This window comes from Microchirus variegatus (assembly GCF_963457635.1).
Source record: "Microchirus variegatus genome assembly, chromosome: 11".
In the NCBI taxonomy this organism is placed as follows: domain Eukaryota; kingdom Metazoa; phylum Chordata; class Actinopteri; order Pleuronectiformes; family Soleidae; genus Microchirus; species Microchirus variegatus.
Window position 1 is genome coordinate 20003606 of NC_139812.1, and position 72089 is coordinate 20075694.

Below are 72089 nucleotides of genomic sequence, written 5' to 3' on the forward strand. Positions count from 1 at the left end.
ATGAGAAAGTCCAAGAGTCTGAGCTCAGTTTCCCTGCCGGAGTTGAGGTGGAAGTGGTGGAGAAGCAGGAGAGTGGTTGGTGGTATGTCCGCTGGGGAGATACCGAGGGTTGGGCTCCAACTTACTTCCTGGAGCCTGTCAGGCAACAGGATGACATGGCAGGGTCCGAGTCTGATGGAACGCCAACTAAACCTGGAAGCCTCAGTAAGTCCAACAGTCTGGAGAAGAATGAACAAAGGGTGCAGGCATTGAATAACATTAACCAAAACCTGAAGAAGGTCACGCCACCCATTCCCTCTAAACCTCCAGGTGGCCTCTCCAAACCTACCGGCTTGTTCGGTTCACGGAAACAGAACAACACCAAACAGCAGCAGGTTGTCAGACCTCAGTCTGTTTTTATATCAGCTCCGATCAGGGACGGTCCCAGCCCTGTTGGCTCTCTCAGGAGAAACGAGTCCCTCAACTCCACAGACCATCCTCGCACCAGCCCCACTGTGCGGCGCAACGCCTCCTTCGGCACCGTGCCGCGTAGCCTGGTGTCAAACAACTTCGCGTTGCCCAACAGGAACAGATCTGGCATGGGTAGCGCCGAGTCCCTTGGCCAAAGCTCTCCGAAGAACGCTCTGCCGGTGTCCACAGTGAGGCCCAAGCCCCACATCATCCACAACAACCTGAGAGAGGTGTACGTCTCCATAGCAGATTATCACGGCGACGAGGAGACCATGGGATTTCCCGAGGGGACGAGTCTGGAGGTCCTGGAGAGGAACCCCAACGGGTGGTGGTACTGCAAGGTTCTGGACAATGGCAGACCGAGGAAAGGCTGGGTCCCGTCAAATTACCTCGAGAGAAAGCACTAGCATTCACGCGCGGAGGTGGCAGATCTCTCTCTAACAATGCGTGTAAAGACTACTCACAGAGATGCATTTATTTTGTGAAAATGGCTAACCCCTTTGACGTTTAAATAAGGACTGACTGATATCTCACCCCCGGTACCTTTGCCAAAAAAATAAGCAACAACCGATCAAATTGTGACCGAAATGAAACGAGAGGTCTGGTGAAGTGAGTCGTCGCCATGCACTGCCTGCGATGTCGCATCTGAGGCAGTGTATCTGGACTCCGATGACCCAGACACAGAGGACACCTGAACGGTTTTGTGCTATTTCTCTGTCGTTAACTTGAAATAAGATGCAGTTTTTGTGTCCACTCATTGAACCTTTTTGTTTTTTTTTTGTAAGTTTATAATGTATTGTTTTAAAAGCATTTAAAGCTTGTTTGCATGTTTAAAATGATTCATTATACTGACGACGCCTTGAGCTGTTGAAATTAAAGTGTTTTTTCTCCTCCTTTTCCTTTACAGGAACTCTGTTGTTGCCAAAGCTGCTTTGTTAGTCTCATTTTGGTGCTCTCTGCATGTTTTTTTTATATCTCTTTATACTGTACGTCGCCTTTATGTGAAATATTCTATCCATTTCATTGTGTAATAATATCCTTGTGAAACAATTTGTGAGCATTTACCTAAATTGGAAAAAAAAAATATCTCCCCTATTTTTTTTTATTTTTTTATTTTTTTGCTGGCTTATTATCTAAAAACGAACTTCCCTCACACCAGCGAAGATCATATTTATTCATTTGATTAATATTGTTTTATTATGACTTATTTTATTTTGTACCGTTCTCTTTTTAAAAACATGAATACAGCGCTAACCAAGAACTGCTCTGTTAAACCTAACTTCTTTTCTTCTTGAATTTCTGCTGGGCAGTAAATTTGACATCACTCTTCAGCGGCAGTGTTACTGGGATGCTCACTTTTGTTTCACGTGAACTGTGTGGACCAGTGATGATAAACTGAAGTGCCAAAAAAAAACAAAAAAACGAATGAACCAAATAAATGCACTTTTGAATAACATGCATGTACTTTCTCATTGTGACATTTCACATTTGGGGTGTTGAATATAAGGTGCGCGACCCAGAACCGGCCCACCAGAGGGTGCTGCAGGATGGATTTTTCTGAATATTTCACAGATACAAATGCAGAAAATTGCACTTATTTTTCTCATTCAATTTTAGGCTGTTTGTAGTGTTTTGTAAAAAAGATACCTCATTAAATATTGTTTATATATAGGTTATTATACTGTTGTTTTACCTTAGTTCAGTTTCTTGTGTGATATCATTTAGTGCAGTGGTCCAGCAATTGCTGGTATGGTCTGCTAGCGTCAGTATCTGGCCCAGCAGATGATTGAAAAATTATTTAATTATTAAATTATTTGCTTATCTTTACAAAAAAATGAACATTTCATTCAATAAAAACAGGTTTGGGTGGGAGTAAATGTCCGTAAAATTACTATTTTCATCGTGTTAGGCTCAAAGAAGGAGGAATTCTTAAAATTGAAATTGAGCACAACGAATATCATCAGTACGAGAACGTACACCATCTCATTTGTCTTCGTAACGCGCTACTGATTAAGGACAACGTCCACGTCCTTGTTAGTTTACGGCGGTAAATGTGGGTTTGTGTTGTGACGATAGATAACACGTTTTGGCCCAAATAGTCCAAAAAAATTGGCCCCTGATCCCTGCTATAGTCCATCAGATAAAAACACAAAATACAAAATCGTGACTTCATCGACATCCTTTAATTGAGCCAAACTGGACAAGTGAAAGTGAATCGGGGCGTAAGACGACGGCGTTCGCTGCGGGTTGAGATTTAGCAACTCATCTGCCTCCAATTTGCCACAGTTAAACTATTTATGAAGGCAATTTTCAAACACTCTAAATATTAACGACTTTTATCCGACGCCACACACACAGCAGTTTACACTCTTTGTCCCCCCCTCTTCCCCCCTTCCCCCCGTCCCCCCAAGCGCCCACACGGTTCAGCTAAGGTCAGCTTGTGCTTCCTCTCCCCCATAATAAACTAAAACAGTTAAAACATTATCTCTCCTTGTAAACTGCGAGCCTCTCAGCTGTGCTGCATTAAGACTCTGAAATAAGGGAAGGATCACAATATCAAATGTGTTTATATCTCTAATATAAACTCACAACTGTGAAAAGTATATGATACAACGGAGATAGTGCACCAGCTGGATGCTGTTATGCAAATAAATTAGATTACACACCCCTTTCATTTCTTCCCTGGAGCTCTGAGCCAGAATGGTTGTGCAACTCGAGATCTGGCAGCGGTTTTTTTTTTTTGCTTCGGGAGAACCTGCAACTGCTGCACATTATGACTTTTTTTAGTTTTTCAGCTTTCAGCTGCTTAAGTTAGCGTCAAATAACACGGTCACTCAGGAGTTTAAGTTACCACTCTGGAGTTTTTAATATAATACTGTTATCATCAGCTATAATCGGACAGAACAGTGATGCAGTTGCTGATCCGCTGACGGGAAATATAATACGATTTATGTCCCGCATGATTTGAATCATTGTACAGTATGTTAGTGAAACACATCACCGGCCTACGCTTTGATATACTGTGCTTACACTAGCTCTAATTTGATTGAGACTAAGTTGATAATGTTTTCAGGTATTATGTACACGGGTGTGTGTGTGTGTTCTTGTACTTGCGCAATACTGAGGACCAGTGAGGGTTTTTAACCTACAAATTGAGGTCATTTTTACGGAGTGAGGACATTTTGGCCAGTCCTCACTTTGTTTTCATTGAAATCACTTCCTTAGGTTGCTATAACATGCCAATTTTTTTTTACCATTTCCAAATTTTGGACCAACAATTTTTTTCCAAATTTTGGACCAACAATTTTTTTCCATTTTTGGACCAACATTTTTTTTGGTAGCATAACATAGTATAGCATGACGTTTTTTTTTCACATTTTGGACGACATAGTATAGTATGACGTTTTTGTCAAATTTTGGACCAAAAATTACAAAAAAAAAAAAAACATTGAAAAAGTTTTGGAGCCCTTTTTGCTCTGGGGCTCCACCCGCAGACATTTTATGGTACTGCAACCAGTAGTTCTTTGTAGATGTCATTCATGAAGTAGATATTTGTAATTGTGTTATAAAGTAGAAATGCTGGTCCTCAGTATGTGGCAAGTACAAGAATGTGTGTGTGTGTGTGTGTGTGTGTGTGTGTGTGTGTGTGTTAAAGAGGGTAAAGCAACGTGTGCGGCTGAGATAAAGACATCCACGAGGCTAATGCGATCAGATATGGACGACGTCATAGTGAGTTTAAAGGTTGTCACGTGATAAAAATCTGAAGTTAAACTAGAAATAACCTCGTCAAAGTTCATAACTGGTGTCATGATGTGATTTGGAGTCTTTTAGAGAAGAAGAGAAGTAGAAAATGCAAAATGTTTCTGTGCATTCACCCGCCCAAAATGTAAGTAATGTCTTTTGCATTAGGTGGAAAGAGTACTGAAGTATTCTACTCAAGTAAAAGTACCACTATTTTTACGTATGTACAAGTAAAAGTACTGGTCTAAAAATGTACTCAAGTTAAAGTAAAAAAAAAGTAGTGTAAAAGTTACTTAGTTAGATTTTAACAAGGTTAGGGTTCTTCGTGCAAAAAGTACAAATCTCACATAAATTGTTTTTTAATTAAAGTCAAACAAAACAAAACAAAAAAACATACTTAAGTTAATGTAAAATTAGGAATTTAAAGTGCCAAAAAAACCTACTCAATTACAGTAACACGAGTTACACCTCTGGTTTTCTGTTTTTTTGTCATTATTGTTGACAAAATGTTCTTATGTGGCAACCTGTGGCCGAGAGGAAAGGAATTGGGCTTGTAAAGTCAGGGTCAAATCGGTTAAAATCCCGCGACAGGTCAAAGGGCAGGGGTGCCCTCAGAGCAAGGCATCTCATCCCCATCACTAATTCACTATCACTAATTGGTGTGTGTGTGTGGAAAAAAAGAAAAAAAAGAGTTCATTACAATTCATGAGGGTGTCTCTCTGTTGTGCAACCAGGTCTTGTTGCCGCATGTGGCCACTGGAGGGCAGCAGCACTCAGCCCTCTCAGCACAGATTGCATCACAGTCACCTTCACCCTCTGTCTTTAACAGCGCCGTGATGAAAAAGTGCAATGGATATTTGAGGACTTTGTTGTGCCTTTAAATATAATCAAACCTCTCCAAAGAGTTCATCGTTTGGCACCGAGAGGGAAAAAAAAAAAGACTTTTACATCAAACACCAAACGCTCAAAGCATGAGCAACAACAAAGGCAAAGTCTAATGTCTGGTTAAAAAAAAAATCTTTGTTAACCGTGTCACACTTCTTTGGAATAATAACTCGGGACATAATAATGGTGGACATGTGTGCGTTTGAGAGGAGAGACACCACAAGAGACGTCCCCACAGAGTCCCTCATGGGCCTGGAGGAGGAGGAGGAGGAGGAGGAGGCCGACAGCCAGGTTCACCGAGAGGTCTGAGTGGAAAGTCTGCGAGTACACAGACACCGGGGGTGACACACACACTCACACACACACACACGCTGTATTCATGTCACTTTCACAGAGCCGGGCTGTGCATTTCTACCCCTAACACCTCAGAGAACACTTGCAGCAGCAGCAGCAGCAGCAGCAGCAGCCTCTGCCGCCTGTTTCATGTCTGGACATCACGTCTCGTATGTGTTCCTCTTTGCAGCCGCCGTGGTATTAAAACAGTGCTGCTGCGTTTAGAGACCGCGCAGTAAATAACAGATGATGTTCACTCTTGGCCAGGTCTGCATACCACAACTCTATAAACAGTTTCTCGCTGAGTTATAGCTGTTTACTAAAAGCCCCTCGCCTTTGTTATTCATGTAGTATACGGCAGGATGTTAAGTCATGTATACTATTGTGGCGAGATGGATTGGGTTGGACATGCCTTTCTGTTCTTTAACTCTTGAGGAGAAGGTAATTGCACTGATGCGTCCTCACGTCCCCTCCGCCCCGCCTCTCGCTTCTGAACCAGATTGACTTCAGTTTCCTGCTGTGCATGAAATCGAGTAAAGATTGTAGCTGTGAAATGGAAATGGTCAGTGTTAATTTCATTTTTTATTACAATCTCACTCAAATGTCTGATCATAGAGAGAGAGGGGGGGGGGGGGGACAAATTAAATCAACAGGCACAAGTGACTCAGACTTTGACTTTATTTACCAAAACGGAACAAAACTCTTGAAACATCTCCAAACAGCTCACCTTCACTTACTCGTCGATCGTGTTTTTTTTCATTTGAGAAAAGATACAGAGGGAACAGCCCTCTTCACCACAACACCAAGGCAACAGAACGGCAATATGCACAAAATTGAACAAACACAGACTCATATTTGTGCCAATTCTGAACATTATTATTATTCCCTCCTATAGTTCCATTTTCTTTGGGAAAAATATACGATTTTATGAGAGAATTAGATGAAAAGATGCCTTTACCAGTCTGCGAGGTGGTTATCTAAGATATCTAAGATATAAATTGCACACAAACTGATTGGTAAAAAGTAATAATAATAATGATGATGATAATAACTTTGATTTCTAAAGCACCTTTCAGAAAACCCAAGGTAGAAAGTATGTAATTGTATGTCATTGACTGGTTTTAGGTAAAAAAAAAAAGGTGGGAAACCAGTTTAATTGTTGGAGGATTCAAAGGTAATAGTGTAAATAATGTCCTTCTAACTCCTCCCTCTTTCTACTTTTCTGTTTTCAGTGATAAAATCAGATCTCAATCGGCCAATCACGTCAACAATCGCTGTCAATTTCGAAAAAAACACCCAAATTGCTCTCGTTCCTCTGTCATTTTCATGATCAGCAGTGACCTCCTCCTCCTCCTCCACCTCCTCCACTTTGGTCAATCGTCCACTCATCATCTCCGTCATCATCATCGCACCACCTGATGGGCTTAAAACTATACACAGCTTCTCCTCCGCGATGACATCACGCTGTGTGGTCTGAGCACGACAAAATAAAAAAATGACCCATTTATATAACTTTCTCCTCCTGTCACAGCTGTCGATAAAAAACCCGTACCTTTCGTCAACGGAGGTCTCTCCGAAATCCGATTGAACTCGACAAATTGACCGAACGGCGCGACGCAGAGCAACAGAACCGTCCACCTGGTGACTCCGATTTACGATATTTGGGGGGGAATATCTGTCTCTTTATCTGCTCACGCTGCACTGTATTGTCCTGTGTGTCTGTGGTGTAGTAACCTGTTCTTTTTCCTGACTTTTTCCCCAGTGGTATCAGATCTGCTGTGATCACAGGAGTAAACCCAAACAAGAAAAGTTATGGAGCGGGCAGCAAAAAAAAAAATGAGCCAAAACTTGTTATTACGGCTCATTGTAGCAGAGAGAAGCTGCAAGTAAAGGTGATTATGATACTGTAAATACAAGTACACCTCAGTTGTACTATAAATACTGAGTTAAGTAGCTCTGACATTGGATCATCACTTTAGTCTGATTTCTATCATTACATAATCAATAATTTCTTCTAGATCAGGATTTGCAAACTTTTCTGAGATTTTCTAACCAAATTATTCCAAAGCTTTAAAGGTGCATTATGTAATAAATCTAAAGCAACTGGGCATGAAAATCCTCCTAATATGTCACAGAGACTCATATAACAAACTGAACTCACCAACAACAACAGTACAGACAAAACATTTGCATTAAAATGTTTTTTTTTGCAGACTGCAAATCATGTTCATGTTTTGAAATCATGTTTCGGCATGTGGCGCCACCTACCGCCGTCTACCAATCATTGCAGTCGGTAGAGTCTCAGCTGCTGAGCAACCACAGGTTGCCAGTTACGTCAGAAAACAAAACCTAAAAGACCTCTGTATTTTGAATTTGAATGTAGTTTGGCCACATTTTTACATATGGCACCTTTAACTCTAAACATGTCATATTTGCTCTAAACGCAACTGAAACCGTCACTAAATCTGTCAAAAATCAGCACACTTGTGCGATCCGACCCCTACTGTGTGTATTAAATGTGAATCTACAGCCCTTGAGTGAATGTATGGGACTAAAGATTATTATTTCCTTCTGAATTGTAGTGTTTGATTTGGGAATACAGTTGGAAATAAAGTACAAATACATAAAAAAAAGACTGTCAAAACGCAGAGTAAAGGCACTTCACTTGTTAAAACCCATCACTGAAGACAGATATTGATTGATCTTCTCATCTAATTCTCCCACAAATTAGCATATTTCCCAAAACAATCATTAAAAAAAAAAAACCTCACCACACGTCCTTCGAGTGAAAATCAGCTGACACACGACCGGCCGAGAGTAAAAGAAAAACCCAAAAAGGCTCTGTATTCTTATTTTTCGTCTATTTGTTTTTTGACGATGCGACGCGAGAAAAATATTCTAAAGTCGTACACATAAAACCAACAGTGATAGTTCTTTATAGTAGCATTGACAAAAATAAATAAACCTCATAATGTACAGCTAACGTTTACACCCATCAATACCATATTTTCTATATAAAAAAAAATAAAAAAGAAGAAGAAGAAAAAAAAAAAATCACAACATGTTATTAATGGTAGGTCATATTTGGTCAGGAAGAGAATAAAACAGAAGATAATATAAAAGGGTTTCTGAAGCACAACAAAATTCCAGTATAATGCAACGCTGTGACAAACAGGACAAGGCAGCGTTTTTAAAGCATTTTAAAGCATTTCATCTTGGGCACTGATATTAAAAGGGATAATTCTGTTTGTGTGCGGCTGTAAGAAAATTACAAAGTTAAGAAAATGTCCCGTCTCCTTATGTCATTCACTCTTAGAAATAAGGGTTCCAAAAGGGTCTTTCGACAAGGGCTGAGGTTCTACCTGGAACCATTTGCTTCTGAAAAACCCTTTCTTCGGGAAAGAACCATTTTGATCCAGAGAATCCTTTAAAACCCGTTTCCTGAATAAAGGGTTTTAAAAGGGTTCTTGGTGGAACCTTTATAAAAAGGTTCTACCTGGAGCCAAAAAGGATTCCCCTATGAGGACAAGCCAAAGAACCTTATATAGATCTACTTAGCACTTTTATTTCTAAGAGTGTAGTTGGAGACTTTTCCCAGCCTGGAAACTGACGTTTGTCACCTCCTGCACCAAACCCCATAGAGAAAATCAAGTGTTTTTTATCTCATTGGAACACTGGACTTGTTGCTCTACTGCTGCCTTGTTTTGGTATGTTTGTGTCACTTATGTAAATCTATACAAGAGATTTCAAACACAGGAGTCACCAAACTTCACTTGAACTTAGAGATGAAGGCAGCAAGGGGGTTACCAACTGTAGCGTGCTGTAATGTAAAATTGCTTGATTTTCTCTATGGAGTTTGGTTGGTTCAGTAAAGGCCAATGTGTAACGTCGAGAGAGAAAACGCAACCGCTTGCAAATACACCAGAATTATCACTTTAAGCACATTGAAAACGTTTTGTTTAAAAAGTCAAACACAGGCTATGTGGCACGACCACGATTGATTTTTATGGCGAGGAGTCTCGTCGGTCCAGGACTTCTCTTTTCCAAAGGCACACGAGAAAAAACTTTACCGCTGTTACGACATAATCGCTCGTCAAAGTGGCGAAGTTGACGAAGCTTAGAAACGAAAAAAAACAAAACGATTAGCAATTACTACTTAACAAACTACGGAGTAATGGTTCAGCGAGGCCAAAACAACACCTGGAAATAGCTCGGCAATTTAAATCAGCAACATAACGCACGAGATTAGTCGAGTGAAAATGTCCTTGGGAGTTTATTTATAATCGACAGAGCAGCAGCGGCAGCAGCAGCAACTGAGAAAGTGATTCTCACAATGTCCCGCAAACAACACGCTACATCATTGTCACCGAGTGCACGCGTGCCGATTTGTTTTCCACCTGGAGACACAGTGCACGGAAATACATTAACCGTGAGACAAATGTCCAATGCGTTAATGTTCTTAACGAAAGAGGAGTGAGTCACCTGAAGTATACGCAAAGCCATCTGTGGCTTCCGTTTTTTTCCTGCAATAATTCACCGGTCCGTTCATCATCATCCGGCCTTTCAAAACTACATCTCTGCCCACCGCAGGGGTTATTTATGTGACTTTTTGTCTGACTGGAGCGTCCGGGGCGGCAGCTGCCAGACACCAAACCTCTGCATGTCCCACATTTTACAGGGACCAAGAACCTCCGATGCGTCTGGTTCGCCCTGTGAGAGCAAACACTGTCTCTGCGCCTAAACACTTGTGCAGACGTGCAGCGACGGTGCCCCCTTCCTGCAACTGTCCGCGTCCTAAACTTACAACATCCTACCCTTCCCCCTCCCTCGCTCTTTTCGCTGATTTACGTATATCCTCATTTCACCGCCAGCGTGACCTTCTATGGCGACAACATTCACACTTCTCCCCCCCCACTGCTTGAAGTTCACTGAGCAGAACTGGTCGTGTAATATCCCAGAAATAATGTAATTTATTACACAACGGAGAGCTTCGGCGTTAAAGCTGCGGTACGCAAACTTTGTGATCTTTTCAGTCTTTGTGAACAGAAACGATGAAAATGCGCTAAGCGACCTTATTTTTTTAGCCGTAAAATTCACTTCTGAAACACTTTGTGGACACGACTTTGTGTTTCCAAAATCATAATTTTGTGTTGATACAGCTGTTGATACTTAAAGGTGCCATATGTAAGAATGTGGCCAAAAACGGTTACTACATTCAAATTCAAAATGCAGATGTCTTTTAGGTTGCGTTATTCTGACGTAACTGGCAACCCGTGGTTGCTCGGCAGCTGAGACTCCAGAGACTCTACTGACTGCAATGATTGGGACTTTTTTCACAATGGTGCCACATGCCAAAACATGATTTGCAGTCTGCCAAATTTTTTTTTTTAATGCAAATATTTTGGCTGCACTGTTGTTATTGGTGAGTTCAGTTTGTTATATGAACATTATTCCTGAGTCTCCGTGACATATTAGGAGGATTTTATGGCCAGTTGCTTTAGATTTATTACATAATGCACCTTTAAGATTACGCACCACAGCTTTAAGGGCTCGGGTTAAACCATCTTATTGTGTTTTGTTGCAGAAGGAGCACTTTCTAATCCTTGAAAAAAAAATGCTTTTTTAAGGAGAAACACTCCTTCCACTGAACCGTCACTGGCAATCCTGGGAATCAAATAAAACAAACTTATCTTGATGTTTTTTTTTTTGGTTCACTTTTAGTGGACAATTAATTCTTCTTGTAAAGCAGCACTTTTTGACCCAACGCTTTGTGACAAGCGGAGAAGAAGCAGCTGGAGAAAAAAACGGTGGATTTACTCTCCCTCATTTCTTCCGCAGCTCTGGACTATTTTACTTCACAGTGAAGCGATCGCCCGCCAGAATGAAGGAATATTGTGTCTGCGTGTCGGGACGGATTTTCAGATTCACCCTTTCTCTTCAACGCGTGCACACGAGTCACTAGTAGGGTTTCAGTTGATGAGTAGTTTTTCATGGTCTCCAGTGGAGTTCATGAGCGTGGGACCACTATGAGCTTCTAAACACAACATGATATGTCCAAGTGATGGCGTTTAAAGTCCTGCTGTCGTGTACCTGAGCCGGAGATTGCGTGCACAAAACAAACGACCACGTTTTTTTTTTACGTGTGCTGCGTCCATCTACGCGAAGTCTTTCATGGCTGATGATTCCTGATGATGCGACACACACACACGCACGCGCGCGAGAGAGAAATTACTACATGCTCCTGTAGGTCTTGATGATGTCTTTGATCGTCCTCCGGCAGATGGGACAGGAGGCGTTGTCCATCTTCTTGAGTTTGAGGCCACAGGAGTAGCAGAGACACATGTGTCCGCAGGCGTAGAGGACCGTGTCCACCGCGTTCTCGTAGCAGATGGTGCACTCGTCGCTCCACGAGCCCGAGCGCGGGGGGAAGTTGGGCGACTCCGGGTGGCTGGAGAAAGGAGAGCTCGGGGTCGTACCTGCGGCGGCGGCGGTGAGAAAAGACATTAGAGAGGTGTGAGAATGAGTGCGAACGAGAAAACAAAAATGAAAAAGTGCCAAAGGGAGACGGAGGAAAGCTTTCAGGGAGTTCAGGCGGACAACTCGCGCTGACACCCTCTGCTCAGTGCATCGTATACACGTGACACACCTGTTATTTAGTCTGTCAATACGCCGCCAACTGTTACTCTGTGCTAATGAAGTGTCAGAACAACTTTATAGAGGAATAATTGTCCCCGCTCCCCTCCCTTCTGCCTTTACCTTTTCCGAGAGTTTTCCTGTCATTCTGTCTGCAGCAGTGTCAGAGATCAGCGCTTCACATCGCCGGGGTAAATATTTGCTTCATGAGCTAACTTGCATTATCGTCTTTGCTGCTGTTGAGTCAGTGCTGCTGGCTGCGTTTTAATCACTTTCATAAACAAAACAAAGCAAAAAAAAATCTCATAAACACAGAGAAAAAAAGAAAATCAAGACAATTTGGGTGCGGGAACGCACGGCACATAGAAAATCCTTGAACTCCGAGGCCAAGGACGTGGCTTTTATAGATTTTCTCATAATGAGTATGTGGTTATTATTAGGACGGTTTGATTGTGGGGACTGTTGGACATTAACCCAAAGGGGGAACTCACGGAGCGATAGAGAGAGAGAGAGAGAGAGAGAGAGAGAGGACGAATAAATCAGACAAACGTGGACAAACCTGTGGAGGAAGAGAAGACTGTGTGGTAGCTGGAGTTGAAGCTCGAATTGAGGTTCAAGGGCGCGTCGAGGCTGGACTCCGAGATGCCGCCGCAAAGCACCGTGGGGGTGTTGGGTGTGCAGGACGGGGAGCTGGGTATCGAAGGACCTCGCAGGTCTGGGTGCTGAGATGAGCCTGGAGGTACACGAGAGACACGTTTACCCAGATGAATTCATTATAATCAGCAGCTGTATAGAAGCGGTACGTGCTCAACCACACGGTCCGCCATAGTCGGGTGTTCTCTCTCCAACAAAAACAAGACAAACAAGACGAAATCCTGAAAATGGGGAGAACACCCTTGGCCGACGGATCCTTTTCGGATGACATAACGCTTGAGCCTAAAACATAATTTGATTGCCCAAAGCCTTCGCTGGAATATTTACAAACGTTTAACATTTCTCAACTTGTGCTCGGCGTGCAAAACACAAACAGTGCATCGCGTTACAGGTTTGGCAACGCATGGCGTAAAGAAAAGAAAAGAAAAGAAAAGAAAATGACATCAGACAATTCCAAGTGAGTGAGCAGCATTTCAGTTTGCACACGTGTGAAACGTTGAGTCTTTGGGAGTCTTTGTGTCCGTAGTGAAGTTAATCAGGAAGTAAGGATATACCAAATGGCCACCAGGAGGCAACATCGCTGGTTGTAAACTAAGAAAAAACATTTAATCTGCTTCTTACTTGAGAGGGGTTGATCAAAATATTGATTTGGTGACATATCGTCATATTTCAAATAATCAATTAAGGCGCTCTAAAGTAGTCCCTGTCAGTTCCACTCGCCCGGGCGCCACTACCTCATGTCTCCACACGGCGGCGCCGCTGAAATAAATGAAGGGAAACTCCGGTGGAAGTTACCTGGCCGAAGAAGAGGGAGTTTACAGCCGGATAAGTTAAGAGATGCCATTCAAAAGTTTGAACGGTAGTATATTTTACAATTTCTTTGTGTTTTCCATTAAAAGTCACACTTTTATTCATCAAAAGAGTTGTAAAATGAATAGAAAATATAGTCACGACATTGACAAGATTAGAAATAGTGATTTTTATTCAAAATAATAATTTTGCCCTTTGGTCGAAGAACCAGCAAAACTGTTTTCAGCTGTGCTAACATCATTGCACAAGGGTTTGCTAATCATCCAATAGCCTTCTAATGCAATTAGCAAACACAATGTACCATTAGAACACTGGAAATGGGCCTCTATACACCTATGTACATATTCCATTAAAAACCAGACGTTTGCAGCTAGAATAGTCGTTTACCGCATTAACAATGTATAGAGTGTATTTCTGATTCATTCAATGTTATATTCATTGAAAAAAGTGCATTTCCTTCAAAAATAAGGACATTTTTAAGTGACCCCAAACTTTTGACCGGTAGTGTACATTAAGAGTTGCTCCATCCACGTTCAAATAGCGATGTATCGCTACATGATTGTCTTGCTGTATATTGATTATCACATTATTGTGATATTATTGGTATCGCGTACCCTTGTGATCTCCAAACCCCAGTGGACACCAGCGTGATTGACAGCTGGCATCGTCCAATAGGAGCCTGCTTGCAGGTGACGCCTCTGAACCTTCCGGAGGCTTTCAAACGGGAGTCCAGATTCTCATGCGTGACGTCGGCTCTGTCACTGAACAGATGACTTGAGAGTCCACAGAGTCTGTGGAGTCGGTGGGCGGGTGTCGCCGAGTCTGTGGAGCCTCATCCCAGAAACCCAGCACCCATTCCTCCTTCCTCCCCCCATGAGCCCCTGATCCCTGTGGCGAGGACACAAAATGCCCCGGCGGTCAATCCGTTGTCTTTCCACCCCCCCCTGGTTTGATCCGTCCTGAGCTGCACCCCCCCCCCCCATAACCGCCGGCTCTGGCATGAGATCACATATTGGCAGCTCACGTCTCCTCACAGATGAACATACTGACCCTGATTCCACAAACAAATTCGGAACCCGCTTTGCCTGCCAGTCACACTGCATCATTGTTTACACATTGTCCTTCAACTGACCATGGGGCGGAAATAATCCTACACTGGCTTTGTGTGGCTATTTGCTTGGCACCGTCCTCCTTCCATGTGTCAAACAAACCAATATTGGTAGTTTACATCCTATGCCACAATTGTGTTCTCCAGATTTCCCTACAATGACAGTGTGCGTTGGACCACAGATGGTGAGAAATGACAGGAAAAATAGCACAGAGAGAGACATCAGTGCGGTCCGGTTCTTGGCAAGACGATGTATACAGTGTTGGAGTTGCGTAACTCCAGCTACGCTATGTGACCTCATCCATCGCAGTGAAACTGCGCCGTCTTCTCCCCGGACCACTTCAGCTACCACCGTCTCAGTTTCATCTCCACGCGTAAACAAATCATAGCAGCATTTTTAGTCGTGCAACGAGAGTCGCTGTGCGGCGAAAAAAACAGTCAACAGTTTCTGCACGAGCATAGCACCTCTGGTAATCCATACAAGTCAGACAAGTATATTTATTTGTTCTTCCATTACCCACTTAACATGACCAATGTGACCAATGCCGGCTACGAGCAAATACCGCCGTCATCTCTAATAAGGCACGATGGATAACCTTCATGTCTATTCATGCACCCTCTCATCAGGGATACCTATCATCTTAACCCCCCCCAGTATTATGAATTTACTGCTGCCTTTGTGACCGGGAGTGTTTTTAGCTGTGCAGGACATTTATTTGTGGCGGAGCATGTTGTGCATGGAGGCTTTCAACACCCGCTTATCAAAGAGAATCTCCAGAGAATTTCGCCCTCAAGTGACCCAACCGCCCCCCTCCACATATCAGGCTGTTTTTGTTTCAGATTAATACGTGGATTATTTATAACATTCATCAGCTGATGTTGGATTCTTCGGGTCACTTGTGATCTATGAGAACAACCACGCAGACTCAACACTGACAATAACATCGCTGGTTGTTGCAGAAAGGCTCAAACTATTACTCGATAAACAGATTATCTGTTTGAGTGTTTTTTAAAAGCATTTTTTGGACTTTTTTCTGCTTCTTAAATGTGAATATTTCCAGGTTTCTTTACTCCATTTAACAAAGAAATCATTAAAACCGAATCATTTGATTTGTCGATCATTATATGGACCAAAGATACTAAATAAATAATCCCCAGATTAAAGGTGCATTATGTAATAAATCTCAGGAAAAATGTTCATATAGCATACTGAAGTCACCGGCAACAACAGTACAGCCAAAAACATTTGCATTAAAAAAAATATTTTGCAGACTGCAAATCATGTTTATGTTTTGAAATCATGTTTTGGCATGTGCTGCCATCTACCAATCATTGCAGTCAGTAGAGTCTCAGCTGCCGAGCAACCACGGGTTGCCAGTTACGCCAGAAAACGAAACCTAAAATACCTCGGTATTTTGAATTTGAATGTAGTAACCGTTTTTGACCACATTCTTACATATGGCACCTTTAATGCTTATATTTACTCTCCTCTCATGCCACTCGCCCTGAACGCTGTCTTTTTCTTCTTCTTCTTCACATTTTCACCCTCCTAACCCCACATGAAATGTTTTTTGGGAAGCTTGGAAAATTGGTCTTCAGTTAATGTCTTGTGCTCGAGGCAGTGAGCATAAGGACCAGGAACAAGTGGTACAGTGACCTTTCCAAGGCCTCACTTTTGCTCCCTGCGGCAAAATGTAACTGTACTTTTTCCCTTTATTGAAAAATGTTTTTAGGGCAGAGTCTGCTTGAAGAAAAGTGTTACATTTCCCCAGAAAGAGGTCAGAGGTTGTGGTTTGGGAAACTGAAAAAACACTGCAGCAAACGGGCCATTTGGGTTTTCTTCAAGGTGGTGGAAGGAACAAAAGTCCCAGTGATGCTATCAAAATGATGGATGAGCAAAAAAAAATACTGGGCCCAAAAACACACAGAGGGGACAAAATAAACAACCATGAGGAAAAAGCACAATTTCCAAAAAGACTCTCTGAAAGCTCTGATTTTTCATTCAAAACAGAAACACAGAAGGTGTGTCATCCCTTCTGGAGCCACAAAACCCAACAGAGCAGGGAATCTCAGCCTGAATATATAACCTCCCGTCCAGGATGATTGTCCACAGGTGTGGCAGAGAACACAGGTGAACCCAATCACTCCTGAGGCACAGAAAACAAACCAGTGGCCAGGATTCTGTTTTACTTACACAGGATTTTACTGAAAAAAGTGGTATTTGATGGAGATATAATTTTACTTAGAGGAAAGTGGTTACAAGACAGGTTATATAGGTCACTTCCAAATGAAATGTCAAGTGTAATTCAGCCAGTTTTAGTACATTTGGAAAAAAAGACACATGGAAATCACACACTGAGTGTATAAAAGCAAGTTTTAATAGACCTTAACTCCATTTTTGAGGTTTTTATATTGCTTAGAGGGACAAAATGTAGTAAAAAATAGAGAATAGTATGACATGGAAATCATTTCCAAATGAGATGTTGTATAAAAAAGCATTTTTTTAATAAATTTGTTTGATTTGCTCTCATCTTTGGTGGACTGTTGCAGCTATGGGAACAATGAATGGGACCAAAAAAAATTACGTCTGACAAACTTCATGTTTGAATGTCCTTTCTGACTTCAATCCCTGGTTGATTTAAAAATAAACAAGGACTAGTTTCTGACTTCAATTGTGGACCATTTTCTGCCGCTCACACCAAAACTTAATCTTATCACAACATTCCTTCCTCCACCATCAGTCATTCGTGCCAAACCCAGCACATAATGAATTAACAAATTATTACACCAAATTTGGTTCCCAACCAATTCTCAGAGAGACTTTCCAGCATGAATTCGAGGAGTCAACAATTTAGTGACACCTATTATACCAGGATTGTTATCAAACTATTTGAATAAAGAAGAATAAAAGCTTTTTAAGAACTTAGTGGCCTAACAACCTACTCGCAGTACCTTCACAGCCCACTAGAAGGCAATGGTCCACACTTCCAAACAATGAACTGAAAGACGGTATAAAGGGGGGATTTGTGAGATGCACAGTTTGGATGAAAGTTTTCTTCCTCTTTCATGTATCACAAAAGCAGCTTTAACAACATTCCTGTGAACTGAGAGCAGGACACGTGTCATTAGGGCACAGAGGCCCACCGCCGCTGACTCCGTGCATCTCCGATGAAATCTTAATTTCTGCGACGATGCAGCAATAAAAGTGACCGCGTCGCGAGAGTCGCAGACTCCCATCTGTTCCACTCCACAGGCCACGACAACGCCCCAGCCATGACAAACCTGTCACTTGCCTCGGCGGATAGATGTTTCCATGGCAACTCGTGGCACGCGGCGGCTGCAGCGCGTGGGCGAGCGGAGACGTCACAAACCCATTCCCCCACAGATGGATTGGGTAATGGCTCAAAGAACGCTCACACCCCATTGAATCGAAAGGGGGGGGGGGGGGGGATGCAAGAGAAGAAGAGGACGGACAGAGCTCACAGTGGAGGACCAATGATAAGTGGAAGGGCTGTGGGTGGAAAACTCAGCATCTCAAACCTCCCTGCATTTACATTTTAATAATACATATGAAGAACATCATAAGGAGCTATCATGGACCCCCTCCTGATACATAATGCTGGGTGCGAGGAACCCACGCACGACAGAAATAACCTCGTCAGCCTGGTCTGACTGACTACATGAAAGAGAGAGAAGAGGAGGATGAGGAGGACGTGTAATCCAAAAATGAATTATGAGAGAAAAATAAACCCAGAAACTTTGATCATCTGTGGAGAAAAAAACATCACCTACAATTATTGATTTCTTGCAAAAAAAAAATCATAATCATAATCAACCGAGCCAGAATAGAAATGAAACGCACACTCACACACACACACACACACACACACACACGCTCGGACGTGAATGTTTTTCAAAGACTTAAGATGAACGCTTGAAGCTGTGGCAACTGTAAAGAAATCAAAGGCAACCGCATCTGCTCGCGGCAGCGTTTTCACACTCACATGGTCAGATACTGAAGAAGTCACGCCTCAGCTCTGTCTTATAAAAAATAGAGAATTTCAAAAAAAAAAAAAAAATCCTCTAAGTGTTGGAGTCTTCAAACTTAGCATGTTAGAGTCAATCTTTTATTTAAACTTCAATTAGCACATTGCACAGAAATGTGGGTGAAGTAAAAGCATTTTCACGTCGTTTCCGACATTTACACCCGAGGGATGAGTGGTCAAATTGGTTGTCTTTTGAATGCAAGGCTGGGGGTTCAATCCCCAGATGCCCCTGCTGCATTCCTTATGTATGGATGCATATATGACAGATGTGAAATGACGCAACTGGCCATAAAATCCTCCTAATATGTCACAGAGACTCAGGAATAATGTTCATATAACAAACTGAACTCACCAACAACAGTACAGCCAAAATATTTGCATTAAAAAAAACATTTTGCAGACTGCAAATCATGTTTTGGCATGTGGCGCACACCTACCAATCATTGCAGTCAGTAGAGTCTCAGCTGCCGAGCAACCACGGGTTTCCAGTTACGTCAGAAAACGAAACCTAAAAGACCTCGGTATTTAGAATTTGATGTTGTAACCGTTTTTGGCCACATTCTTACATATGGCACCTTTAAATGTGCTTTATGAATGTGTGAATGGCATCAAGTGGTCATCAAGGCTAGAAAAAGAGGTTTATAAATACATAAATATTTACCCTAATTTTTTTTTTTCACATTATCTGCGTCTTCTCTAAAATTCTCTGAACTGGGTCAAAGTTGCCACAGCGAACTGTATTTACGGCACCGCACAAATAAACAGTTAAACAATAAAATAATCTGATGATCGTCACTGAAAGACAGACCAGAAAACCATGTTTTTTCCACACACCATCTAAGGCATATTTTCCACATGTTTGTATTCTGGGCCTGTGATCGCCACCGCAACGTTTTCGATGGTACATGGTATGGTTTGATTTAGAGACTCAAAAATAAACACATCCCACGACGACGTCTTCATGAGAAGGAAATTATCGCACGGGCTCCTGAACCTGTTAGCCATTAAATGTTCTTATTGTGCTAGTTTTCGAGTCAGACAGTCATAAACCGTGCATGCGAGGCTGAGAGAAATCCTTCTTAACCGCAGCTTCAAAGTTAACCGTCGTACGCAAACTGCGGGGGCAGAAGTAAATCCCAGAGATACAAGAGTTGATAAAAAAAAGTCAGAAGAGCAGCCCAGGCAGCAAATTCATGACTTGGCTGAAATAACCCCCCAAAGGTCGTTCAAGGACAATGGACTGCATTATCCTCTCAATGGAAACTTTCCAATGACATCAAATCTGAGGAACATGTTTCCATATTCATCAGTTTATTCAACTATAAAAAGTCACTTTAAGATTATGCTGAAACCTGGTATTCCTTTGTTTCAAATAGGTAAGAAAAGTGATAAAGCGAAACTCCATTTTCTCAGTTAATCGATGACTTATTTGGTAAAATGTCAGAAAATGTTGAAACATGTTCATTAGCTCTTCCCAAACCTCAAAAAACAATGACGTCTTGTTTTGTTCCCAAACCAAAACTATTCAACTTTTAATGATTTACTGGAGTTATGTGGAGCAAAGCTGAATTGTTTAAACTTGTTAAACAATGTTTTGATAATGAGGAGCAGTGCATACACCGTTCCAGAGGGGGGAGCTGCATGCGCTTCTGAGAGCTGGTGTGCTAATTATGTCACTTCCGGGTATTGGCCAATCACAAGACAAGGAAGGCTCTACGCTGGCTGGCCAATCACAACACAATCTTTCTTGTGGGTGTGAGATTTCAGTCTGAAACACCGCGGCTGAGGACAGCGTCAGTTAGGAGAGATTTCTATCGGTTCGTTTACAGCAACTAGGAGGTTTTTGACAATAAAGACAAGTTAATGTATGTAAGTAGACCTCATAACTATGTGTGCAACAGGACCACTCTATATGAGCTTTAATTACTAAAAACATTAAAACCAATGCGTCACCATTTGTCAAAACTGTTAGCGATTAATTTAGTATGATAAATTGTTGTAGCCCTAACAGGTACCATGTTGTGCTGTGTCATAATAAGCATCCCTGTGTGTAAAACACAAACAATACCAGGTGAAAAGCAGTGTCTTCTTTGTTTTGCACATGGAATTCTGCTTATACCTACCTCATAAATGTGTTGGTTTACCAGCTAATTCTATCACAATCACAGTCTTTTATTGTGAAATCCCTTCCCTTCATTTTCCCGGGCCAAAAACCTGTTTCAGGTTGTTGTAGATATACTACTACTTCTTAAAGAGAATAGATGAACATACCTAAAATCCTGAGTTGTGTGACGGTGCCGTGTAGACCGTAAAACATCCACAGAGGTCTGGAGTTGTCGACACACAGCTGCATCCCCGCGCTGACGCCATTATGGCTCATTACGACCTCGCCGCCTGAGTTCACCAGAAAGCCCAGGATATCTCCGCTGTGGAGTGGCACGCCGACTCGACACATGGCCCAGAATTCCTTGCGGTCGACCAGGGACTCTGGGTTGGACGGGAGGTCGCTGGGCCTCAGGGTGGCCGGGTCGCAGGACGTCACGCCGTAAGAAAGGCAAGCGGGCCGCGAGGCGCCGGACTTCACCTTCACGAACACGGTCTCCGAGCAGCGCGCAGGCCTGCTGGTGAACACCAGGGTCCTGTCGTCGCCGCGGTGGTCCAGCCGCGCAACCGTGTGCTTGTCCAGCACGGTGACGTGGCTGCCGTGCACCGAGTGGAAGTGGAGATCGGTGTCCAAATGGCTGGGCAGCAGCGAACACTGCTGCGAGTTCTGAGAGTTTTGGGGAACATGGCAAGAGGCGGAGCTCAAGGGCTGTAGCCGCTCTTCGTCCTCTTCGTTATCTTCCTCCAGACGCTGCAGGCTCAGGTCGCACAGGCTGATGGAAAGGTGAGGCTCGTCGCTGCCTCGCTGAATAGAGGCATGGTGGGTGGTTGCAAAAGACCGAGGGCGCAGGCAGTCCAGAGGGACCATCTCGCTGTCTGTGAAAACACATTAAAAAAAAAAAAGCATATAAATGTTATGTAATCACTTGAAATGAATATTTCTAAATATTTCAACAGAGTGAGTTTTCATTTGGATAAAGCTTTATTTGGAAGGGGACTATTATTAACTGTGGAGAAAAATCTAACCCATACACCTGCTATGTATTCTTCTTATCCCCTTGTACAGCACTTTGTATTCATTGTCTGCACACTGTTCATTCATCATACCTGTCACCGAAACAGAATCTGTGGCCTCTGGCTTGCTCGTTGTGTAACTGTAATGCACTCAGTGCGTGACACTTAGGCTTGTTGCTGAGCAATATAAAGAAAACACGTCACAGTTTATATGTTTTAAATACATATCAGGGCCGTAAGTGGCGGCACGCTGTAGCTGCAGGCCAGAGGCTGCATCACGGTAAAAGGTTCATGATGGCTTTGTGCAGCGCAGGAGCGAGAGGAGATGTACAGTATGTGACAATAAAGCTCAACTGTGTTTGAACCGCTTACTCTTTGTTGTCATTATGTGGTAAAAAAAGCACTTGTGCCAATACCAGCTGACACAGGGTGAAAGTCGTAGAGTAAACTCTGTACAGGTCGCCAAGTCCATTAAAAACCATCCACTCTCACACTCACACCTACAGTCAATTTTGAGTGTCCAATTTGCCTAATCCCCAAATCTGCATGTTTATGGACTGTGGGAGAAAACCGGAGAATCTGGAAAGCACCCGCACACATGGAGAGAACAAGGGCCAATTCCAATTCCTATCTTAACCCTCAATCTTAACCCTCAAGCTCAACACTTAATCTTAACTGGCCCTCAAAACCAAGTGCTGAGGGTTATTTTGTCACTTAGAAATGGGACACCCCTTAAATGCAGATGAAGCACTTTTTATATACTCTATTAACAAAGAAAATACTTCATTTGTAGCATACTCGTTTCGCTGCTTTCGGCGACACCTTTGTTATGTCAAAACACGCAATGCATTCTGGGTAGCGGTCTCGGAAAATCTCAATATTGGGGGCGATACAGCCCTTAAACTTGCCCCTCAACTTAATTTTTCTGAGAATCATGACAGCACAATACGATAGCTGCTAACAATGGCGTTGGCGCAATAGCATCCCTGCAAACATTTAGCAGCTACTGTTGCCAGATGCTGTGGCATCAGCGACGAAGCCAATCGCCCTGGCATCGGTGTTCGACAACAACATATACCGTGGCCTGATGCCGTGGCATCGGTGTTTGATGTTAGCATGTACTGTAGCCAGACGCCCTGGCACCAGCGTTTGACGTAAGAAGCAACTGTAGCCAAATGGCATGGCACCAGTGTTTGACGTTAGCAGCTACCGTAGCTGGACGCCAAGGCATCGGCGTTTGATGTTAGCATCTATTGTATAGCCAGACACCCTGGCACCACTTGTTTGACATTAGCATCTACTATAGCCAGACACCGCGGCATCAGTGGGTGATGTTAGCATCTATTGTAGCCAGCTGCTGTGGCATTGGTGTTTGACGTAGCAGCTACTGTAGCCAGACTCCAGTAGCTGCCTAAGTCTGAGGGTTAATTTAGAAATGATTGTCTCTAAAGTCCCCTGTGTCTCTGCTCAGCTTTTTCACACAGCTGCACGGAAATTTGAAGATTTTTTTTCAGCACATCTAGACTAACAAGTTGGATTGTTATGTTGAATCTTGCCAAAGATGTAAAATGAAATAATCCCATAGTAATATTGGTCAGTTCTTTTGCTGCATTCCAGAGCCCATCCAAACCAGTCGGACGTGGGACTTATCCTACCTTCAATTAGAAAAATTGGGGCCGATCGGCCTACCCCCTCTTCACCAAAATGAAGTCGGAGAATAATGGCGGCGCACATGGAGACACATGAATAGGCTATAAACTTTACTTTTCTTTGTGTAGACTTGTTTTAGACACAGCAATTATATCACAACTTGTTTTTCATGTCATGGCGTGAAATTATGTCGTCGTTGTTATCTGTTAGCATGAAAATTTGTAGGGCTACGGTAAAAGTATACTTATGACGTAGCGCTTTTACATATATTGCTCGCTTGTGTATGTAAGTAGACTGAATTGCTGACAGTCAAAATGCCTCTTCAAACATAAAGCGAAAGCGCTGCGTTCGCCCGTGTTTTCTAACATCCGACTTCAATTGCTGGAACGCTTTGAAGTAGGAGCTGGTACAATTCAGGTAGGATAAGTCCCACATCCCATTTGTTTGGATGGGCTCTGGAACGCAGCATTAATTTTCAGTTCATAGAGTCTCAGCTGCCGAGCAACCACGGGTTTACCAGTTACGTCAGAAAACGAAACCTAAAAGACCTCGGTATTTAGAATTTGAATGTAGTAACTGTTTTTGGACACATTCTTACATATGGCACCTTTAATATTTGAATTCAAACCTAAAGTTTGGGACACACGACACAACTTTCACAGTCGTTATTGATTTTGAAACCACATGCTAACCGACTCTATTCTGCAGATTTTTTAACAGCAACTGAAAGCCTGGGGGATCACACATTTTGTCAAAGCGCTGCAAACTCTCACCCCTTTCGGGTGAAATTAATGAAAATGTAATTTACAATATTGTATTCAAATTGTGCTGAGAGATCACCTCTGAATCCCACACAATCGAAAGCTCATTTATCATCAGTAGTTAGTTATGTATGGGTACAAAACCCTCGGTTTTAAAGAGCTCTAAGGAGCTGTCATGAGTCGTAGGTGTTTACATAACCCCCCTGTTTTAGCTGCAGTGACTTCATGTGCTGTACTCCGTCCACGCACACATTTGTAGTTGTGTCTGGGTGCTATAAGGAGACCTTCTTTCCGATCACTGAAACGGGAAAGGCATTCTCGAAACTGGATCGAGTGTCTGCTCATGCTCCATCGCCAACTCAGAAATAACTCTTCCTATGCTAATTCTGCTCCGCAAAATAGAAGCCACATGGGAACGTCGGCGCGGAAACGAAAACAAGAGTTATAGTGTGCCTTTTCCATGCGCAAGGTTGGTACAAACGGATCAGCATCGTGTCACGCTTAGGGACCTGCTGCCAAATTTAACGTAGCCCTGTAACACCGGCTAAAATTAGCCTAATTGGACATTTGAAGAGAGCTCGGAGGGGGAAAGGCCGAGGGATGAGTGACACGGCGGCTTAGTTGTGGGGCTCTTAGCCTCCGTGTGCTCTGGGCTTCCCCAAGTAGATGGAGAGTAGAGTGTGACAGTGAAGTAAAACATGAAAAATGGGTGGGGTAGACACTTGAGAGTAAAGGCATACCTCACAAGCTCCTCTTTATCATACAAGGGCAGCACGTCTCCGGTCGGCCTCTGATAAACCGCTTGAACGTAATTACTTCCTCTGTCAAGAGTGTCCAGAACCAAGTATGAGGCTCTTATTATTAGGAGCCTTATCATCTTCAAGGCGACGCGAGCCAACTTTGGGATGCACGAGATAATCTCTGTTCTCCCTGCTGTCATTGGCTTCCCGCAGGTTCACAGTTTCTGTTTATGAGACGTGCGGCAGTCAAAACAAGTTATGAAGCGAATTGCTTTAAAAAAACAACAACTTTCTTTTAGATTGTGGAAAAAAGATTCAAGAGGAATAAATATGACAAAACCATTAAATAAATATGTACAACCTCTCCCTCTGTTTGCTCTCACAGGAGTCTGGGGATAGAATTTCACACATAAAACATCTGACAAATATGAAAAGCATCAAGTCCCCAGCGCTTGAAATACACAATACACTGTGCGGTTATGTGTGCACATGAACATTCATAACATGTCTGAAGCTTTCCTAGCATAACAACAAACAAACATACTGGAAAACGGAAAATGGTTGACCGAACTTGAAACGAACGACTTCGACTGAATAAGTTGATTCACAGCGAAGGTCAGCGAGTTATTTGAAATTGTCTTTTTATAAATAAAACTTTCTAGGTTGAGTTTGAATGAACTTCATTAATTTGAATGTCAGCGAGAGACATTTTTTTGTGTTAAACCTCACATAGAGTGGTCCTGTTGCACATATACGTTAGTTATGGAGGTCTACTTACATACATTAACTTGTTTTCATGGTCAAAAACCTCTTAGTTGCTGTAAACGAGCCGATAGAAATCCTCTTTTCTGACGTTGTTTCCCAGCCGTGAGATTTGAGACTCAACTCTCTCACCCAGAAGACAGAGTCTTGTGATTGGCCAGTACCCGGAAGTGAGATATCCAGCACACCCGCTCTCAGAAGCGCAGCTCCCTCCTCTGGAACGGTGGATGCACTGCTACTCATTATCAAAACATTGTTTTAACAGTGTTTAAAAATAGCTTCTTCACGACTCCCCACCACAGAGTCAGAAGACACTGTCACTCGTAAAACACCTCCACAACGGACGTTATTCTTCTTCTGCGGTACAATGTACGCAACCGGATGTGCCCGGACTAGTGCCCGGAGCAGGAGGATCTGCTGTTCAGGAGAACTGGTGTTTACGTAACCGGACCGGGTTTTTTTAGAGATCTCGCTGAGCCCGAGATTACAATAAAACACAGCATTCTCAGCAGTGGCCGAAACTGTTTGTTTAGAACCTCCTAAACAAGGTATACACACTAAAAAACAGCGTTAATTGGAACTTCCGGTCTAGGTCCGCTTTAAGTTTGTCAACCAATTCCTTTTAAAATTCCACAAAAACACTGCCGGAGCACCTGCAGGTACTAACATTTAATTAAAATAATATAGAGTCTGTTGTAACACAACACCATGACATTAAAATTGGCTCCTTAGTGCACAAGAAATGTGCAATAAACATGTGGAACGGCATAAATGCTCAGATTCTTCTGTACGTACTCTTTAAGTTGCACACTTAATCAAACCAAACTTGACAATCACAGTGAAATTGCATATTGCATAAATATTGCAATTACAGCCACTTCAACGGTGCAAATAATTAAATGATATGCACTTTATGGGCTGTGTGGGTTTAAAGTCGTCCCTCATTCACATGTCGCTCCCACACAGACACGTGCTGTTCTGACTAATGTGAGGAAATTAGGTTTAAAACCCCCACTTGAACGACATTTGCTGTTGCTCTGGTGGTTTTTCAATCCCAGGTACTGAACACAGCGGTGATTTTATTCTCCTTCAAAATGGCAAACTTGAAGACCCCGAGGCTCTCGAACAGCAAAACGCAGGAGTCTGAATCACTTTTCTCAGGCACGTAAACAATACAGATGTGATTAACTGCACGGCTGAGACTGCCCCACTAAAATGAAGTGGTCTTTGAGCCGTTCCAGCAACTCAATCTCAAGAGAAAAAGCTTCATTTAAACAGAGGAACACGTACCAGACTGACACCGTTCAGCAGGGTCAGCAGCTGACCTCTTAACTTTGCTTTGGCTTTTTATTAAGTACAGTAAAAAAAAAAATTCTTCTGAACATTAGGGAGGAATTTCTTGGCTTCGTGGATATTAAAACACACCCAATGCCAAAACACACACAGGCAGGGGGATAAAAAAAAACATGGAGAGGTGTTCGAGGTTTACCCATTCAAACAAGTTGCAACCTAAAGAAACTCTCCAAACGTTATCTGGAAGAACCAGTTCCACAAAACTGCCAAAACCCAAAACTGGCATCCTGTTTCACTTTGAACACATGCCCAAATGACAGCTAATGCACTGCGGTTCAAAAGCTTCAATGCACTACCAAAAAGACGCAGCTTGGCTCCACCTCGCACTGAAAGGCATTTTGGAGAGGCCTGCATGTGTTACAGTACACGATTGCTGGTGAATTCCTACGATTTAGTTGAGGATTTTTGTGAATCCTATGCCCTTTTTAGTCTCAGTCATGCATTGTATTGAATAGATTTCAGTTTATTCCTTGGGCTGGTGGAACAGGATTAGGAGGCTTTTTGGTTTTTCTTTTTTTTTTTACTGACGCTTCAACTTCCATACAAGTTCAGCTGTGCCGATTGTATCTCCGATACCCCGTTCCCACTGGTAAAAACCCACCCAAAAACAGTTAAATCCTGTGTTTTAAATGTTTTTTTTTTTTTTTCCAGCAGTGGGAATGTGTTTCATCAAGATTCAATCCCGGTCCAATGACTCTACAATACACATGGGTTTTTATCAGCATCTACTCTGATCGGCATCAGTGGGAGTTGTACTTGGGTGATCAAACTAATTTCTTCTTCGTCTGCTTTATTTATTTATTTATTTTTACCAAAGATGCTACTATTCACCATTTCAACTTTTACTACCATACTTTCAAAGGTTACATGTAGTTTATGTCTTTCACTACATAACATTACTTGTCTTATACATCCCAAAGACGAAGAGGTTCAGATATTTTTCGATATTGGACGATTGCGTTCGTGAGAAACAAAAACTGCGATTGCAATAAAAACATCAGGTTTATTTTTATTTATTATTTTGTTGGTGGTTTCAGCCATAGAGCTGCTGTACAAAAAACTCTTTTGCATCACTTGAGGTCCCAAACTCGTGGCTTGAGGGACCATATGTGGCCCTCCAATCAATTTGATGTGGCCCACCACTTAATGACTTATTTCTGCATGTTTTATGTAGTAATGTATTCATTTTGCATCATAAAAACTTTCTATTCATAACTATTTATCAGTCCATATCAACACAGACACAGTTCACCCCCCAAATGGCCAGACTAGATGCTAATTTGCCCCCCGGTCATTTGACCTTGAGACCCCCCCGGTCTAAATGCATCACAATGTGCGAATTGCAGGAGTGTCACCACAGACATTGTGATAGCCTGATAGGATTAACCATTGTATGAACTCATTTGGGAATGGTTTAAATATAGCAGCATGCCGTTTGCTGCATTAATGTTTATTCCACATTGATTCCTGGGACAGTTATCCTTTAGTCCATCAATCAGAACATTTAAACAAGATTGAGTCAAAGGGAAACCGAAGTAAACGATGAAAGTAGTATCAAACGGAAAATGATCGCACCAACAACAACAACAAAAAAAACAGTACTGGACAGAACAAACACTTTGTCAGCGGCTCTACTCAGGTTTAAAATCACGTACACACCTGCTTATTTTAGTGTGAAAGAGGCTTGAGTGTCACTGTGTGTCTTTGGGGATTTGCCTTAACTATGCATGTGTAAGGGGCCTATCCTGGGCTCTGCCTAGAATGACTGAGTGAAGTCATCTGTCATGAGAAAGTAGATTGGGGGGTGGGGGACAGTTGTGTGCCTATCCCAAAAAAGGAGAGGGATAAGCCTTTACTTATCAAAGGAGCAAAAAAAAAAAAAAATAGAAAACAGGCTCCAGAGGGAAATCTGCACTGATGAGCTTTTAAGGAGAGGTATCCCAGTCAAGATAATGGCACAAGTATACAAGTGTGAAGCAGCAGCAGCAGCAGCATCAGTAGAGGCTAAAAGGCTGTGTGCTATGATATAGCTATACAGCAGAGGTCCAACAGTTTAAGTATCCGAGATGGCATGTGCAACAGGAGCCACGTACGTCACGTAGCCACGTATGTGGAGTATTTGAGAGATCAAGACGAGTCGCTGGTTTGGTGCCAGATGTTTCCGAGTTTTGGACCGCGATGGTGGAAAGAAGACGGGACATGCGAAGGTGACAAATGGCAGCAGTTAAAACGACGCCCAGCAGACACCTCGGGGATGCCACTAGATCCCGGTGTCTCTGAGGGCCAGTTAAAAGCCACTTGACTTCACTTTAAAGTGTCTCTGCACTCCTTTTACGCAACAAAAAAGCTCAATAGAGAAAATGTCCATCATGAAAATGACATTTCTATCCCAGATTATGCTCCCTATTAATATCATAACAAAGGATTAATTTGCTTTAGGCTACGTTTACACTAGCTGGATATTTTCAAAAACGCATATTTTCTTCCCTCCGTTTTCCAAAATAACTTTATGTACACATCATCGTTTTCAAAAAAGTTTCCATTATATTAACACGCATAAATAAGCTTTTGAGAGCCATCCTAACCACGCCAAGCCTGTGGGCGGTAGTGTAGGAAGAACAAGCCAATCAGAATCCTCATCGACAACAACAACAACAACGACTGACCTCTCACCCTCGATGTACGGACGTAACTGTACAGGTGACAGAGTGACAGCAGCGATGATCGCGACATCCTAAAAATTGTCACGCCACAATAACCGCATTCTCCCACCTGACAGCAGTCCGCCCAGGTCTGATCAAAACCGGCGATGCTGACGGTGACGTGGTCTGGCCCACCTCCGATCCCTAACACGTCTCTGCTCCTCTACGCAATATAGGAGCTGTATTTGCCAACGCAAAGATATAAAAATGATCATAACCAAATGTAAAAAGGTCGCATTTTTTTGGAGCGTAGATTGCCTAAAACTCTGTTTCATGCGGAGTTTTCCAAAATCTCCACTTTTGCCGGAGTTTTGAGAAAGAATCGTTTTCAGAGGCGAAATCGCCGTCTGTGTGTAAACGAAAGGCACAAACGCAGGGGAAAGTTTTTAAAAATACCCGTGCTAGTGTAAACGTAGCCTTAATTGAAAAGTGGACGTTTTAGAAAAAGGCCCTGTCCGCTTATTTGCATAAATCATATCCGTATTACATAAGTCTTCCACGCGACTAAAAACAGAAGAATAGTAACCTTCAAAGTAAGACATGGAAACACCACCAAGTATCCATACAAACTCAAGAACGTCCAGAAGTGAAAATGCATACAAAGCAATATCTACATCAGTAATCTTTACTTCAATAAATCCACTTTCTTTGGACTGTTTTGACACCCAGAGATAATGGTGCCAATTTTTGAAATACAATTATTACATTAAAAAAAACCAAACATATGACCATTATATAAAAAGATGAACTGTTTTAGTTTTAAATTTGTGGTTTCCAAAGTTTTAGGCACGTACCTCAAATACAAATACCCGCCTGTTCAGATGCCAGACTTGTTAACAGTTACTCCAAAGAGAGGTCACCGCCTTTAATTTGCTCGGCTGATTTCATTTAATGAACTGGAAGAGGTGAATTTCACGAATAACAGCTAAGATTTGAGAGAAAGGTTAAACTGAAAATCAGACCTTTGTTTATTTGTCTTCTTTCATCGACCATTAATCATCTCATGACCCCTCGGGTTTATCTTGTGACACTTTTTATGGTGCCTGACGGAATTAATGGACCACTAATGTAAAAAAGAAAAAAAAGAAAAAAAAAAAGGGACTCAAATATACACGGGGGCGTCAACTGAAGCGCTTCTCATTCGTTTTGAATTATACAAGGAATTATACAGTTCTAGCACTAATCGGCTCTACGCGGTTTGGTATCAGTCGCGTCATTTTCCACTACTTCATAGTACAATAACGTGGGCGAGGTCGTCATATGTGAGGCCGTTTTAATAGTGACGGTCAAAACAATAATTTAATCAAAAATAATTAATCAGTACTTCCAGCATGGGGCCCACGGTTGGTGGTTAGTGGTTAGCACTCTTGCCTTTGCAGCAAGAAGACCCGGGTTCATGGGTTTGAGCTCTGTTTGGAACAACTTCGGAACAAGGGCCTTTCTGCAAGGAGTTTGCATGTTCTCCCCGTGTGCGCGTGGGTTTTCTCCGGGTTCTCTGGCTTCCTCCCACAGTCCAAAAACATGCGATATGGGGATTAGGTGAATTGGTCACTCTAAATTGACCGTAGGTGTGAGAGTGTGAGTGAATGGTTGTTTGTCTCTATATGTGGCCCTGCGATGGACTGGCGAACTGTCCAGGGTGTAACCGGCCTATCGCCCAATGTCAGCTGAGATAGGCACAGCACCCCCCGCGACCCTCTGGTGGAGGATAAAGCGGTAGATAATGGATGGATGGACTTCCTGCATGACCGGAGCACAGACTCACTGACCTGAAATACGACTGAACGGGTTGTAATTCGGCTCACGATCGCCTGGCTTTCAGCAGTGCTTTCACTAATTACACCAGACTCCTCTGTCAAATACTGAGATTTTATAAATTTCGCTTGCTAAATGTTGCAGATTAACGCACGTTTTCTGGATTTTTTTTTTGTCTTTTTAATCTGATCGACAATTCGGCATCGTTCGCTTTGATTCTTGCGTCGGACGTCGCGCTCTTGACTCTTCCAGCGACGACAATCTCTGACCACTCGGTGGCCGACAGTCTGTTGACGTCACATTTTAATATCGGCTCAGCTAGCTTTGGAACCTCTCCAGAGCAGGTACTAAAGAAAGGTACCAGGTAGCTACCAGGCTGAGCTAGAACTGTGTAATGAAAGAGCACCAAAAGGGCATCCAATAATGGCGGACATCACACTTCCTTCGCTTTAAAGGGATACTTCACCGATTTGAATGTGGCTTTGTATTGCTAGAATAGCAGTAGTATTTTTTAGAAAATGTGCTTCCCTCCCTCAGTTTTTCACTGAGTTGTAAAAAAATCTGTTTCCATTTTCAAAATTTGCCCTACTGTGATGCAAAACGCGTCATTTGACTCACAGTAGGGCACATTTGGATAAGGGAAAACAGATTGTTTTTACAAGTCAGGGAAAAACTGAGGGAGGGAAGCACATTTTCTAAAAAATACTACTGCTATTCTAGCAATACAAAGCCACATTCAAATCGGTGAAGTATCCCTTTAACAACATTAGCAACTCTTGCTATGTAATTAGCAATGACAGACACTGCTCTGCTAACCCCTGATAGCGACCACGAACACCAAGCATCAGACGAGTTCACCGTCAGGCGTTAACGTGACACACACTTGTGCGAATCCAGCATAACTTCCTGACATTGTTGTATATGAATTGTTGGTCACGCGGGGCCACATTTGACCGTGAAACGAGCGCTTTTTACTTTTGATACTTTGCTTGTCTATGTTGCTGTTAGCGCTGATCTCAAACACATTTCGCCAATTATAGCTTCATCTCATTGTTTTGGTCGTGGCGTTATGAGGAAACTACACACTAACACACGCATGCAATTCACACAACACGCTCACGTCCTCACTGGGACTATAGACAGCTCATCTGAAAGTGATTAGCCCCCTCTGACAGTCCCCCCGCCGAACAGCCCAGCTCCCAGGATCCAGACCTGACAGGCTCCATTACGATCTCTATTTTGATTTCTACGCAAATCTGTTCAATTCCATTTGGGCCGATTAAATCCCAGCTGAGGCACTATACAGTCTGTCCAACGGCATTTATTTTGGTTCAACAAATCAAATGAATTCCAAGCACTGAGATCACTTGAAACAGAGCTCTCATAAATACATAGACCCTAATCCCAGTGTGTACATGCTGGCAGATGTTGGGTCAAAGGACAGTCCTCCAAAAGTTTGAGTTTGCACCAGGCCTCTCATTTCACTGCAACCAATTGACAAAATGACTTAACTTCAGTTATAATAAGTGTCCAAAGGAGAAATTTAAGGAAAATCAAGATATTTTGGCAGCCAGATTTGTGCATGACAAATTAACTTTAACATCTGGAATGGGGATGAGGTTCCTGGTTACTCTTTAGTTTAGTTATAGCCCTGACACCAAGAGATGAGTGAGTATAAAGTGAATCAGTTTAGTGTTTTTTTCCCCCCTACTATGACCAGTGGATTAAATAAATATGTGCACTATGTGAGGGGTTACACATAGAGACAGTTAGCACCCATCAGCAGTGCATGTGCTGCTCTTCAGAGGTTTCTGGAAAGTCACTGTTCTTATCAGGCAGTGGCTTTTAGTGAACAATCTAAAAAAAACCTAAAAAAAAACTGTGTGCTATCATCTCAGCACCAACCTGCGCAGTTATCAATGATCTCTTGAACAAAATGGAGCATTTAGCAACTAAAGGCCCAGATATTTCCCCAGGAGCTGGATTTTTGTTAGAGATCACAGATAAAATTAGAGTTGTTATTGGGCCCAGATTTATCAGGTGGTTCAACACATAATTCTGAAAGAATGACAATGTTGTTCTATAAATGCAGGGCATGACTCATCAATTACAATGTGAAAAATGGGCCAAAATTGGTTATTGGAAGTTTAAAGATATCGTTGAACAGAATATGTAACGTGACAGAAGAGTCCAGAATTCATAGAATCAGCAACAAATGGACTTATAGATTTCTTGGAGATCTCTCATACTAGAGGCTTCTCCAGTTCATAAGTGGACACCAGTGTAATTGAAAGCTGGCATTGTCTGGCATCTTGTCTGGTTGCAGATGACGTCAGTCTGTGAATGTCTGGTTTCAAAAAGTGACAAAAATCTCAAGGATTGACAACAGGAGTTTGTTTTGCTACTGGAAGTCTCCGCCCTTTTATACTACAACAAGACATTTCAATTGACATTCGGGTCTCACCATAAAACACCCAAAGTTATCTATTTTACTAGGGAACAAATCCAGATGGGCTGCTGCTGACATTAACACTGAACTGTCCCACTGGACATTAAAAAGCATCTCATTGACCCAAAACAATCCATTTATGTTACTAAATACAGGAGGTGAGAGGGTAGAGGACGAGTTTCTAATGCTTCTAATATCCCTTTTAAGTGAAATCCTCTTTTACACGGTAAACATTAAGGTCATACTGCATATATTCTGGTTACTTTATGTATATACTGTAGTTTTTATCTTTCTAAGCTCTCTACATTCATAGATGTGGACATGAATGCTGCTGAGACACTGCACATCCTCCCATTGTGGGATGAATAACAGATTATCTTATCTTTTATTTTAATCTTTTCTTAATGAATATTACAAAAACTGTTAGCTTTACAAAGAGGCTGAATATTCAGGATTAAGGGCCAATTCCAATTCCTATCTTAACCCTCAATCTTAACCCTCAAGCTCAACCCTTAATCTTAACTGGCCCTCAAAACCAAGTGTTGAGGGTTATCGTGTCACTTAGAAATGGGACACCCCTTAAATGCAGATACGTCTTCAGACTGTGGGGGGCAGAATAACGCGAAAGCTGCGTCCAGTCTGTGAACTCCAAAAAAGAAGAAGAAGAAGAACAAATTTGCGTCACGATTATTTATTACGATCCGTTTGTCAGTCAAGTTATTAGGTTGTCAGTTAGTTATAAGATGATACTCATACAAATACCATAACCACGGACATATTCAGCTGACAGTTACCACACACCACGACTTATTGAAAAGTAAACGATAGCAAACTATTGCTTGTCCGCACCGACAAAAGATCGTAAAATAAAAATATATGTTACGCAACAATGACGTCAGTAATCCATAATATGGGCCTAAACTAAGATAATACAATGGTTTTCATCATTTTTATATCTCTATTAACAAAGAAAATACTTAATTTGTAGCGTACTCGTTTCGCTGCTTTCGACGCCATCTTTGTTCTGTCAAAACACGCAATGCATTCTGGGTAGCCCTTGCTCCCAAGGGTGGTCTCGGAAAATCTCAATATTGAGGGCGATACAGCCCTTAAACTTCCCCTCAACTTAATTTTTCTGAGAATCGGGACAGCACTTGCACTAGCGGGAGCGCACATTTTTGAGTTTGAGGGTTAAGATTGAGGGTTAAGCAAGGAATTGGAATTCACCCTATATATAGAGCGCTCAAGAGCAAGGTACTGGAAATAAGTCTCACAAAAGCATGAAGCTACAGTACAATGAAATAATGTTAGAATTGGACGAGGTTATGTCGAACCACAATAATCTCTGGCCTTTCACTGTTTCTACCCAAAAAAGGCATCATCATGCCCGGGCATTAACTGTCCTCTTCTCTTGAACATAAGCTTCTTGAACGGTCTTCGCTCATTTCCAAAAAGGGAGAACTTGGGGGAAAGAGCCATAGTCTTGCAAAAATGTGAACGTGACTACAATCAGGTTTTAAACCTCCTGCCCCATGAAAAATGACTACTTTTCAAAAGATTTATGAGTGTGATCAGAAAACAAAGAGAATGCTCGAGGACAGAGAGAGAAAAAACAGAGCGCTAGAAACGGTGTAGTATGATTCATGATTTGAGGCAAATTCTGCCAAAAGACTTGAGCTCAAGGAAATTGCTAAACGTTTACAATATGGAGACATTGAACATCTCTTTGTGCCATTCTCCCTCAATGTCTGCTGTTTGCCTTTGGCTGGAAACTGACTTTTGACAGATGACTCTGCACATTGTTATTACCATGCTGAATTTCCACTTTATTGTTTTTGGAGGAAATCCGCCGTGAGCAACAGACCCAAAATTACACATATTAGTACAACATCCATTTCAAGTACTTCGGGGGTAATCAGAAACTATCGCAGGTCATCAATCAAAATGAACAGCGTTTAGTTTTACTGAAACAGCTCTGTGATGGCAACACAAATACACGTATAAATATGGCGCAAAGCGTATTTTCAGCACTTTATAGTCTTCATTCTGTCCTTCACCGCGTGGTACTAAGCCATTTTCACCTGCACTGTTTCCAGGCCGACCTCACGGTGCATATCTGGCCACTTGTGTCAGACTACAACCCTTCTGACCTCTCTATCTATATTTGAAACACTTTTATCCACAGATCAAAACCACATGAAACTCCACATAATCTGTGTTGACAAGTGAAACAATAGGTGAGATGTGTGGTGAGTAAGCGTGAGGTACGACCGAGTGAGAGCGCGGACAGAAATAGACACAAAGCAAAAGGGAAGTGCAGCACAGTTCAGGCAACCGCAACACGTTTGTGCATAGCAACGTGTTCCAAGCAACAGAAGAAACATTCTCTCTTTTACCTGTTTACAAAATGCAAAACCAGTCAAAGTACAGCAATCTGATAAAGGCCTACATGAGTTGTGTCAGATCATGAAATACATTATAGCCTAACTATATAACATGCTAAAACATAAAGGTTAAATGTAAGACTTAGTGATATCTAATGGCGGCTCTTTCCCAAAGCACATGAGAAAACGCCAACATCTTTGCACACCAGAAAAGATGTTGTTGTTTGTCTTTGTTTGCGTACTATACTTCTGCTTCAAAATGGCTGCTCTCGGAACTCAAGATGGCTGCCTCTATGAAGCAAGGCCCTTGTGTAAGGTACATATAAAAGGGGGGGGGGGTCAACTTTTCAGTAGGGGCGGTACAAACATATCACAATATTCGATCAAATTCTGGCAATAATGACGTTTGTGATTATATTTTACATTTCAAAAAAACAGACAGAACAGAACATAAAAATAAGTGGCCTTAAAGGAACACAGTGCCTTGATTTTTGACATTTGCACTATACATGTTTTCAATAAACAGAATTAAACTAATTATTAGTGGTCATTACTGAAGCTACAGCGTTAAATTCTGTGTTATTTTGTATTAAATTCAGTTTTTTTTATCTTGATCACATGGAACAATATGGAAACTTCCATTTCTTTGGCATTTAAAGGTGAAGTAAGTAGTTTATAGTGCCATCTAGAGGAGAGGCTGAAATTTACAACAAAGAACTGCTCCTCTGCTCACCCCCTCCCTTCCCTGAGCGCTACGGTATCCACAGCCGGTCAAATGTCGTCCTCGTCGTCTTTCTCCGTGTCAGCAGATGAGGTTCGTGAGGCGAGGGAGAGGGCGAGCTACCGCGGCCGTAGCAGACGAAGCGGAGAGAGAGGAGGCGGGACTTCCGCTACAAGTAAAGAGACGCTTGATTTGTTCTCTCGCGTTTGTCTATACAGGCTCCCGTAGAAACATGGCGTCGTGGCAATGCAGTAGCGGCCCGCGACCATGTTATTTTACATGACTTTTTGAAACACTACGAAAATGAAACAAAGACTAGACAATGCAGGAGCACATAATATGTATACAAAAGTGGATTTTGGGTTATATAAACCCATAAATACTACACAGTGTCCCTTTAATTCACATCTGGGGACTTATTGCCATTTTCAGCCATCTTGCTTCACTCGCACAATGTTACTGTTGCGCTTCCTCTTCGCCTCCATTGGTCATAATGTTACACTAATCACTTCCTGTGTGCAGCGGGGAACCGCTATCCCTTGAATGGAAAAGGACATTCATTTGTGTTTAAAAGTCACGCACTGCAGCTTTAACCTGCTTTTGGCTGGAGACGAACAAATCATGAACCTCTGCAAAGAATTTGTTGGGACGCTTTACTCACAAAAACAAATGATTAGGCTTCATCCCCTTCAGACAGCGAATGTCTGTGCAAAGTTTCCTTGGCACGTAAACCTGTAAGGAGTGACATGTGGCATCTACCATCCGCAAAAGCCATTATGCGAAAACCTGCGTCTATGTAAACATTTTTCAAATATACAGACACGGCTTCCTCCATAAACCTGTTCCCTCCATCCCCTGGAGTGGAAATGTCAGTGACGTGTCTCTCAGAATGTTAATAAGCATGAAAAGCATACAGCAGGAGGTTTCCCCTCCGCCACGATGCTCCACAGACTGTGCAGAGATGATTGATGTCAACACCCTCCTCTTAATCACCTGAGAGCTATGCAGCCTCTTGGAGGTCTGGGAGCCATTTTGGATTCTTCTCTAATGACTTAAGAGACAGATTGCAGAGGATGTTAGCTGATGCCAGTCTCGCGGATCACTACCATCACATCAGTGATTAAGTGACTCATCTGGTAGACAAACCCCCAGTAGAGCATCTTGTATCCATCAAAACATGCCTTTAGACTCCACTTATCGAACTTGGAAGAAATCCATCATATACCTGCACAAAACTGTGGATGCTGTGTGGTCTCACGCGATTTTGTCACACAAACAAACCGTTTTTTGGTTCTATATAGAAAGGGATAGCATTCCCACATGTGTATCGCTTCTGGGAAATACAGTGTAACTGAAAACACTCGTTATTAGTGACCTGATTTCTGGAGCCTGTACAACAAACAACTTGATCAAACTCAAAATGTTAACCATCAAGAAGAAGAAGAAGAAGATGCAAGTGATGTCATCTTTGCCATTTTTGAACAACCTTCATGGGCCAATTCTTACAGTTATTTTCTTACGTTTACCCAGAAACATGATAAATAGGTCATACTTATACTCCTTTTATCATTTATTTAACAGTCAACTGTTTTTATAACCTGCTGTTTCATGTATTTCACATTTGATTTATTGGAGAGACGAGACAAAAACAACATATTGTTTATCATTTACTCTATTTGTCTTGCATCAGCCAGGCTAACCTCAACAACAAAAAAGACTTAGCCTTTTTATGCATTATAAGAAAAGGAAAAAAAAAAGTAATAGTATTTTTGTTTTGTGAAAAGGACATGATACTCCCGAGACAAATACAAGTAAACAGAGATAATTGTGAAAATACTGGAATAATCAAATCAAGCTTTGAATACAGTTCTGCTGCTTCAGACATAATATACACTTGGAAGTCCCTATAAGGGCTAATGTGTCTCAGCAAAGACATGCAGATGCTTGACAGGCCGTTCTGTACAAAACCCAAGCAGGGCACTTTGGCCTGTATTGATAGCTGTGTGTGTGTGTGTGTGTGTGTGTGTGAGAGAGAGAGAGTTGGACAAATGTGGTGATGTAACAGATCTTTTCTTAAATTGCAAAGGCAGCATTGTTGGGTCCGCACATCCCCCGAGGCTCAGTTTGATTTTTAGAGGATTCATTTTGGCTTCCTCACTTACATAACAGCATCTCAGCTTTCAGGCAGTCTCACTGATCTCAGGCTCACCTTTGACTCCTTGCATGGGCGGCGGAGCTACTGAACTGCACTCCCATGATAACGGCTCAGAGAGGAAACAACACCACTCTTGAAAAAAGATCCCTAACCATCGGCAAAAGAGCTGATATCAAGAAAACTGTTCGGAAACAACAAATTCAGTTTTGGTAAGATTCTACCCATTGAGGATGTCACAAAGATTATCAAAACTTCAAGAAATCCCTATCTTGTATAAAGGGCAAAACTGTTAAAAAGAGTCACATCTCTACTAAAACTCATAAGATTTGAACCATTGTACTGTATATAGGATCAGACACTCTACCAACAGACCAAGTTTCATCATGACCTGCCCAACCATTTCCATAATCCAAACCCTAATCCTTTATGTTTCATGATGGGTAAGTAATCCCCCAATTATGTTCTCATTTAAATTTGGTAAGAATGTCATCATCATCATCATCATCATCTCTACCCTTTCCATAACCCTAACCCTAGTCCTGTACGTTTGGCCCTCTGGTAGAAACTTGCTGTCCACAAGTTAAGAAGTAACAAGTAACAAGCAGAGTACAAGTAAATAACTAAACACGAGAGAACTGAGATATCTTCAAGAGAGAGCCATGATAAGTAGAGGTTGGATTGGGAGTAGGTGTTCTAATGCTGCAGATTAACTGATGGTGAAAGAAGGAGATGCAGGTGGAGCATGACAACTATGTTCTCATTAATTGGGTTAGGGTTAGAATCTACCTACTGATGACATCACAAAATATTTAGTTATCAAATTTTCAAGAAACCCCTATCTCCAAAACTCATTGGATATGAAGGATAATTAGAGGTGCATTATGTAATAAATCTAAAGCAACTGGCCATAAAATCCTCCTAATATGTCACAGAGACTCAGGAACAGCCAACAGTACAGCCAAAATATTTGCATTAAAAAAAATATTTTGCAGACTGCAAATCATGTTTATGTTTTGAAATCATGTTTTGGCATGTGGCGCCACCTACCGCTGTCTACCAATTGTTACAGTCAGTAGAGTCTCAACTGCCGAGGAAACACGGGTTGCCAGTTACGTCCGAAAACGAAACCTAAAAGACCTCGTTATCTTGAATTTGAATGTAGTAACTGTTTTTGGCCACATTCTTACATATGGCGCCTTTAAAGTAGGTATAGAGAATCAGACACTTTACCAACAGCCATTACCTACCATCTCCATAACCCTAACCCTTCCTGTGTAACTTTAGCCTTATGTTATTATAGCACACAAGGTCTTTAAAAGATTAAACACACAAACAAATCTATGGGAATCCAGTGGTGCATGTCCTTGATGGGGATTATCTTCAGGCAAAAAAAAAAAAACTTCGCTGTAGCAATATCAATAAGCAGCAGACCATTGCTATTCATAAAAAAAAATAATGCCCACAAGCAGGACCAACAGTTTCAAAATAAGTCCATTGCTTTGGTGTTATACAGAAATATTCGACCCGATAAAAGATCACAGAAACCAAAAAAAATTCCAGCAAAACAATCCAAAAAGATTTTTATCAGCTGAGCAATGACGCACTGTGCACTGCAACACAAGTCCCATTTACACAGCCTGTTCAACACGACGACGCTCTGCCCTTATTCCACCCTGCCATTCCGAACAAAAGGTACAAACAGGGAAACATGGGCTATTGATGTTCTGCCTGATGTAGTAACAGAGCGAGATCTGTGCAAAAGAGACACAGATGACCCAAAGTATTAGGTCAAACCTCACGTATTCAGTTTGTTATGCAGCAGATAAAGCTGCAGTAGGCAGGATCTTGAGAAAAAAAAACACATTCTATTGTTTTTCCATCTGCTGGTTGTTAAAATATTGATGTTAGCACAGACTGGGTGCTGTCACTTTTCCCCCAAAAATCATTCTGTATCATTGAAGATATTTGGATATTTCTCTCTCCACCGCACACACAAACACACGCGCGTGTCGACAGACGCTCGTCTTTGAGACGTCCATCAACTCTGTTTGCTGTTAGCTCCACCGACTCGACTAGATCTAACAGCTATGCTAACAGCCGAGTCTGCAGATTTGTGACTTACTTTGACAAATATGGATGCAGAAGCAGAAATATTTTTAACATGCTGATTTTCAGGCACTTTAGTGTCATCGTTGTGTGCTTGGGAGAATAGTTTGTGTGTCTTCAAAGGACATAGGTGATGGTTCACCCATAGTGCTCTCTGTTAGACCCTCCTTTAATCACTTCACAGAGTCTGGAGCACTTGTAGGCTGTACATTTGGAACCCTGACGGGTTTTTAAGGTTTGAGTTTGAACTTTCCTGCCCAAGTAATATAAAATTTCACATACAAATGGGCCCATATGACAGATGACTGAATACAATCTCTCCATCTCTGACAGTGCTGATGTGTTTGTTGTGATTATTGTCTGATTCTCCTATGAAGTAGATTCTCCTTTATTGTAGGTTTCTTTGCAGTATAGGAAGTCGTTACTGGTGCTGGAGTTTCCGTCAAACAGCAGTTGTAGTAGAAGAGCCAATGGGAGAGTCTCTTCATTCTCAATAAGTTATGCTGAAAGGCTATTGATGCATTATTGATCAATATGTGGGACCAATAAGGGTTATATTTGGGCTGACAATATGGGTCCCAAGCAAGTTGGTCCCTGGTTTCCTTACTTCAAGCCTATGTGGATTTAGTACCCTTTTAAGGCTACCTGGGAACTGAAACGGTGTGGTTTCAGTAATATGAGGTCCATTTGGGCAAACACTGGTGGGCCCACCGTGGAAACAATGGAGAAATCCACTCGGGACCCATATTGACAGGCCAAATATAACCCTTATAGGCCCCACGTAGACCTGCTCGCCAAAAAAGACGTCCGGCCTTCTGCACTGTTAACGCAATCTGAAGCTTGAGTTGATATAACACTCTGGTCAATGCCAACTATTGTTTTGAAATATGTGTTAATATGTAGAATTCTGCAGCATTTATTTTCCATGTCCATTGTTTTAACTCGCAGACATGAGAACATTTTTTTTCTTAAGTTGCATATTTACCTGGTTTTTGTGGGTGTGTCTACTGCGTTACAGTTTTCGACCATGGAAGACGTACGTGACTTTTTCATCCCCATGTTTTGCGCTGTGCCTTCCTTATTTATCCATTTTATTGTATTATGTCATGTGTCAACGTGGTTTTCATCATTTCACATTTGTTTAGTGGCTCCACTTGTGTCTGACTGCTGTGCTTTTTGTTTGTTTGTTTGTTTGTTTTATACACTTTCTGTCAGACATTAAACCTCCAAAAGAGTTTGTGGTCCAGTCCTGGCTTTTTTTTTTGTGTGTGTGTGACAAGTAAAATGATGATCTTCTTCTACACATTATCTCACCGAGTCTGCAAAGGCATTATACTGAAGTCAACAGCCTTTATAATCAGTCATCTGCCATCATTTTTTATTTTTTTTTAACTGTGCACGTGTGGACATTTATCACAAAAGCCAAATCAGAGTCTACAAAGCAAACCATTCTCTTCACTCCATGGAGCTCATTTACAGCTCCAAGCTCCATTAGTCGCGTATATAAAAAGAAAAACAACTGCAGCAGTTGTGCAATTCCCACCTGGACAGATTGTGTGATAAGAAACCCACAACAGGTGAAATTTGGCTGAAATTATCAGCTGGTGTAGCATTCATTTCAGACCCTTGTGTAAGCATCATTAAGAATCAAAATCCACCCTTCTGTTAACGGAAAGTTTGCAGATGTGCCAGTTTGCAAACGCCGATACTTTGATGTGTCCGCCCCGTATTTCAGAGCTTAAGTGTCTAACTGAGCTGCAGCCAAACCTTCTGAGACAATACCGGAGGCTTTGATATACGCCGCGCTCTCGAGAAAGTGACGGACGGTCTTCGGGCTGCAGAGAAAAAGCTGATAGTAGCCAAGTGATCCGTCAGCTGACTGACGGCTGAGGCTTTTCCGTGTAAGACATCAGTGCGAGGACGACGGTGATCAATGTGGGGAACGGCGAGGAGAAATAGTTGGATTTTGAGGCAGCTGCTCTCATTCACGAGCAAAGATGGCATTTAAAGTTCAGCCACACACTGCCCCGCGAAAGCCTTGCATGATTTATATTCTGTTGCACTTTTAAATGTGTCAAGCGACAGAAAAACTTGGATATAAGGTGTGGACTCTCAGCTTTAAATTTAAAGAGATTGAAGAAAAGAATTGCATTAACCATTGAGAAATTATACGTTGAGAGTCCAACCTTTAATCACATTTTGCAGGAATCGAATCAGTGAATTGCGAATCAGTGTCTTTGTCACCAGAGAGGAGAGAGCTGGAAAAATGTCTGTTCATAGTTTCCATTTTTTTTATTTTGCCTGTTTGTGCACATTGAGACAAAAACTCAAACATATGTTATTTAAAGGTGCATTATGTAATAAATCTAAAGCAACTGGCCATAAAATCCTCCTAATATGTCACAGATAATATAAAATAATGTTCATATAACAAACTGAACTCACCAACAACAACAGTACAGCCAAAATATTTACATTAAAAAAAACATTTTGCAGACTGCAAATCATGTTTATGTTTTGAAATCATGTTTTGGCATGCGGCGCCACCTACCGCCGTCATTGCAGTCGGTAGAGTCTCAGCTGCCGAGCAACCACAGATTGCCAGTTATGTCAGAAAACAAAACCAAAAAGTCCTCGGTATTTTGAATTTGAATGTAGTAACTGTTTTTGGCCACATTCTTACATATGGCACCTTTAAAATATTTTATATTGTTCAAATTTAACATGCAAAAATCTGGAGTTTGTGTACAACTATAGTGTTTTTTTTTCCAAAATAAAACTACATTAGAATTACACTAATAATAATTACATTGTTAATACACTATTTCACCATTTCAACATGCAATAACTGCCAGATATTGAAAGTTATTTTGAAATGGCCAAAGGCGCTCACTCTCAGGTCATTTTCTGGGCCTTTTATGGATAAAATAAGCAAGAAAGGCTAAGGTGTTAAAGCTTTAAAGGCTATTTTAATTGTTTCTAACACGCAAATATCCTTTATTTCATATTCAGTATTTCTAATGTATCGTCATTCTCACTAATTGAGAAGCGCAAAACAAATCTTTTCACAGGTCCAGAGAAACAACTCGTGCGCAGCTTTACATCCCGATAAACCCCCCCGCCGCCTAAGAATATCCAGGATCTTTATTCATAAGCCGCGTCGACAAGCCTCCCTCGACATGACCGCATGTGAATCTGTCACAGCGGTGACTTCATAGTGACCACATGCCGAGCGAAGTCAAATTTAAGGACTTGGATCCACAGAGTGAGACATTCCGCTGGCGCGATTGTCTTGGGAAAAAAAACCCCACCACCCTTGGGCATGTCATTACCTGACATCACCCCCTCTCCCCCTGCGATTGACCAACGCGCTCCACTCGTTCTGCGACAAGAGCTGCGTGTCGGTCAGCGCCACGAGGCCACTGAACCCCAGATAGTCGCACTCCGGCGCTGGATAGCGAGCAGCCCCGTCACGAGATAGCGCGCCTCCCGTTGTCAAAAACGCCACGAGAAATGAGGTTAAATGACGCTATCTACACAATACGGTAGCCTCTTCTATTTTTATTACCAGTGCTGACAGCCGCTATTCTTTTTGAAAGCGGCAGCACAGATTCTTGGAAACAGTTATAAATAGACACTGAGGCAACTGCAGGATTCCCCATTTATCCGTTTTTGCATATCTTTGTATTGATTGAAAATGGAGACCAGTTTGGTGTAATTTCCTTCTAAAAGATTACGACGTTATGTCACGTGAAACAACGCGTAATCTATTTATCTGTTGCTTCAAATTTGTTCCGAGTCCCCTTTAATCCCGTGTTTTCATCTGTGCCGCTTAATCCCCAGATGATTAGGCAAACAAAATATTCACAGATCGACAACTCGCGAGTGGAAAGTAGTGAAAACTACAACAACAACAGCAAAAACTAATTTCATTCATATTCAGCGAGTTTGCACCAGATTCATTTCTCACATCAACAGTCGACTGGTGATTACACTGAAGCTCTTGCTCTTGGAAAAAAGTGTGCTTTTGTGTAATTTTGGTGAAATTTCATAACTTGCCTCCGGTGCAGTGAAGTGTAACCAAAGTTATTTCACACACTAAAAACCTTCTACTGGTTGTAAACTAATAAAATATGTTTTTTTTTTATTGGATTTATATTGGATGGGGATGAAATTCACTTAACATCCCTATTTAAGTCAAATATAAATGATAAAATACTGCAGTAAATACTGATAAACGAATAATATTGATGAAAGTACTGGTTTAAAATTTTTTTTAATTTGGCTAAGGGGAGAACAATATGAAATTTGTGGTAGCATTAACACGAATTTAAAAATACTGTCACCCCTGCGAAATGTAATTCAATTACAAGAATTTAAATTGCTGTAAATGATTCTGTACAACCTGTTTGCCTCCCTTTCTCAAACCTTTTTAAACCAAATTGAAAGAACTTGGTGGAATGGATTTCAGACATTCTGAAGTTTTCCCCCCTTTAGGGACGTTTCTTTGATACTAACGACCGTAGTAACTATACAATCAGCTTAATCTCCCCACCATCTTTTTCCACTGAGCTATTTGGTGGGTGCGTGGGGGTGCGGGGGGGGGGGGGGGGGGTTGCACACAATCTACAACGCTAAAGCGTTATAGTGAAAATCACCCCAGTGAAAGAAAGAAAGAAAGCCAAACACTTCTGTGAATTCACAATATTCCTCATTCAATACAGTTCACAAATCTAACCGAGTGACCTTGTATGCGAAGGTTTCGTGCTTTGACTACTTGGCTTTTTATGTTCATATACTTTCATGATGTTTTTTTTGGGATATTGGCTTTAAAATAAACGCAATTGTGTGTATCTTTGCAGTGCTTCGTCGTGAAAGAAATGCACTATAAATAATATTACAATATTAATAGTAATGACTAGAAACTGGATCAAATGGAAAAGTCGCCATATTCACCACAACAATTCAAAGACGTGTTTAGACCCAAATCTAAGCAGATTGTATTGTATTGTATGATCGAGTTTCAATCTCTCTTGGCGTTCTTTCTTGTAGGAGGGAATAATAAGGTAAGTCCCAGTTGGCTGTATTCATGTGGGTTAATGTGAGAGTACGTGTTAAACATGACAATTCTCCTGAAACTGAATGTGACGGTTGCAAAGTTCCTTGATGATGGATCCGTGGGACACAAGCACGACAAGTCCTGGATATTTTTCTGCGCATACCCATATATTCACTATGCAGAAAACTGGGGAAAAGTCCTTTCTAGATCTATTTCTACTCAAATAAGGATACAAAAGAAAAGAAAGCATTACTCACCCAGCAGCTGGACTCCTCTGGTGAGGCCGTAGACGTCGATGAGAGCCCACAGAGGTTCAGCGACGTGCACCCCGCTGAAGAACAGCATGGGACTTGAGTTGTTGATGCGGTAAAACACCCGGCCCTTCTTGTCCACCCAGAAGGAGATGATGTTTCCCTCGTTGGAGAGTTCCTCGGGCAGAGCTTTGGCCCAGAAGCCGCTCTGGGAGACCAGGTCGGGACAGGCGTACTTGGGCAAAGTGTCCGGGTTGATCCGCGAAGGGTCTTTGCACGTAAATCCCAGACGCAGGGCGCCGCTCCAGCAGCACTGCTTCTTAGTAATCTGCAGAGAACAATGTCAGCGTCAGATATTGTGTCGTTTTCTCTTTTGTTAAGTTAAATGCACCTGAAAAAGACCAATGAAACGCAACAGAAACTCTCTGTCGAAGTGAAGAAGTGGGGTGGGTATTTTTATTTTGCATGTTTTAGCATGCGCTAGTTAGCAAACTGCAGTAACGTGAATAAAAGTGCAATGTGATTAAGTAAAAACTGTATTATGGAAAGATAAAGTTAGCATCCAGCTATGATGAGCTGGTGCGTTGTCATTAAAAGTACAAAAATATTGTACTCAAGTACCAATACTTTGATGAAATATTACTCTAGTAGAAGTAAAAAGTAGTTCATTTGAAATTTACTTTAAGTAAAAGTTACTTAGTTACTTTGCGTGGGGTGTGAGGGTAGTAGAAATATGACAAGGGCTCAGAAATCCGAAACTATTTTGGAGCTCACGCGCCCGGCGCGACACAGGATATTACGTCGCTTTTGGCCACGCCCTCTATGTTCACGCACCAGTGCTGGTGCTAATCACATCATCATTCGTCTGGTTCTGGTGTATATTTTCCCCCTGTAGGTCTTCATTGTGCTGAATTTTTTATTTTTTACTCAATAACGGATAGGATTTATAAAGTAACTAAGTACAATACTTGAGTCAATACGTACTCAAGTAAAATACAAAATCCTGATTTTAAATTGTATTTAAAAAATACAAAATACACAAAAAAAAGTATTAAATACAGTAACTTGAGTAAATGTATTTCGTTACTTTCCACCTCTGCTTTTTACTGAATAAAACAGTGAAGAAGAGATACGCACTTTAGTTCAGTTTAAAGCCTCGATGTGTAAACACAAGACCTTTGTTTACTCAAAAACAAAGCACTGCAGCTTTAAACGTCACGACTTCACCACTCCACAGGTTGGACTCGAAGACAGTTTGGAGATTTGACGACGGTTCCGTTTCTCCGTAAACAGTCCCAGCTGCGCAAATTTGCTTATCTGAATGTTTTTGCCACAGCACACACTCTGATCGGTTAGATATCTACCTAACGTTGAAAAAACCCCCCAAAAAAACAAATAAAAGACCACAATATCGCTCAGTGAAATTCTGAAATTCTGCACAAAAAAAAAGTGCTTCTAATCTGCAAAGGCCTTTAATTTGTAGCCCGCGGTGAAATGTCATTAATTTTGCAGGGTTTTGGCCACAAACCATTTTCACATGATGACAAATCAGACGAGTTCTTATGTGACAAAAGCCTGAGGCGGGAACATAAAGTTGCTGAGATGTCGCAGTCTGGGGCATGGCGTAAAAGAAACACATTTTCTTTTAAACAAACTTAAAAACCCGGCTACCTCGGTATGTTTATCACCTGCAAGTGATTTTTGTCTTATTTGGAACCTCTATTTGCGTTGCATTTTACTGTACATGATAACAAGTATTCCTCACATGGCAATGATTGCCCTGCTCTCTCTCACTTTCGAGACATAGATGGGCTGATAAGTGAAGTGGAAACTTGTTCTAAGCTGCTGCCGCTTTGGCCCACACAAGAGCAGAGAGAGAGAGAGAGAGAGAGAGAGAATGAAAACAAGGGAGTAAAAGGGAAAGAGTTCACAGTATATCACAGACTCGTCTAATATTACAAAATACAATATGAACTAATGACAATACTGATGTTTCTTGGCATTGGTGTACAAGTAAATGGGGAAGCTCGTCTCGTGTTAAATGAAGCGATGAATTTTAGAGGAAATTACGGGCGTCAATGCGGTGACTAATGTTCGTCACGCTGCCAACCTAGCATAATGTTTTAGAAATTAATGCTAATTGCATATATATGGATCGTGTACGCTCTTGCATTCATTTCAATTAGTGAAACGTGTTAAAGTGAAAGCGAGAAAGGACATTTATCTTTAAATATTAACATTAATATGTGCTTAAATGAAAATGGTTTTGGAGTATAGGTATAGTTCTTACATGCTTGTCCAACTTGCACCATGTTATAGTGGTTTATGGTTTGTTCCAGTTGTCGTCGGAAGTCAAAACGTCCGAGTTCCTAGTCGAATGTTTCACCCCATTGGGTCAGATTTCCATCCGTCTTAGTTAAAGGTGCCATATGTAAGAATGTGGCCAAAGACGGTTACTACATTCAAATTCAAAATACCGAGGTCTTTTAGGTTTCGTTTTTTGACGTAACTGGCAACCCGTGGTTGAGCGGCAGCTGAGACTCTACTGACCGCAATGATCGGCAGACGACGGTAGGTGGCGCCACATGCCAAAACATGGTTTCAAAACATAAACATGATTTGCAGTCTGCAAAATTTTTTTTAATGCAAATATTTTGACTGTACTGTTGTTGTTGGTGAGTTCAGTTTGTTATATGAACATTATTCCTACATATTGTGACATATTAGGAGGATTTTATGGTCAGTTGCTTTAGATTTATTACATAATGCACCTTTAAAACTTGAACCGCAACTAACGATGATTTTCATAATCCTCGATTAATCTGTCGATTATTTTCACTATTAATCAAGTCATCGTTTGGTCCATAAAATGTCAGAAAACGTTGAGAAAATGAGAATCAGTGTTTGTCAAACCTGGAAATTATGACGTTCTCGAATGTGAATGATTCGAATGATTCAGTTTTTAATGATTTCTTTGTTATGTGGAGCAAAGAAACCAGGACTTTTAAGTCTTTGTACCCGATCGACAGTTCGACATACGCTTGCATCACATCTAATGCAGTGATTTTGACCGGAATCAGACTGACACTGAGTATCTCGTGTTATTTTAACGTGTCAAAAATAACAAACTCTGGGTTTGAACAGTCGACCACATGGAGAAGTTTCCTCTTTACCTTCAGTCGAACTTGCTCGTACACAGCGATCGGTCTGTTGCTGAAGGTGATGGCGTTGCAGAAGCTGCCCTGTCTCTTGACGGTCCTCTGGGACATGTCCATGATGATCTGTGAGCCTTTGGTGGTCGGGTGGAAGTGCAGCGGCATGGACGACAAATTCCCACATGGCTGCATGGGCAGGCACCGCCTGGGTTTGTAGTGGCATCGGTGGGACGTTGCAGGAAATGGTCCGTTTAGAGTATCTGTGTAGAGGAGGGGAAAAAAATGACAGTTTGGTCAACACTAATTCTCCCAAAAACGTCTGCACCATACGCTTTGTTCCACGTCCTCATAATTTCACATACTTTTGTTTTCTCCCTGCACCTGTCACAGCCAATTAAGAGAGAAAAAACCATTAAAATGATCCAATGCTCTCACATTCTATTTCTACTCTCCACAACCACACACCTACAGAAAGAGGGTGAACAATAATATGTAAAGTAAATTACTGACAAAAATGTCCTTGATGGAAAAAGAAAAATCGCAACGACACAATTGCTCACTTGGTTGTGTAATTACAGAGAACAAAACAGCTGCGAGAAGTTCATACAAAATGGTCTAATTTCAGTAAACGGTCATTTCCAGTAACACTCGTCGCTATTTGTTATTCTTCATCTCGCCAATTTCAAAGTGGTGAATGTTTCATTTGCGGTTTTACTTCTTTTCATGCTGGAACACGTCCGCACAAGGAGGAGAAGGATGAAGGAAAATAAAATACAAGGTGTGAAGACAGCAACTGTTATCAATGTGAGATTTGAGGCTGAGGAACACATTTACTGTCATAATTATCTTGACCCAAATCATTTTTGATTAACAACATTATTGCAATAATTGAAAATTCGGTTTGTATCTGTTCATCTTTGTTTTTTCGTTTTTTTTTAAGAATATTGGTGAAAATGTGGTACAAAATGTAATTTTACTAAAACTAAAATGCATCATACAAAAAGCACTGAAATATTACAAAATGTGACAAAAACGGACTTAACTTACAGACATATTAAACATTTGAAACATGTTAATAACAAAAGTTTTTCACAAAAATTACTTATTTTCTATAAAAATACTTTTAGAGAACATTTTAAAGACAATCGTCATGATAAAACACCAGGTTCTGCAATGACTGGAAAGATGCAGGCTCCCCCTTGTGGCACTACAATTGGCACAACAAGTAAATGACTAGGCCTGTATGCTGGTGATGGAGACAGCATTTTCAAGTCGTTAAAATACGAACCATTTTCTAATCATTATTGACTGTCCTGATTATGATAATTTACAAAGTCATCCATCCATCCATCCTTTTATTCAGTCAGTGTGTTTATATGCATCTTAAAAGTCTGATTGAACTAAAACTGAGCTTGTCTTAGTTGGACTAACATACCTGGATAACGAGATTCATAGTCTGATTACTTCTGCATGTATACGCTTAGTCAGACTGGAGTTGGCCTTGTCTGTTTGTTTTTCTGTGATGTAAATGTCAACAGGATTAATTTGCACTAGCCTATAGAGAGATACAGCGCCACCTATGGAGGTGGAGTCAGGCAGACACGGCGAATAAATCGATTTTCTCCTCCGCATGTATACTCGGACTAGGCACATTTTCTGGTTGCCTGTCTTAGTCAGACTATGGCCTTATCTCTATTAAACTGTGCATGTAAACGTTCTGATATCCGCACCCTGATTCCTTGATCAACCGTTCCCATCGCATTTTTGTTCACACTACAGATTTGTGTAGACTCGTATTTCACACAAACACATGCACTTACACACATATTAGATTTGTGTACCATGGAAATTATGACTGATCCTAATAAGTAATGGACTCAAAAGATTATTTTTTTCCCCCACCACATCAGATCTATGAATTTTCTAGGACTCATCATGAGTCTGTCTTCACACTCACTCTCTTTCATTATGACAAACAACGCGGCCCATTAAAGCGCAAAGCTGATAGGTCACTTTGGTTTAATGAGGGAGACATTGTCTCCCAGACTCTGGGGTTCTCATGAAATCCAAGTCAGGGTTATTACACGATGAACAAATATCAAGGGATTTTATAGTTTCCTCTCTGACAATGCTTTAGTCATCTCTAAAAATGACATTTTAAGGTTTTTATGTGCCGTGAAATCGAGCCAATCTGCCAAGACAGGATGGCAAATAAATAATTCAGGCCTGATTAACACTTCCATGTCCCTGAGAACTGCTTGTGTTTTCACACTTAAGATTTGTGTGGGAGCTTCTCGCCTGTGAGGGAAGAAGAAGAAGAAGAAGAAGAAGAAGTCTGTATTTATGAGCCTTTGCTTAAAGACAGCAATTCTTGTGATTCATTGCGTGACCTTTAAGGGTCAAGAGGGTCGTAAAGAAGAGTGGAGACAAATCAGTTGGGACTGTCAGGATAGGCAGTGACTGATCAAATGACTTGAGGCTGCAGGCACGTCATATTTGTCATTGTGTTGAACCTAGAGAAGACAGCTTATTATAGAGTTAATTATGGTCTTATTCTGACTAAATCAGACTTCTAGAATACATGTAAGCATGTTAGTACGACTGAAATTGTACCAAATTTAATTTCTCAACAATAATATGTCTGGGATAGGTACTCAGTATGAGCAGAGTCGAACTCAAGCGAGCCCGAGTGCTCAAGTGAAACCCAGAAATAATAAAAACAAACCAAAACCAAAGCTGTTAAGGATGTTGGACTGTCAGGGAGACTGATTTTATGTTGTGTCGGTTTGAAAAGCTTGATATTTTTAAGTGAATAGATCAGGGGTGTCGAACTCATTTTCTCTGAGGGCCAACTCAGCATAATGGCTACCCTCAAAGGGCCAGATGTAACTGTCATACAGAATAAATGTAACTAAACGTAACCAAATATAATGTAAAATAAAGGTAACTACTCCGTAACATATTGCTAAATATACAATATAAACATATACAGTGATACACTGCAATCAAGTGGCAGTGGCGTCACTTTGCGGGGTAACACAATCACCATGCATTGTGGGAAATGTAGTTTATGGTCAACGCACGCCTTAAAGCAGCATAGACCTATTTTAACACAGATTTTCAAGACCAATTAATCACTCGCCGGCCACATAAAATGACGTGTTGGGCCACGTCTGGCCCCCGGGCCTTGAGTTTGACACATGTAGAATTGACGGTAAGAAGATGGATGGTGCTCGACATGCTAACAACTAGCTGCTAGCTTAACCAGAAACCACCTAATACAAACAAGATGAAAGGAGGTTTGTCATCCCCTAGAACTTAAAGGTGAAGTAAGTAGTTTATAGTGACATCTAGAGGAGAGGCTGAAATGTACTACAAAGAACTGCTCCTCTGCTCACCCCCTCCCTTCCCTGAGCGCTACGGTATCCGCACCCGGTCAAATGTCGTCCTCGTTGTCTTTCTCCGTGTCAGCAGATGAGGTTCGTGAGGCGAGGGAGAGGGCGAGCTACCGCGGCCGTAGCAGACGAAGCGGAGAGAGTGGAGGCGGGACTTCCGCTACAAGTAAAGCGACGCTTAATTTGTTCTCTCGCGTTTGTTTATGCTAATAGTGGCAATGCAACCGCGCCCCGCGACCATATTATTTTACATGACTTTTTGAAACACTACGAAAATGAAACAAAAACTATTATACAACGACTAGAGAATGCAGGAGCACATAATATGTATAAAAGAGCGGATTTTGGGTTATATAAACTACACATAAATACTACACAGTGTCCCTTTAAGCGTGCATAGAAATCACTGACTACTTCGGTTAGTCGGACTAAAAAGGGTCGATCAGAGCTGCTGCGACTGACCGCATCGCCACAACCGATCAATCTCTAAGGCAGACACGGGGAGAAACAAGCTAACTCCGTAAAAAACTGTGAGGCAACAGTGCTAACCGCTAATTCACCGCGCCGCCCCTGGAACGAGGTCACTTGTCCAATTACAGGCAGAATTGTAGCTCAACTGTGCATGGAAACACGCTGATAGAAACATTTAAAATCGGCCGGTCTTTGCCTGTAAATCACAATCAGAGGCTCTGCCAAGTGTTCTGGGCTCAGCGCAGTGTAATTGTTCAGATCTTCATGTGCTCTTGCATCAAGCAGAACAATGCTGAATTGTACTCGGCCGCATAACATTGGTCTCACATGAAGTCATAACAAATCCTTTGACCATATTACATCCATGAGGTCATGTCAGACGTGATGTCTTCGGGGGAAAAATACACAAAAAACAGGAATGTATTGTACTCGGGAGGACACCCCTGCTTCACAATCTAACCAGAGATTATGATATTTTCTTCCATTCTGAGCTGTAATATCATTTCTTCTGTCCTTACTAATGAATTTGCTGCAAGACGATGGGATAATCAGTGACCAGAACCTTGACCTTGTTTGACAACAAGCAATTTAAAGCTCACATAGAGTGGTCCTGTTGCACATATATGTTAGTTATGGAGGTCTACTTACATATATTAACTTGTTTTTATGGTCAAAAACCTCCTAGTTTCTGTAAATGAGCCGAAAGAAATCCTCTTTTCTGACGGTGTTTTTCTGCTGCGAGATTTCAGAGTGAACTTTCACCCCCAGAAGACAGAGTCTTGTGATTGGCCAGTACTATCCAGCACATCCGTTCTCAGAAGCGCAGCGCCCCCCTCTGGAACAGTGGATGCACTGCTCCTCATTATCAAAACATTGTTTTAACAGTGTTTAAAAATAGCTTCGTCACGACTCCCCGCCGCAGTCCCTTTTATGACTTTAAACCGGAGTCAGACCCAGAGTCAGAAGACACTGTCGCTCGTGAAACACCTCCACAACGGACGTTATTCTTCTTCTGCGGTTCAATGTATGCAACCGGATGTGCCCGGACTACCGCCCCGGAGCAGGACGATCGGTTGTTCAGGAGAACCAGTGACCAATCAGTGATCTCGTTGAGCCCCGAGATTACAATAAAACACAACGTTCTCAGCAATGGCTGAACTGTTTGTTTCGAACCGTCAGGGCTTCATTAGCTAGGTAATGACGCAGATACACACAAAAAAACAGCGTTAATAGGAACTTCCAGTCTAGTTCCGCTTTAAGGAAGGGTAAGGTGCACCACCAATACCATCACCACACACAAAACCTTTGTGTGCCTTTGTTACCATTAACTTGAAGGACAAACAATTCAGTTTGAATGGCCAGAGTCACCTGGTCTCCCAACACTCGTCTGTGTTTTGTCCTCTAAACAATTGTCCTGACGCAGAGTGACGTAGGCATCAAGGTGACTGTAGCACACGGGCAGCAGCATGAGGAGTCTTTGTGTTCTACTTTAGCACATGTTAGTCATAGGTTATGTGGTAAACAAAGGTGATTTACAAATGCAAATGTAAAGGTCCAGTGCCTAAGAAAGAGTGACCTCTAATGGTGAGACTGCAGATTGTAACACAGGGAGGACTATAGAGAACATAAACCCTCGTAAATGTAACAGGAATTTATTGGAACTTAAAAATAAATAAAACATTCACAAACTGCCATTTTAAATATGTCCTAGGGCTGTAAACAAACATTTCACAGCTGCATCTTACAGCAGTCGTTTCACTTAATTATCTCATTGTTTGTATTCCCCCAAAAAAATGTAAAGAAAGAATACGACAGAGACGATAAATCAAGTAAATAAGAGGTAACGGCGCCTCTTCGTCCAAATCTTTAGCACTCGATCACACAAAACTAATCACCCGTCTTGAAAAATGGTCCGACCCGAGGTCAAACGCTGAACATCGACAGTACAATCAGGCGTCTTTGCCAAATGTGAAGAGGTGAGCGCTGAATGATTCATGAGTCCTCGTGCTGGACGGAGCCGCTGACACATGACAGGGATTATAGATATTTACGTTGTCGGGGGCCCGGGCTGAGTTCTTGTCAGAAGGCCAAGAAAATCTTGCAAGCGCCCCTGTCTGCACCTGCAACCTCGGCGGAGAAATGGGAAAACTACTGTATGTGGATTGGCCCGTGTCCATAAGCCCATCTGGGAAATGAGTCATATTTACCGTTACCAGGTACTGTACTGTATAACATCAACCAGAACAAGTCTGACTGGTATCAGTGGACATTTTACATCCCGTAAAGTCATTGAAGACTGACCTCATTAGCATTCAGAAAAAAACTGCACTGTGTCCGTCCGACAAAACGTAAGGTACAGTCCATTAGCTCTGCATCTAATTTCTTCTAGTTTCTTATAGTGCAATTTATGATTAAGTCATTATTTGCTTCCATAAAATGAAAAAGAAAGAATTATTGTATGAATTATTATGAAGTGTTGTTGTTTTGTTCAAACAAACAGACAGATACAGTAGCCTGGACTTGATTTACAGAAATACACATCACAGTATAGCACCACAATCCCCCCCAAAAAAAAAAATATTAGAAAGCATTGTTGCCTCTCCACCCCTCTTCTCCAGAGACTTGAGGTTTGCCAGGAAGTTTGAAGATCAAGTTTCGCACAAACTAAAAGATGAATCTCGGAGGAGTAAACTAAACGAAACTGGCCGTTGTCATCAGAGAAGGCAGTGTTTTCAATTGACCTCTTTCCTGGTCTTAACTCCTTTCATTTTACAATATAGTGATTAAAGGTGCATTATGTAATAAATCTAAAGCAACTGGCCATAAAATCCTCCTAATATGTCACAGAGACTCAGGAATAATGTTCATATAACAAACTGAACTCACCAACAACAACAGTACAGCCAAAATATTTGCATTAAAAAAAATGTTTTGCAGACTGCAAATCATGTTTTGGCATGTGGCGCCACCTACCGCCGTCTACCAATCATTGCAGTCAGTAGAGTCTCAGCTGCCGAGCAACCACAGGTTGCCAGTTACGTCAGAAAGCGAAACCTAAAAGACCTCTGTATTTTGACTTTGAGTGTAGTAACCGTTTTTGGCCACATTCTTACATATGGCACCTTTAAGTCTTACAACATGTTGGGATCAGTAAGAAATAGCCTCAAGAGCATCTGCCAAAGCTGCTCAGTTTCCCACAGTGACACGCCTCTGTCTCACAAGGTGAACAATCGTTAAAAAAGAAAAAAAAAACAAACAAACTGAATGTGGATCACGACCAAAATCTGATAAGTTCTTCCACAGAGACAGAAAATTTCATCTAAATCGGCCCCTTTTGTTGAGCAATACTGTTCACAAGAAAACAATCAGACAAACACGGCCAAAAAAAAAAAAACCCATAACCTTGGCAGAGTCAAACTATTCTGGCCTGAAAATGCAAGACACGTCCTCAAACTTCCAATGCAACAAACAAGTAAATGATGGCGTCCAGCGCACCTGTTACCTGAGAGACATACAGATGTTGTGACTTGTGCCAACACGTCGAGTGTGATCACTTGACACAACTGCATGTGGGCCAAAAAAAACAAAACAAAGAACCAAGCAGGTGGTGAAAGGTAACTGTTTTGGCAAACGGCCGGATTCCGTTTGTTCACTTGATTATCCTGGTTTTCAGCCTAAGCTGTTAGAACAAAGAGGCAGACATGTTCAACACAACTGCTGTCTGCAGAAGTTACAGAGAGTTTTGAACACAAATGATTGAATTTATTAAACTTAAATTTAAATAGCCCTCAGGGCTAACAACTAAAACAACTACTAATGGCACTTTTCCATTATACCGTTCTAGCACGACTCAACTGGACCCACGTCGATTCATTTGCTTTTCCATTAGGGACAGTACCTGGTGCCTTTTTTTTGGTAACTGCTCTGGCGACGTTCAAAGCGATCTGAGCCGATACTAAGATGTGACATCAACAGTCTGCCGGCCACCGATTGGTCAGAGGGTGTCGTCACTGGAAGAGTCACGAGTGAAACGTCCGACACGCGAATCAAAGCGAACAAAGCCGAACTGTAGATCAGTTGAAAGACTTAAAAATCCCGAAAACGTGTTAATCTCCCAAATTTAGCAGAGGAAATGTTTAAAATGGCTAATATTTAACAGAGGAGTCTTTAGCGAAAGCTGGCGATCAAAACCCGGTCGGCTGTATTTCGGCGACTGTCAGCCGGACATGCGGGAAGTCGATGAACAAATCTTCTTAATGAACTGATTCTAATGAATCAGTTACACTGAAAACAAATTGCGCTGACCGTCACTTGTTTGCGTCACGTATAAAACAACATCACGGCCCCGCCCACATTGAGGAGGTACTATGATGTGATGGAAAACTATGTGACTGATGCTAAACCGAGTCCCATTTTCCCCATAGCTGGTTTCTATTTTAAAGTCACAGTATGTGCGTTAAGCCATGAGGGACCTCTTAATCAAGACAATAACAGCAATAAATAAATAACGACATCTGGAAGCATTGTGGGGACTTTATATCTTTCAGTCTTGTTTGTTTTCACTACAAATTTGCGTTTTTGGGAGAGGTTTTGCATTAGTCTTGTTGGTTTTTATGTACTTTAACGCAGAAATATTACATATTATGACTTATGTAACTGTATGTAAACTTCAGGAACATGCGTTTGAGGAGCGTCTCATATAGGAATTGGATTTAATTGAACTTCATTGTCATAGTATAAATGCAAAAGACAAATAAAAAACACAATGCTGAGAATAATAATAATAAATAATTGTTAATATTGCCGATTTCCACAATCATTATTTAATAATATATTTTTCTAATGGAGAAATTAGAATTGAAGAATTAAATTGTGGTTTAAAAACAAATTCTTTCAGCCAGGAAACAAACAGCACTTGTGAAAGAGACACATTTCACACTTCTGAGGTGAGACATGAATGCAATTATGTGTGTAATATATATTAATGTGTGTTTGCACATAAACATTCTTATAGCTGCTATTAATGACATTTCTTTTGTGATAAATCATTCTCCATCACTCAATAATTTCTCATTTAAAACACATTTTGTTAATGTTCTATGTTTGTTTTTTTATTGTATAATGCAGTGAGCTTTAACTTTTCTGTAGTTTTATTTGTGTGGTGGATTTCTGTCAATTGAGCTGCTCCTTTGAGTACCTGTTGAAAATGTATCATCATAGTTGTGTCATTCTGCTGCTTTTGTTGTTTTATTATAGCCCAAGTGTTTCCATGGCGATGAACGGCGAGATTTCCTGTGATTATTCTTTCATTCAGAGCCAGTCGTGACTTACAGTAGGTGTTGAAACTTGGCGAGAGCAGCAGCTACTTTGACTTCTCATTTTATTTTAAGCATCCAGGACGCCTGTACAGTTTCCATGCAGGCAAGACACAAGGCTGCACAAGCGCAGGTCGACACCGATCACACCGGCTTCTGCCGTTATCGCATCCAGTAATAAATAAGGAGAATAAGTATAAAAGGCACGGTGAAGTGATGCCACACGCTCTTACCGTAGATGGTGTTTCTGGTGATCTGACCTCCCATGGCTGGATGCAAGGTGCGTTCACCGTTTCTCTGTCAAAGCGCCTGGATGATCCACAGTCACTTCACACGCAGCTGCGCGGCGTCCACGGCGGCGACATTGTGCGCACACGACGCCGCTTACGCAAAAGTCCGGACAGTGAGTGAGTGAGTGAGTGAGTGAGAGGCTTGTTGAGAGTGTGTGTGTGCGTGCGTGTGTGTGTGTGTGAGCCGCATCCGACATGAAACAGCAGCAGCTGATCTACAACACACACAGAGCGCGGCTCCTTCCAGAGCGCGCATGGTTCATCATCATCATCATCATCATCATCATCATCACGCTCAAATTAACATAAAAGCTGGTGGAGGTGGAGCTTCCCATGAATATTTACGCTGGAGAACCAAAGAGAAAGAGAGAGAGAGAGAGAGAACTCCAAGTCTGCACAAGATCTAAAATCAACACTTAAGAGCAGGGATTCCCAAAGTCTGGGTCGTGACCCACAGATGGACATCCAAACTTTGTATGAAGGTTGTGACAAAGTAATGTTAGGAGAACCAAATGTGCAACCAAAAACTAACGTTAGGAGAAATTTAGGAAAACTTTCCATCTCAACCACAGGAGAACCTACGGCTGAACCTTCGGGGAACGTACCCACAACCAAAAGTTTAACGTTCCCAGAACCTTCTTGGGACCAAATATAAAAAGCATCTTTTGACAATTATTCTAATTCAAAATGATATTAGGGTGTTACAGATCTGCTCTCGCCAAGATGCGGGTCACACCGTTCCCCCCAAAACCCTCCTGTGGAAGATAAAGTGGTAGAAAACGAATGGATGGATTCTTTTTGTGAGGACCTGGTTCATGTATATTTAAAACCTCAGAATGTAACCTTTAGTGATGTCTGTGGTTGCAATTTTTCCACGGTCCCTCGTTGAGTTTTGAGTCATAATCTCATGTGTTTGTGCACTCTTAGAAATAAAAGTGCTTAAGTAGAACCATGTAATGTTCTTCGGCTTGTCCTCATATGGAGAACCCCTTTTTGGCTCCAGGTAGAACCAACATGGAAGGAATGTCAATGTCAATGACAAGCCCTAAACAACAATATATACAGTAGCTCTTGGGTGTGAGTTCTGTAGGTATGAACTATACATACTGACACTATTGTGTCTATCTGAAGTTGCAGACATAACAATTACAGACTATTACAACACAAATAAACATACTGTTACCATGTTATTACTGTACCATACTAATGTAAGGGCCCCTGCAGGCATGTGTTTTACTTGTATGTCCTCATTTGCCCCAGTATCAGTAGTTCCACATTGTTTTCAGTCTGTCTCAAACAGGTTGTATTGTTTTTTTTTTTCTATTTCCACCACACGACGTGATGAACCTGTTTGTTGCCCCATTTTCTTTATTATTTTTTTAAACAGGGAGGTGTTGTTTATATTTAGAGTCAGACGTGCAAGCACTTGAGTCGGTGGATGGTTGAGAAGTGCAACAAAAAGTGCAGTAAAATTCATTATTTACTGGCAGACGCTCACTGAGACAAAGGAGTAACTCTCACCCTCCTCTTTCCAAGCATGTCAGGGAACTACGGTGGCCTTTGAATACCAGAAAGGATGTGATGTAGATGTGAAAAATACATGTTTGTCCATTCAGGCACCTGTAGAAACCGACTCCATACTGTATAAAAACCAAAAGATGTATTTTTTAAAGCAGTAACAATAACAACTTGTTTCCAATCCAATCCAACTTTATTTATAAAGCTCACACAAGAGAATAAAATACATATAAACAAACAAATTAAATAAATGAAAAGACATAAAACATGGGTAAAAGTAACAACGACACAATAAAACACTAAAATGAATAAATATGAAGTCTAAAGACGAGATATACTGTACTCATGGGTACTATCTTCACTTTATGTTAATAACCGCTCTTTAAATGTGACACACACATCCTTTAAAAAAAGAATCACCTAATAAAGACTGCATCAGCATACAGCCTGATTTATACTCTGTATTATACACATTTGATAATTGTTCCTGTACAATATTGTGTTGCACAATGTTTTCAAATGAACGGTCCATTAAAAACTTCCTGTAATCTTCTTGCAACCACATCATCTTCAGCTGGCTCTTTCCGCTCGGTACAGTCAGTTTGTTAATTTGCTTTTTAATAATTCTCTTAAATTGCCAGTGTTGCTTGTTTACACTCACAGCAAGAAAATGCTGTATCGCTGCCAGATATGACGCCACAATACACCATCAAAATTGAAATTTCACCTTTTCTATAAAGTAAAGGAGCATGTCTCCATCGAGCCTCCTCTTTGGATTTGTGTTGGCAGCCAGTTCCTGTGTGGCCCTGTATCGGTTTGGTAGCAAGAGCTATATTCTTCTTGTTGTTTATACAAACTGATTGCGGTCAGTGTGTCTGTCTGTCTGTAAGCAATTTACAGCATGAAGGGTAAATACAATAAGGCCATACAGTACAACTTTTTCTTCATGCAGCATTTATATATAGTGATTTTGAGCGCAAAAGCAGTCAAGCAATCCCTGTTTGTCTTTCGTAAGAAATTGAGTCGAACTAAAAATATCAGCGCAAGGAGTGCGGTACAGAACACTGAGGAATTTATGAAATGGACCCTGTAGCGATGGCAGTCACACTTAATGGAGTTTGACAGGCCACCTGATCACAGCCCTGTCAGAATCTGTAACACAGAGAAAAGGATTGTTCACTGTGAGGCGATAAATCACGATGCCCTGAGTCCTGCTTTGATATCAAAGCAGCGCGCTCGTAATCATGCACTCAGGAGATTGCCAAAATGTCTAGAAATTAAACGTGTTATTAAAAGGTAAATCGTCTATTGGCTACAATCTCTGTGTAATTGTCTAATTGATATTTGATACGTCCAGCGGAGTTTTTCCATGCATTCATGATTCCATGCAGAACAATGAGCGAGTAACATTAAGCAAGAGAGAGCCAATGACGTGATGTCTGGCAAGATGTCTGTCTCACCAAAGAAAAATGACAAAGACTGACTTTGAACAAAGACCCCAAGGACTTGTCCAGATGCAGAGCGCGCTGCAAATCGAAGCGGCTCTAAAAAAGTTGCCCTTGAGCTGTGTCAGCACATTTGGTCCTTGAATTTTGTGGAAAATGCGTCTTGGAAAAGTCTGTGAAATTGATGACAACTAAGGTGTGGGAACCCTGCAGATATTGGTAAATGGAACATGCTAGTAATTGTGTGTCACTGCATGTAACTGATTGATGAGTTGGTCAGTGTGTGAACCATTAGCGATCGTTTATGCTAACTAGCGATGAACACCAGCTAAACATTAACATTACAGCTAAAGCAAGCGACTTCTTGCCCTTTTGCTTGATCTCCATTGAGGTAAAGTGGGCAGCGATGACCTCAGATGACTTGACCATTCACTTTGCATACGTAAACAAACCTGAGTCATGTGACGCCTGGAGCTCTACATGTAGGGTATTTCAAGTGATAGTTTTGAATTTTGGACATAAGACCTATTTTCCAACTCAGCTGGTGTGATGGAGACGTCTGGAGAAGCACTGTGGAGTCGGTATGAGTGTTTCTAAAGCCATGCTAACTTGTACCATTGACTTGCGCTAGCCATAGCACCAGCGAACTCGGCAACTAGAAGAACCGAATGAAATTTCTTGAAAACGTCTCCAGACGTCTCCATCACACCGACTGAGTTGGAAAATAGGTCTTATGTCCAAAAATCCGAACTATCCCTTTAACATCGAGCAAAAATTATTTTGTAGAAATGTTCACTCAGACTTTAAGTGCTAAAAACAAAGGCAACTGGACTCCTGCTAGGTTTCTTTAAGATGTTTGGCTTCTCACGAAGAAGCCTTTTGAAACGTCTTCAAAAACCTAACAGAAATGCTGTTATCTTGGTTTTTAGCAGTTAAAAACTACCATGACCTGGATGACTGAGAACCTTCCCACATAACTTTCCCTCAGGTTTGGATATAGACTGTATACCCTGACAAAACAGCCTGACATATCCTCCCATAGTAGATTATTTGTAGATGGGCGCCTGGCAGGCAGCAGCTGTCTGGTGGTGTGTTCTGGCCTGGACATCTTGACAGCCTCGTTTGAGGCAGTTGCTCTCTTCGGGGATGATCCATTTTGAACAAAAACACCATTCAACTCTGAGTTTGGCCCCTCGCCCTGGAGCCATATGCAAAACATTACAGAGCAACACAAGAGCATCACATGGTCCTCGACATGGGGGCGTCTACAGAAAAGGAACCCCACCCAGCAGGCGTGAATCCGAGGTTATATGAAGTTGTCACCTTTTATGAATCTGAAGTGACTGTGACTCATAGGTAAAGTGGAGCTGGAAGGGAACCATAGCATCCATCGAAAATGACTTTATTGTCACGTTTATTTATTGGGAAACTATGTTAACAGAACGGTTCTCAGTGTACCGAGATGCGGTGCCAAAAATGTGCAGATAAACAAACAGACATTCAGATGTAACACTAGCAAAATAGGCACACAACAAAATCCCAGCTCACCACAAGTCATTATTACATTCCACAGTGGGTTTGAGTGGAGATTTTCAGTTTGAGATCCACTTTTATTTTCCTCCACTCACTGATACAAACTCATCCGGGGGCTTCATCTGTTTTTGTAGCTCTAAGGAGGAGAACATAACAGCATTATGAGCTTGGTTTAAATTTTATTTAGCCTGGCGTTCGATGGTGTGCGGCCGTCCAGGAAATGTGGAGCTGATCATCGCTGGTGTCAAGCCGATCACAACTTGACTCCTGGATCAAGACAAATGTTTTCCGGCAAATGGGAAACAGAACCACAGGGTAGAGGTAGTTGTGTTGAAATATTAGGATATTTACAGTATGTTGTTGTTAACACTGTTTGGTAAAATACTTGGTAGACTGGTTGGTCTACACTTTTTGTGTGGCTCATTCATATTATCAATTATTTGAATATATATTAAAATGTGTTTATACTGTTTATAACACTCCAGCTCTTATTTTTGCCTGTGGCAAATCATGAATAAATAAATTCTCCATGAAACTTTGCATTTTAACGACATTTTTGCACATTTGCATCACATGGGTGCGGCTTGGTGCACACTTAAGATTTAATCACTTAATTCAAATAATATGCTTTAAAGGTACAGTGTGTATCATTTAGGTGAAGTTGCAGTGCATTCCAAGTGTGTTGGGGAACATTTGTAGCCTTCAGTCAGCATCAAAATCTTTTGCTCTTGTACTTTGTCCATTTTGGGCTATCGTAACGACATAGTTGTCCAAAATAGAGCTAGGGCCAATTCCAATTCCTATCTTAACCCTCAATCTTAACCCTCAAGCTCAACCCCTTTAACCCTTTACTGGCCCTCAGAACCAAGTGTCGAGGGTTATTTTGTCACTTAGAAATGGGACACCCCTTAAATGCAGATACGTCTTCAGACTGTGGGGGGCAGAATAACGTGAAAGCTGCGTCCAGTCTGTCAAGGGGAAGAAGAACACATTTACGTCACGATTATTTATTACGATCAGTTTGTCAGTCAAGTTATTAGGTTGTCAGTTAGTTATAAGATGATACTCTTTTGTATATACTTCATTTGTAGCGTACTCGTTTCGCTGCTTTCGGCGCCATCTTTGTTCTGTCAAAACACGCAATGCATTCTGGGTAGCCCTTGCTCCCAAGGGTGGTCTCGGAAAATCTCAATATTGAGGGCGATACAGGCCATAAACTTGCCCCTCAACTTAATTTTTCTGAGAATCGGGACAGCACTTGCACTAGCGAGAGCGCGCATTCACCCAAAATCTGGCTCCTGATATGAAAATGAAAAATGCAATTTTAAAATGAAAACAGAACATTTTCCCCAAAGTTTAGTCCACAAATTGTAGATTTTCAGCTTCATTTCCTGCAAGTGCCTTCGACAAATTCTCCTCTGGGAGGAGGATATTAGAGTAAAGTATTAAAGGTGCTTGATAGTTGGGCGCCTTGGTTCGCCTCCTCTCGGTTCATCTGTCAAACCAGCTGAGTCGTCTCTGTTTGTCTCTCGATACGCAGGTCGGGGCAACCCTCACCACGTTTAATTTCATGATGCAAAAAAAAAAAAAACCCTGACGGGGCAGATAGAGAATGTTTACGAGCAGCTCAATGAACTGGTGAGAATAACATCATCTTCGGCGTAAAATTGGACCTCGGTGTGCAGGCCAAGAGGCGGCTGTGTGAGATTAATGTCTCAGTCCGTCTTGTGCTGATCCAGTGAGGTGTGTAAAGCAGTGGCTTGTGTTGCAGTCATTAAACTCGAGGGGGAGAATGTAGTCCAAAAAATGGGGGGGATTCTTACTAATGCTGCTAATGTTATTGGAAATAACGTCATCGCACCTTCGAATTCCTCTTACGGCTATAGATGTTTTGAGAATAGGCCTTTCATCTTTTGCTGGGAACTTGAGTCACATCTACAGGATTATTTTTGGGAAATTAAACACTTCTAAGAAATTCATTTCACTTTTGTCACTTGAAGCAAATGTTTGTTCAAGGAAGTTTCATGTTTTGTGGCTGCAGGCTTCTCACAGGAGACGGTGGGGTCAAGGGTCAGTGTCAGGGTCAGTTACACATAAAACCCAGCGCTCATTTACATGAAACCATATTATGTCAATCACCTAAAGCTGCCATTGTTTTCTTAAGAGATCGAGAGCTGTGATTAACAACCTCCCTACTGCAACTTTAATTACATCTATCGCCTGTGTTTACAGTAAATCCTCATCCCTGTTGTTTGTTAAGAGATAATCCACATTCAAAGACATGTACGCGATGTTGCCCTACATGGAGATGACATAATCCTCATTAAACCCTTGTTATGAACAAACAGTATTACATTTTTTGATAATTTCACACTCCAGCTGGAGTCTGCGTGACCCCCCCCCCCCCAAAAGAAAGACTCTGCCAATTCTCTTATTAAATGAGAAACATGCATGAAGTATGAAAAGTATTTAAATCATGTGAAGGTCATTAAACTATTTTTTTTTTTTTTTTAAGTATGTTTCTGTGGTCATGGTCATCCAGAACGAATGCGTTATGTGAAAAGAGGATATTCAATTTCCTCCAAGTTCTTTTCCTATAATATATCCCATATTCAGCCCCTCTTGTTATACGTTAGTTAACAGACTGTATAAAACGCCTACAAATAGATGAGTCCGTCAGGTACTTTTGTGTGTGTAAGTCCTCAAATAGCTGCTGACAGTGAGAATGCAGAATTACTGCGCATTTTGTGCATTTGTGGAGTTTTTAACCGCCGCACGGTGCCCTTATAAATAACCAGATATGACCTTTGTGGAACATTTACTGGAGCTTGTTAAAACAGCATCTGAAAGGAGGCCTTCGGTGACTTATATTACCATGCAGGTTCACATGATTACAATTGATCTCCTCATCCAGAGAGAGTAAAATTCAAGCCAGATAAAAAAAAAAAAGAAAGATCCTTGTAATTACAGGCGCAAGATCACTTACAGTTTTCCTCATCTAAAAATAAATGAATTCAAGACTGATATAGTTTCATGTGGAATGTAATGTATGCCGCCCCAGAAGTTATGTCGCGCTAATAAAGCAGCATCATAATGAAAAGCCGCGGCAAACCGCTCTGAACAGGAGGGAGTTGGCTAATTAGTGTCTAAATTTTTCTCGGGATGTCTTTTGGTGTAAGTTATCGTGCGTGCACATGCAAGGATCACTGCGGGAGCTGTGGTTGAAATCAAGCACCATCCACTCCGCAGATGTTCCCATCTGCACAGTTTGCGGCTTCGTCTGATGCAACACAAATGCAAATCAATTGATTTTAGTGCGGCCGTTTTTCTTTCCCCTTCAAACGGCATCTGCACCAGCTGAAGTGCAGAGGAACTGAACAGACACGAGCGCTGTATGATACCGTCGTATTATGGTGGCGATACGACATGGGATAAATGAACAAATACTTATGCATACAGTGTTTGTATTTATCTGCCTTGAGTTCACTGCTAACATAGACTCAGGCAGTGATGCAGACACGGAAAACCCCCCGAAAAATGCAATTATTTTAATTCGAAATGAGATTCATTTTTGCAAGACTTATGTTGCAAATTGATTATTCTGGTTGAATCAGAAAGTGTACTTGCATTTCTTTTCTGGCATAAACACTGACCTTGTCAGGACCAGTAGTCTTCATGGAGGCCAAAACCTGATCCTAATGAGGCGAGACTGCATTTCTGAGGAACTAGTGAAGTTTAGGGTTCAGATTTGTATTTGTGTCCAGGGTTATCGTCCTCTTTGTTGTCACTATCTGTCCAAAGTAAGAACTGGACTGAACTGGAAGGTGTGAATGTTTCACATAGTCACAATTGTGAGTGTGCTCGCGTATGTTCTCAAAGGTTCTGTGCATATCACTAACTACGTATACATGCACAGTTTAATCAAGCTAAGGCCATAGTCCGACTAAGACAAACCATCAAACTATTTATATGTCTGCTCCTTCTACTTCCCCGTCAAAGACAGGGGATGATATTTTGGTGCATGTGCAGAACTCCAAGTCTGACCGTAGTCCGACTTAGCGTACACATGCAGGAGTAATCGGACTATGAATCGCAGGTATGTTAGTTGTGGTGTTTGAAAGTACAGTGAGAAGAAGGTACTTTTGTATAGTGTAGCCACTCATGTTCACAGGGTGTTTTAACCTGTTCATGCCTATAGGGGGCGCATACAGAACCACACGGTATTTTTGAGGTGTGGTGAAGAAGAAGCTCAATCTGTAGTAGACGGTGTGTTTTTACCTGCAGCCGTAATAAACAAGCTAATGTTGCTAGCCTGGATTCTCTGTCGTCTTTCCCCCCCAAGTATCTTTACCCTACAGTCTGTGGACACAACATTAGCCTGACCAAGACTAGTTTGATTTTAGCCAGACTAACGTGTTTACATGACAGTAAGAAGACTGAATTATAAAATCAGACCGTGTTCGTGGAGAAACGACAACATCTGTGTCACATGGACCACAGTTGTCCTCATTTGCCATCCTAACAGCGTCATGTGACCAGTGTGACCCAAAGCAGAGGTTTAAAAGTGGCTATTTTCTACACAGCACTGAAACACCATCATATTTAAACCCTGGTGTACAGTGAACTAAAATGCCATAGTGAAGCGCAGCTGTTTACAGTCTCTCAAACCATTGTTAGCAGTGTATTATAAACTGTTTAAACCTTCACTAATATAGAGCCTGTAAAGCACTGTGACTATAAACATGTTGGAACGCTAACTGAAGCAGAAGAGTAAACCGTCCTTGAACAAAGACGGTTTATAATGAAATATGACATTTTATAATCAATAAATATTTAAGGTGGTCCTCCCGCCCCCCCCGTCAGCTTTGAACCGATGCATAATTAAAGCACTTTGCATGAATTTATGATGACGTAATGACAACGGAGGACATAACACAAACAATGTCTGTCTGTGTTCGTCTAACATTGTGATCTAATAGAGCCTACAGCGGCTCACGCTGTGTTTTGGTAAAACACAAACATATGGGGACTTGGACAGGTTTCAACGGCGTTTAATGGGGATTTTTTTTTATCTCTGAATGACGACAATAAAGCCACGATTCAAAGAGCATATAGGGGACATCATGAGATTGAGTCACAGAGTCACCAAATTTATAGTGGGTGAACCGTAATTTAGAGGACAGAGAGTCAATGATTAATATTTACACTATTATGTCGAAGAACACTAAAAATAAGTTTGCAAACATTTGTCCAGGTGCAGGAGGTGGAGTTTACCAAATGTTTGAACTGCAAATAATTTGTATTCTAATGAGCAGTAAATTTAATCAGTTCGGGAAAATGTTTGCTTTATGATGTCACATTCTTGACTTTATTCAAAGAGCTTACTGCGAAGAAGAAGAAAGCAGCCAAGAATTTAAAGTCTCAGGTCTCTTTGTCCCGATATTTTTCTGTGCCGCAGATTTATTTGCTGCATAGTAAAGGAAATAATTTTTTAAAAGGATAATTAAATGTCTGTTCAATTAACATATTTATTTGCAGCACTGTGACATTTGGCAAGGATTTGTGCAGTTTTGAGGGACTGAGCTGGAAGGCATAAGAAGGAACAGATGGATTTCGAAAATAAGGGCTTTAGTTAATTTACAAAAAAAAAAAGCTCATAAGTTTTGGGTACATAAAAACACGTCAACAGAACACAACTAAGACTCAGAGTTTTTTTTTTTCCTCAAAAAAAAAAAAAAAGTAATTAAAAAACAACTAAACAAAACCAAACTTATAGAGTTTAAACTAGAGGACCCTGAGGCCTCTGCCCATTCTGTGTCGTTTCTTGGTAAGAAGCAGGAGACATGAAAGGGAATCACTCAAAGGGGGGATCATATAAAAAAAAAAAATGGGACAGTTATCGTTCGTGCATTGAAATAAACATCTAATTAATCAAGCCTGAAAGACTTCAATGAAGTCTAATGAAAGTAACATGAGGTCAACCATCCATCAGCCGGACCCGCTTATCCTTCACAGGAGGGTTCAGAGAGGCAGGATGCTCCGTTACAGGCCTGACACAAGAGGGACAAATGCTGCAGCTGCCCCAACAAAATGATATGAGAAGGATCATATCATTCAAGTATAATAGTCCCCTTATGTACAGCGAAGGACAATCTTAACGCTTCAGCATGCAAGAACATTTTGGACAATGCTTCCAACTTTGTGGCAATGGTTTGAGGAAGGTCCTTTTCTATTTCCAACGTGACTGTGCAAAGACTATAAAGACAAAATAAGGACTATAAATAAAGACATGGTTTGGTGTGGAAGAACTTGACTGTCCCGCACGGAGCCCTGACCTCATCCCTATTGAGTACCTTTGGGATTTAACAGAGATTGTGAGCCAGACCTTCTTGTCCAACATCAGTGTCTGACCTCATAAATGTTCTACAGAATGAATGAATGACACACGGAAACACTTTTTTTTTGAGGAAAGTCTTCAAAGAAGAATAGAAGCTGTAAATGGAACCAACTCCATATAAGTCCTGTAAATGTGGATACGTCTTTATAGTTCCTGCTGGTGTAATGGTCAATACTTTTTTCCATATAGTGTGTATCAAGATGAATTGACTGTAGATATTGGCAGAAATCCAATGTACTTTAACCACTTCAGATACACAAAAACCTTACATGACAGATTCTTCACATTAAAGTGCCTTGGGATCATTTTTCAACAATTTACATGCACAATTTTCCAAAAGCCTGCACATTTCTGCCAAAAGATAAGACAGGAGGAGAGGCTCTGTCTTCTTTTTTGTTTTACCATCAACGATGCCAATACTGATTATAATCGAGGATAACACACAAATACACTTGCCTGTGCACTTGCCCAGCATTAGAAGATCTCAAGATACAAAAAAAACAATTTTTGTAGCCTTTTAACATGCCACAGGATCATTTTTGAGTAATTCACATTTTTAACCATCAACCATCGTTGAAGTGACCATGTACTGACTCATTTTACATAATAAACATCATTTTTACAGCTTCTTATACAGGACTATTCAACTAAAATTTCCGGAGGGCCAGCTTTTCTGAAGGCGGTCCAGCCAGTGGGCCGGTCAACCCCTGTACTACTATTTTGTGTTGCATGTACATTAAAAACAAGACACAGTTACCAGTGCAAAATGTTCTATACATAGGTTGCCTACAATTACAGCTGTACAAGTGTTTGCCAACAGGGGACGCAATTGTGCCCGGAATAGGCGAAGTTACGGTTTTATTGCCATTTTAATAATACATTCATTATTTATGGGTTAATGGGCCATGGGCTGGTCCAAATTGCTTGAAGGGCCGGTTCTGGCCCCCGGGCCTTAAGTTGAATAGCCTTGTTCTAATAGAACTACATCCATCTCTAAATAAACCTTTAGTGTATTTTATAGATCCTTAATGCGTGAGCATAAATATGACTCCATAATAAAGTCAAAATCTTCATAGTCCTGACATTTAAAGTTACCGAGATGGTAGAATATATCATGACAGTATTGAAGTTAGAGACAGGTTGAGCTTTTGCTTCTAGTGCCAAAAAGAAAAAAAAAAAAAAAAAAAAAACCTCTGTGGTGTCAGCGTTGGTGACAATGGAAGTGCAAGTAGAGACATGACAGGCGTGGGATCTATGATGGTGTTTACGGAGTTTTTATACGGCACATATACCGCAGGCAAAGACAAGCTAGAACACGGCTGAACTTTTTTTTTTCCCCCGCCACCACACAGAGATTAACTCTGAATAACACGTATCTAATTCAATGTTTTCTTTTTTTTCATTTCAGTTTCACCGACAAATCCCCGAATGAGTCATGAGTTAGTATGGATCGCTCTTCTTAGAAAAGCCTTTCTCCAACCAAGATCAAGAATCAGGGGCAATGTTTTGATCACTGAAACACACCCATCAGCTATTGAATTACTCACAAAAGGAGGACTGAAGGATGTTGTCTCTCTTTGTGTTGAATGAGCACAAGGTCCTGAATTAGCAGGAACACATGATGCAAACAATACAGGGCATTCCAACGCTGAAAATAAAACTAAAAATAACACTGTGCAGACATGCATCAAAGGTTATTTGACAACAATTGGGCATGTCCATGCTCTTCTGGAGAGAGGAGTCCAGGACCTAAAGAGATGATCCTCCAGTGTCACTATTTCAAAGCTCCAGTGTGTAACTTGGCAGATTTACGCCTTCACCTCAGGTGAACCTGCAGACATGGAGTGAGAAGACGCCTACAGGTCCATATTCCAAATAGTTTCTTTCAACATTCCTTTCCGTATCTCAGTACCTCATTCATTCATATTTTAGAGAACTGGGGTTC

The 72089-nt window shown here is 41.4% G+C and overlaps 2 protein-coding genes across 2 annotated transcripts in view; one reads left to right on the forward strand and one right to left on the reverse strand.

Moving 5' to 3' along the window:
* The window catches only part of LOC310934449 (SH3 and PX domain-containing protein 2A-like), a 25903-nt gene extending 24111 nt beyond the window's left edge, over positions 1-1792 (forward strand). Inside the window, exon 7 of the mRNA XM_083898179.1 lies at positions 1-1792. This exon is cut by the window's left edge and continues 1069 nt beyond it. Within this exon, the coding sequence (XP_083754305.1) occupies positions 1-857 (857 nt within the window). The 3' untranslated portion in view covers positions 858-1792.
* A 9848-nt stretch (positions 1793-11640) lies between these two features.
* Positions 11641-59228, reverse strand: LOC310934218 (E3 ubiquitin-protein ligase NEURL1-like; the record flags this gene model as incomplete). The annotated part of the gene is made up of 6 exons (XM_083897892.1): positions 11641-11885; positions 12602-12775; positions 20932-21639; positions 46632-46953; positions 49799-50040; positions 59195-59228. The coding sequence occupies 6 exons, from the start codon at positions 59226-59228 to the stop codon at positions 11641-11643; spliced, it is 1725 nt and encodes a 574-aa protein (XP_083754018.1).
* Positions 59229-72089: the final 12861 nt, after the last annotated feature.